General features: G+C 42.5%; 2 protein-coding genes across 2 annotated transcripts; both read right to left on the reverse strand.

The window, feature by feature from the left end:
* Positions 1 to 3,646: 3,646 nt before the first annotated feature.
* LOC132885260 (erythroid membrane-associated protein-like) lies at positions 3,647 to 6,355 on the reverse strand. The gene is made up of 2 exons (XM_060919729.1): positions 6,331 to 6,355; positions 3,647 to 4,191 (listed from the first exon to the last, which is right to left on the reverse strand). Exons 1-2 carry the CDS (start codon positions 6,353 to 6,355, stop codon positions 3,647 to 3,649), a joined length of 570 nt encoding a protein of 189 aa, XP_060775712.1.
* A 13,734-nt stretch (positions 6,356 to 20,089) lies between these two features.
* LOC132894109 (E3 ubiquitin-protein ligase TRIM21-like) lies at positions 20,090 to 56,105 on the reverse strand. The gene is made up of 8 exons (XM_060933458.1): positions 55,952 to 56,105; positions 55,198 to 55,287; positions 46,335 to 46,891; positions 46,078 to 46,173; positions 45,724 to 45,957; positions 45,465 to 45,627; positions 45,294 to 45,329; positions 20,090 to 20,811 (listed from the first exon to the last, which is right to left on the reverse strand). The coding sequence occupies exons 2-8, from the start codon at positions 55,262 to 55,264 to the stop codon at positions 20,264 to 20,266; spliced, it is 1,701 nt and encodes a 566-aa protein (XP_060789441.1). The 5' UTR covers positions 55,265 to 55,287; positions 55,952 to 56,105; the 3' UTR covers positions 20,090 to 20,263.
* Positions 56,106 to 63,778: the final 7,673 nt, after the last annotated feature.

Raw genomic sequence — 63,778 nt, forward strand, 5'->3', positions numbered from 1 at the left:
TATGTTCTGCTATCGCCGTCACCTGGGCACACAGAGATACAGAATTTATTTAGTGGCATGTCAGAAAATATTGTTATTCATTTAGGCCATGTCAGTAAACTGTGTTTAGTAGTAAGCAACTGGACTTCTGTTTGGAGCTTTAAAGTTGTTTCATTCATCCGAAAGGGTTCTTCAGTACTGGCTAGAAGTGAAGATACCATTCGGATGTGAAGTGAAGCATCTTCCAGACCCAAAATGAAGTCCAGTTGTTTACAACTATGCTCTTTTGAACACTTAGTGACATTAGCTGGTACTCCCCACTGAAGACCACCTGGCAGGGTATTAAAGCCAACTACATGAAGTATCCACTATCAAATTGGATGTTTTAAGAAATCCAGCATCAAAATATGATGGCTGTATTGGGTGTGAGGCAGCAATTCTAATTCTGTACACAACATAAATCTGTGGAATGCATTTAGTCTTACATTCAAAGCTTCTATATGAAATTCCAGAAAATGTAATTGGATGAACTTTACAGCAAACAGTCAAAAGAGAGCCACTGTGATTGGTCCTCTCGACAACAACGAACTACTTCCTTGTTCTAAACCATCACCCCTCACATTTCTGCAGATTTGTTAGTATATCTTTTCATGGAACAACATTAAAGAAATTTCACTTTGACACAATGAAAAGTAGTTACTGTACAGCTTATATAACCGTTTCAATATATTGTTCACTCAAAATAATTAAAAATACAGCCATTAATGTCTCATCCTCTGGCAAAATCCTATGTAAAATGCATGGTAGAAACGGCTGACTTTAGGTCTCTGGCTGTATGATTTTTGTGCTTCCTGCTTTTGTGATTGGCAAAGTTGGTGAACTTATTTGTTTTATAGGCACAGCCAACAAATGGACATGTTACAAGTTCACCACTCTTCAAATGTCTTCCGAGATGGCTAAAAAATGCACTTAAACTGCAGACATCTTTGAAAGCACAATGCTCACAACTGAAATTTGATGTGGTGTGAATTGTATGGGTTTTTTATGGTAGCGTGAAAGATGAGATTTTAGAGTACTTGATGAGCGGAAGGTGCACACACAGTCAGGATAGAGGCAAGGCCAATTCTTACCTTGATGACCCCCTCCGTGTCTCAGGTGATAATGTTTCAGCAGGGTCTGGACAGCCGGGTGGATGAATTTACACACTCTGCATTGCATCACGAAAAAACATGGGGAAACTAGTTAGTTTAATTAAGGCGGTTAAAACCCAACAATGAAGAATAAAAACAGATCTGACTATCAACAGAATCTGGAGCAAAACCATTCAAACAATTCAAATATAATACTTTTATAATTTACAGTACAGTTTTGGCGTTTTAAGTGTTTGGCAGTCGGAAAGCATTAGCAGGAAACACTGCCATCTTAAACATCACACATTGCACCTAGCCTCATTTCATGAATGTTAAAATAGCCTGCTTTTTGTTGATGAGGCTTATGTGAAGTAGGAAATGGATCGTAAGCTTGCTATACTTCTGTTATATTGGTATGGTGACCGAACCGAAATTGTTGTAATTATTATAATTAAAGTAACACTATTATTCTGCAAGCACACTCACTAAACTGCGAACCACGGGACGCACAAGCTTTCAATGGCACCACATTTGCCTAAAATGCCCAGACATTAAGGTCCTGACTAACGTCGGTGAAATAAACAAGTAGTCGGTCTCCATTGTGATAGAACAAACAAGCATTTATGTGCCACCTTTTCCTGCTCTAACAGTAGAACCTAGACATAATACGAGTCACGTTCGTTTATGCTTTTCTAATTTAGACTGAGGCCAACGTTAATCAAGCTAACGTCGAGGGAGGGAGGGAGACCTTCCACGCTAACAACAAGTGCAACCCACGTTTTCAATTAGCCACCTAGAGCCTTCAACAGACCCTTTTGCAGCAGGCAATATAACAGTTGTTTGAATCAACATGAATAAAGTGTAATTACAACTGAACATAGATGCCCTCCTACACATCAATAGTCAATATATCAATAAGCCTCATCAACAAAAAGTAGGCTTTTAACATTCATAAACTGAGGTAAAACTAGCCGGTCATTTCAAAACGGACTGTACAAGGATATAGGCTAGATAAGTTTTGTACTTCACATAAAACAGGTGCAATGTTGATTAGTTTATCGATTATTTTTATTACCTTCGTTCCTGATGATGACGCGAGGGATGAGCTTCTGAATTTGATCCACTTCCAAAAGCGTGCGTGGAGTTGTGTGTCTAGTGCCCCTCGAGCCGCTTCGGACGTTATCAGCCCCTGTGGCTCGGGGAAACCCTGTTGCGTGCCCCGTTTTTTCCAGACAAGTTGAGCTCACTTAGAAGTCTCCAGATGAATACATTCAGAACTTGATATGACAACTTCTTATTGCGAGTTAATAGTATTTTCTTGTCATCTTAGTTCTGTTTACTCATATCAACGTGTGGGCAGAAAAAAATGAAGTTCTATTTTTTACAGTGTAGGCTTTGACTTTGTTATAGGAGCTCAGCTTAGAGCTGCGTGTGTGACCCAGGAATGACCTGGCTGACGCGTTATTAGTATCATACACTTACGAAGTTCACAAAGGCTTCTTCTGTGCAAGATTTCGTGTTTATTATTTTCCATGTAAATACAACGCAGGCCATTTCAACCCGGCCGCTACAACCACAGACAGGAAACGGTCAAAGCCATTTGCCCTTCCAGGTCAACACCTGACAAACAACAGTAGTCCAACTACCTTTATACCTGCCTCCCACATAGTGACACCCAGTGTACAAATAACAGCATTACACCTTGGCAGTAGCAATTTGGCCGCTACAGCACCTTTAAAGCTGAAACTCTCCACTTCAATCACAACTTGATGGCTTCATTTCAAATCCATTGTGGTGGTGTACAGAGGAAAAATAAAATAAACAGTCACTCTCCAAATACTTATGGACCTGACTGGATATAAAAAAGTTTTAATTTAAATAAGTATTTAAATATGCATCAATCAAAAGCATGACATTATAAAAAGATCAAAATCCTGAATGAGGAGCCTGTCACCTTAAACAGACAGAACACAGTGACGCTCATGAGGAAAGAAGTGGCAATGACTCTGATAGAGGAATCAGGGAATCAGGTAAACTAGTCAGTGTAATCTCCTCAGGATGACTTTTCACTGCAGTCACAACACTGTCACGTGCAGCAACATGAAACGTCAGAGCCGGAACGTGTCACTGACCAATCAGGGAGCGCTTTGTTCTGAATAATGAAACTCCCTCTGCCATCCTACGTTGTACATATTTGTTTTAATTTAGGATTTTTAGCCCAAATGGACCATATCATTTCACCTTTGTACCAGCAGATGGCAGGATTTAGTGCAGATCGAAGATTCATTTATTCATTCATTTCTATTTTGAAGAACAGCATCATGAATATTTGATTTGTCATGAGACAGTTCCACAATCAAAATGTATAAAAACAGACTGTAGGATTAAAATTGTTTATGCCAAAAACAAAGCCCAGGTATTAAAAAAAAACTGTACAGCACTTTAAAGGGGAATATGCATTTCTAAAATTAACCAGAAAATATAAAATTTGTTTATTCTCACTATTTAATAGATGATTAAATTAATGAGGTGAAAATTCATTCAGTCTTTAATACAGGAGAGATGATCAGTGGGGCTGAATTTTTACGTTCATTTAAACAAGGACTGAAGAATGGATAGAGTTTCTCAGTGAAAGACTGACCAGTGAAAGAGTAGATATGAGATCTGGACTTCACATCATAAAAGGAGACCAGACCCTCCTCATAATCCACAAACACCCCCACCCTCTCCACCTTCTCTCTCAGTGTGAGGGGGACAGAGGGACCAGCACAAGCCTGATACTGATTCTCATTCCTCAGTACCACAGTCCACAATCCATTCTGAGGAGTCGCTGTAATCTTCCCCTTCCTGTTAATGTTCTCTCTCTCAACTCCTAAATCCCACTCAGTTTTCCCTCTGACCTGCACCTCATAATAAAATCTCCCTGAGGAGAAACTCTGCTTTCCCAGAACATTAACACACGGATCAAACCTCTGTGGTGTATCAGGGAGATTCTGTCGTTTGTCTCCAAGTGTCACTTGTTTTCCATCAGCAGACAGGATGAGATTGGGATGAGCTGTATCAGGATCCAGAGTCACATCCACTGAGAGAAACACACAGTGTGTGATATGAGTATGCAGGTAAAAAAGATTAAATCATCCTTCAGTGGATCAGATTCGTCACGATTTATAAGAGGATTTGTCGAAGATTAAATAATTAAACATTTTTAAATTATGCCTTGAAAAAAGGAAAAAAAAAAACTTGTACAGTTTATGGCCAGAGCTTTTCAAAGGTAAGAAATATTAAATGTTTTCTTTCTGAACCGTTTGTTATTTGTGTTTGTAATTTTTGTTTTTCAGGAAATTATAGGAGTCACAGAACATGAGGGAAACATTTGAGGAAAAACTTGATCCTGATGGACAAAATAAGTTCAGTGAGTGTCTCTAGTGATGATAAATGTCTGGTCGGTTTTAGCTTTTGAAAGAAAACGCGTCACTCTAAAGTCGATGATCGACACTGCGTTTTTCCAAAATTATTTTCTAACTGCAGGAGTATAAAACTCTTTGACTTCTTTATTTACCACAAGAACAACATTTACCTTTGAGAGGACAAGAGTTTTATTCTCATGCAGTGAAATAATCAAGTTAAATTCTGTCCAAACACACACTTTTCCTGAATGACTTAGAGTGAAATGGAAGATGATCAGCCTTTCTAAAGGAGAAAAGGGTTGAAGCACTTTAGTGCGGGGGACTTCCGGTTCGCGTTCGGCATGTGAGGCTGTGAGATCCTCAAGCTCAGTGGGCAACTTTACTTTGTGTTGATAAGCGTGCAAAATACATATTGACATTTGAATATAGTTTCTAAATGTTGTATGGCACTACTGAAGGAATTGAAGTATAGATAGAAGTCGCCTAAGGTTTTTTTTTTTTTTTTCCTCCTGCCTCGTCTAAAAATGGCTGCTTGGCCACCGAAGCCTGCTACTACTTGCAGAAGAGCTAATACCGAAGCTGATGCACAACAACTTTCCTCAGACTCCATTGAGAAAATTGACAGCGATCAAATCATTGAGCATGAAAATACACACAAACAACTGCCCTTCGTCAAGAAATATCCTCCATCCGCCAAGAGTTGCATACAACTGTTGGCTCATTGCAGTCTGCTAATGCACAGAATACCAAGCGCATTGGCGACCTTGAGCTGTCTGCCTCAGAGTGGAGCTCGACTGTCATGACCCTGGAAATTATGGTGAAAACGCTGCAGTCTGATGGAAAAATGTTTGGACGTGGAAGGCCGTAGCCATTGTCAGAACATTCGGTTGGTGGGAATAGAGGAAGGGAACAATCGGCGGCAATTTTGTGCGACTGCATTGAAGGAGATATTGGACCTGGAAGAAACTCCATGCCTGGACCGTTGCCATCGTTCACTAGCACCAAAACCTCAACAGGGGGAGAGGCCCAGGCCCTTCATAATCCGTGTACACCATGGAGACGTGAGGGACTGTGTCCTTTGCCTTTCCAGTCAGAAGAGACAGCTGTTTTACAAGAAGCGTGTGCACATCTTTCCGGATTTCACTCCAGAGGTAGCAAAGAAGCGAGCTGCTTTTGCAGAGGCAAGGAAGCGCCTTAGAAACATAAAGAATGTTAAGTTCAACCTTCGTTATTCAGCTACATTCCGGATCACATTCAAAGACAAGGAAAATTCCTTCACCGATCCTGAGCTAGCCGTCTCACATATTAAAAGGAATACTCCGGAGTGAAATGCTTTTTAGGTCTATTTTCGCATTATTGGGAGTGCATACGTTGAGTTGCTCCCACAATCACATCAATCGGTTGTGTTTTGAGAAAATTCGTTTTTTGTGATTTTAACCGGAAAGTGCTAACACGGCAGTGCCCAGGGCATGTCTTTTTGCCGATACAAAATGCTAGTTTTAAAACCATTGCAAAGCTCCAAAACAACATGACAGATCTGTGGAAGTGAGTAGAGGGTTCCTACAAACAAAACGAAGTGTCCCTGGCTCTGCAAGTGCACGGACAGTGTGTGTAGAAAGAGTAAATACAACGCCAGTGACCTTACCTGAAGTCGGTCTTCCTCAGACGCCTTATTTTATATGGGGCTACTCCTTTGCTGACATTTATTAATAAGATGCTACTGTTGGATAGCACACTATTTTTAGAGGGCTAATATTTGAGCCTATGTGTTTTTTAAAGCAGGTGTCCCACTAAAACTGTTTCATTTGATTTACCTGTGGCATACAGAATGGTTGGCATTGCTTGTTTCCTTATGATTCTGGCTGCCCACTGTGCTTTGGGTCAGTTTTGGTTATGTGAGAGACCCAAGTTAGAGATTTGGAAAATTTGGGGCGTGCTGCCCTTGGGTTTATGCACTTTGTTTGGGATGGGGTGGGGGTAAGTGTTGCTTGTGTAATGAGAGTCTTTTTTTCTATTTTGTCGATCACTTTTCTTTTCACTGTGCCCACTTGTGGTTCCACATTGTTTCATGCATATCATCTGCCAGAGTCACAAAATTAATCTGTCATGTCAGATTGTTATGTTTGTGTAATATTGTTTATATTGCTGAATATAGTTAATTCACATATGCCTTCTGGGGGGAGTGGCCAGTCTGTTAACTTTACCAATTGGAATGTGAAAGGGCTCAATCATACTATTAAATGCACCAAGGTCCTAGCTCATCTTACGCTTCTGAAAACTGATATAGCCTTCCTAACTGAGACTTATGCGCAGGTCAGACCATAATAGTCTAAGGAGAGGCTGGGTGGGACAGGTATACCACTCAACTTTTCAGAGCAGGGCCAGGGGGGCTGGAATTTTGATTAACAAATCAGTTTCATTTGTAGCATCTGAAACCATCTCGGACCCAAATGGACGCTTTATTGTCGTAGGTAAACTCTACAGTCGGCCTGTGATATTGGCCTGTGTGTACGCTCCAAATTGGAACGTTTCTAAGTTCATGTGCAGCTTCCTGTCAGGTATACCTTACTTAGATACTCATCAGCTTATTTTAGCTGGTGACTGTAATTGTGTAATTAACCCTGTATTAGATAGATCGTCAAGCCGCCCAATTAGTAACTCCAAAACAGCCGAATACATAGAGAATTTTTTACAATCGTGAGACGTCTGACCCATGGAGATTCCTTTATCCTACGAGGAGAGAATATTCTTTTTTTTTCACCTGTTCACCATACTTATTCATGCATAGATTATTTCTTTATGCACAAGTTCTTACTTCCACTGGTTAAAGAATGTGATTATAACCGTATTGTGATATCTGATCATGCCCCTGTAACACTCATTTTGATCTTCCCCAACTACAGACCTAGCAGATTCAGATGGAGACTCAACCCACTACTTTTGTCAGATGAATCATTTATTGCCTTTATTAATGTTTACATTCATTTCTAAAAATAAGTCTATGTAAACAAAGAGACTTCCCCTTCCTTGCTTTGGGAGGCCCTTAAAGTGCATATCACGGGTAAATTCAGGAGCAAGATCAATGTAATTCTATTTTATATTAAACTTTGGTCAAATATCTGTCAAATTTTGTGCAATTTTTTTTTACCTTGCGCAGTACCAGAAAAATTCAGTTGAAATCAAGCCATTTGAGGCGAATTGGTCCGCCTCTGAAAAAACTTGCCATTTGGATTTCCCGGCAAACACTGATTTTCGTGACGTCACGTGCGGGACGCCTCCCTCTGGATCCTACGTCAGTGCTGATTTGTTTATGAGAAAACGACCTGGTGGTTTTCTGCAAATTTCTTCAACGTTATCACGTAATTATTAAAATGGTTAACAGATGCAGAGCTGGAGTGGGTAATCGGGAGATTCGGGAGGATTCCCGATGGGCCGGCTCATGTCAATCTCAAATTTGGGCCGGTTGGATGGAAAAAATTATTTTGACACTTATCTAATCATCTTCTTGCCTTCATTCTCCATTCAGCTATGCATTCATTCTCCATTCATCTGACAGTGCAGCCCCTACAGCGCAGTAGATTAGATGGGTTCTACCAGCTGATGAATTCTCCCCTCCCAAATGTTTAAGTTGGTTGGGCCCACGAGTCGTCTTTTTTGGAGCGGTAAAATATAATATAGCAACAGAATAGCGCAAAGCGTCAGTCAGTGGTGATGGAGGGCAGGAAGAGGCCAGGTGGAGCCGAAAAGGCCAGGACAAAAAGAAGAAAGGCGTTGGAAGAAGATGCTGCCAAATGTGTGAAATTAACAGACCTGTTTTCCAGAGGACAGACCTCCGTTGCAACCGGTAAAGAGAGATATGGAAATAATTTTGTAGCCTACTGTCAGTGTAAGGCTATTGCGCAACGTTTGCAATGTCAATTTAGCATAGTTTATTTTGTAGAGCAGAATACACACCATTAATCACAAATATCCAGTTCCAAGCTGACAATAATAAACATAATTTAGAGGTATAATTTAGTGTGTACTTCACTTCACTGTGTTCACTGTGTGCATTTCACTAATTCACAATTGGAATAAATGCAGAGACCAAATTTCCCATTAAATAGCATCTCATTAATGGAATGTTTTTGTAGCGTCGGAGCAGCAAACCCCTTCTGACGTTACTGATGATCCCGAGGAGGCCATGACTACTGAAGGGACAGGTAGAGGATGGTCTAACAGTTATTTATTTAAACTAAGATAGTTATTTGTAATGTAAATTATAAGAGATATGATAAATATATATGTTAAATTGTTCAGACATTCAGAAAGATGTCAGCACGATAGCCTAATTTATTTTAACAAATGGAGACAAATAGCCTAAATCACTATCAATTTTACACAATCACAATATAGGCTAAATTGTGTGTGTGTGTGTGTGTGGGGGGGGGGGGGGGGGGCTTAAAGCATGTTACGTTATTCAGCAAAATAGGCTAACCCTTAATGAAGTGTTTTTGTAGCCTCAGAGCAGCAGATAAGTCTGTCTGATCCTGTTGGTGAACCGATTAGGCATGGAGAGGCCAGGATTACAGAGGCAACAGGTAGAGAGGATAAAAATCAACTAAAAAAAAACTATTTTATGTAAGAAAATGCACACAGAACAGATGTAATAGATAGATTCTAAATGATACCCAGATATTCAAAATAGGTAAACATTGTTTCATCAATAATTATCTCTGTCCATGATCAGTGTATATGCCCTATATGCTGTATAATACAGGTGAGTCAGATGCTGAGAGGGAAGAGTCCAGTGAGACAGCAGCAGTGCAGCAGGAGGTCCCACAGATTCAGGCAGCTGCTAGCGTAGATGAGGAGACTGATTTTGATTATTTTGCTCATCCTCAAAGACAGGATCTACAAATATTTTTCAGTTACCATCCACAGCAGCCCACAAAACTCCCCACAGTGGCTAAAGTGTTTTATAACAAGCAAGGCACCAACCGCAAATGGTTGATGTATAGTGAAAAAAACACAATCACTGTAATGTTCTGTCTGTTTGGCATTTGCACCCGCTGCAACTGATAATCCATTCATAAAGGGTGGTATGAAAGCATGGAAACACATTCATCAGCGCATTGGAGAGCATGAGAAAAGTAAGATCCACAGGGATAGTGCTGATGTTTACTTTCTGATGGCTAAAGGGGCAGATGTAAAAAGCCTTCTGGCAGACAAACAAATGTCTTTACATCATGAGCAGGTGAAAAAGAAGCATCAGGTAATGGAACGCATAGTAGATGTGGTTAAAGTCATAGGAAAATGTGGCCTCAGTTACAGAGGGAATAAAGCAGAGGGTGCTTTCAGATACTCTAGAACAGGGGTTCCCAAACTTTTCCATGCCAAGGCCTCCCAAACAGCATTAGCTTCTGGCTGGGGACCCCCTTTGCAAACCCACAGACAATGCTACAAAATATGTAAAGAAACAAACTTTTAGAATGTTTTCTCTTACTTTTATTCAATAGTCAATAATTGTTACATTTGTTTAGCATAAGAATATTATTAACTAACATGTTTTCAACACAAATATTTTCGCACTGAACAATAAACTGTATAAGCTCCTGTAGTACCTGATTCAACTCGTTATCCTTCCTTTTTGCGACCAGTGCCTCGCGATGGAGCATGCAGTGTGTGGCCACTACATGCAGGGCCTTCTGCTTAATGAGAGCGGTCACTCCACTGATCTTCCTGGTCATTGCCGCAGCTCCGTCCGAACCCCCCCACACACACAACGGGTCCAGTCCAATCCGTTAGACTCGATGTAATCATCTAAAACTTGAAAAATGTCTTTCCTGGTAGTTCTTCTTTCAAGTGCTTTACAAAATAGTATTTCCTCCACAAATCTTTCCTGTGAAATAAATCTGATGTACACAAGCAGTTGGGCCTCATTGGATAAATCTGTGCTCTCATCCAGCTGAAGTGCGAAGTATTCGCTGGCTCTCACCTGCTCCAACAGCTGAGCAGATACGTCTTGAGCCATGTCACCAATCTGTCGGCTCACGGTGTTATCAGAGAGTGGGACAGCATCGTTTTTTTTTTTTTGGCAGCATCCTCACCAAGCAATTCTCGGACAATGCCTTCGGTGGCTGGTAAAATCAAATCTTCTCCAATTGAGTGAGGTTTTTTAGCACGAGCAATGTGGTACGAGGCTAAAAATGATGCCTTCAGGGCCCGCTCGGGGACAGTAGCTTGCTGGGTGAATGCAGCAGATTGCCTGACCAAATGCTCTTCTTTGCGTCTGAAGAAATCTACTGTTTTTTCGGCATCTGTTGGATGTTTTTGTACCAAGTGACGCTGAAGTTTCGAAGGTTTTAAGCACTCATTTGACAGGGTCTCCAGACAGAGGACGCATTTCGGGCAATCATGGCCATTTTTCTGTAAGGCTGTATCCTTAATGTATCTGCCGCATATTTTCGGATTTTAGTTGGCCAGGACTTCTTAGTTTTTTTCGCAGCAGTGTCCTCCACAGCAGGGCTGTTGGTTTGTTCCTTCGGTCTCTTCTTCAAAAACCTGTCCATTTTGCGCTAGCAATACGCTAGCTTGAGGAGCAAAGCAGCTTGATAAATGGCGCAAACCGCAACATCACAGGCAATCAGAGAGATGAGCATGGCAAACAACGTTTCGATATGATGTATTATTATTAATAATTTTATAATAATGATTAAAAAACTAATTACAATCTCATCTCATCTCATTATCTCTAGCCGCTTTATCCTTCTACAGGGTCGCAGGCAAGCTGGAGCCTATCCCAGCTGACTACGGGCGAAAGGCGGGGTACACCCTGGACAAGTCGCCAGGTCATCACAGGGCTGACACATAGACACAGACAACCATTCACACTCACATTCACACCTACAGTCAATTTAGAGTCACCAGTTAACCTAACCTGCATGTCCTTGGACTGTGGGGGGAAACCGGAGCACCCGGAGGAAACCCACGCGGACACGGGGAGAACATGCAAACTCCACACAGAAAGGCCCTCGCCGGCCCCGGGGCTCGAACCCAGGACCTTCTTGCTGTGAGGCGACAGCGCTAACCACTACACCACCGTGCCGCCCACTAATTACAATATATTTAATAATTATTTTTTAAAAGTATATTTTTTTCGCAATTTTTTTGTCATCGTCCCTCCAACTTTCTGAGGCCCCCTGGCGGCCCCCACTTTGAAAACCACTGCTCTAGAAAACACTGCAGTAAATCATGGCAACTTTTTAGAGTTAATTCTTTTGAGCCAGTATTATATGTGCCTTCAGCAGCACATTAGCAGTTGTATTGAGCAAAGCAAGATACATCATGACAGTGGGGCTGGGGCAAAAGGTAGGGGTTCTCTTGTGACTCTTATATCGAAAGACATAGTCAACAAAGTTGTGGATGTTCTCAAAAAGTTGATAAAGAGCACGATTGCAGATGAGGTTAGAGAGGCAGGCATGTTTTTGGTTCAAATTGATACTACTCAAGATGTTTCTTCAACAGACCAGTGTGCTATCATCTTAAGATATGTTTCAGATGTCATTCATGAGAGGCTGGTTGCTGTGGAGAACTGTGAAAAGTCCACAGGAAAGTACTTCACAGAGGCATTGAAACAGACCTTAGATGAGCTCAGCATTGATACTGGCACGTGTGGGCAATTCCACTGATGCTGCTGCCAATATGCAGGGACAGTATCAGGGGTTCTCTGCATTTCTCTCTGAGCAGTCTCCTACACAGGTCCATGTCTGGTGTTATGGCCATATTTTAAATCTAGTCCTGGCAGATACAACAGGCAGTGTGGTTGAAAGTGCATCACTTTTTTCAATACTTAACGATGTGGCAGTGTTTCTGAGGGAGTCGTGGAAACACATGCAGAAGTGGGAGGAGATGAGTGATGACCTAAGACACAGAAAACTGTCTCCAATAGGGGCAACCAGGTGGTGGGCTAAGGATCAGGCCCTAACAAAAGTGTTTGGGTGCTTTGGTGATCCTTGGGATGCCCTCTATGTTGACCTCCTGTTGACCCTAGTCGCAATCGAAAGGGATGACACTATGAAGTCAGCGGTTAGGGCAAAAGTGAAGGGACACATGGAAACCCTTTTGAAATATGAGGTTATCCTCACTGCTCAGACTTTCCTCCGCATTTTCAAACACACCTCCCCTCTATCCAAGTATCTACAGATGCATGGGATGGATATTTTGTCAGCTCAGCATTTGGTTGAGGGGACAGAGGATAGCCTCAATAAATATGTCAGGGACTTTGAGGGAGTTAAAGGAGCAGCTGATGTGTTTGTGAGTTGGGCCAATGAGAAACTGGAGGAGGCAGACAGTGAGCTTGTTGTGGAGACTGCACTTCCACAAAAACGTGTTCGAAAAAGAAAAGAATGCCAGGAGAGCTCCTGGAAGATGATCCAGTAGCCTCACCTGATACTGCATTTGAGGTCAAGGTCCATAATGTAATTCTGGACACTGTTGTTGGCAGCATAGATGGGCGGTTTTCAGCCAATGCAAAGCTTGCCTCAGATTTTGCTTGCCTTGACCCTAAATATTTTCTGGACATAAAGGCAAATGGACTCCCCAATACAGCACTCCAAGAGAATAGCAATTGTCTATTGAGGTTTGATGACAGAGCAACTGTTAGTACATTGCATGGAGAGCTGTATAGCCAGGCATCCCAGTGGGAGAGATTGAAAAAGTCTCCTCTGGAGGATTACACTGTCAGGACAGAAAGAGAGGTGACACAGACAATTGAGGAGGATAGTGGGCGGTCATATGTGGAGCCAATGTTTGAACTTGAGAGTAGGACCTGCTCTTCTTGCAAAAACTGTGCCATCTGTGTTTATCTGATCCTCTCACAGTATAACCTCTTTACAGATGCTTACCATGTAATTGGGCTGGCATACAAGTTTCTGTTGACCCTTTCAAGCACTCAGGTTGCATGCGAGCGGAGCTTCTCTGCATTAAAATGTGTGAAAAATAGGCTACGAAGCTCACTGTCTCAGGAACTCTTGGAGGCCTTCACGGTAATATACATGTAACCAGCATTAATTAAACCCCAGGTTGTTTGTAGTTATTTATCTGTACATTACGTATTAATGTTCTAAGTGTTCTCTCAAATCTCAATTCATTAGTATTTTTCTATGAGAGGGGAGCAGTAAAAATATCTTCTCCTAAAAAAACAAACCTGTATAGAGATCTTGCAGTCACGTGACCGGAAAGTACACAACCGCCATCGTGTCGGTCAAAAACACCGCTGAATACTGCTGCACTCGTGTACAGAATGGATCAATTTCAACCGACAGACTACAGGGCTCATTTTTCTAATGAACAGATAACTAGATGTATGTCTAAAATAAACGATCTACAGAGTTGTGACCCTTATGGCTTTCCGGACGGAGTTTTCACGACCGGATTTTGAACTGCCAGCGGAATACCCAGACGTGTATGATTACCTCATCAACTTTCCCTCGCTGTTCAGTGGTGAAGCACTACGTGCTTATAAATCTCTGGACAGTTATCTTTACAGAAATTCAGGATTTGTCAGCGACTCAGATGTGGCATCTTGTAAACAAGAAAATGATCCTCACTGGATGGGTAAGTCACAAGTATTGAGTATAGCACTGACCAGCCGATTATAGAATAAGGTAATTCCAAATCGTCCGTCTTGTTTACATGGATCTGGCGTTGGAGAGGTAGAGGCTTGGCAGTGGAGATTTGAGTGGCTGTTTTCTGAGCTTAGTCAACAGGCCGGCTCTGCCTGTAGCCTCGCTTTTGCTTTGGCTCCCGGCGCTGCCTCCTTCGCTTTGCTTCCGATAACAATCCACGGAGACCCCGCTGGTCTCGCAATCTGGTCTCGTCCGGAATGTTTTTTTTTTCTCTCGTCCGGAATGTTGTGCATGCGATGGAAATCGCTACAAACTGTCATTTTCTGCTGGAAACCAATGTCCAGTAAGTCCATACGGTTGTAGTGGATATTGAAGTCCGGTACAGACGAACAACACGCAAAAATACACACAAAAAACATAAAAACCGTGCACAGGTAGGGAGAGCTTGTAGCCACAGCCGTTGTAGTAGAATTGTATATAGTAGGGTTTTCCAGAAGAAAAGGTAGAAGCAGAAGTAGAAGTAGAAGGCGGAATATGGCGTTTGACCGACACGATGGCGTCTGTCACAATCTGGATCGGCTGTGACGTCACATGCAAGATCTCTATATGTGTTACTGCCCCTTTAATTTAGGTGGCAGTTGTTAGGCGCTGTTTTCGGTGAGCGAAAAGCTGACAGGAGTGTGCATCTCACCTTAGCGCCGGTCTCTGCGAATCCCTCTCGACCGATGCCTGGTGTGTGTGTGGGAGTAGATGCTGGAAGAGAAGGGAATAAAGAGGAAAACTTGGAATTGAACTGATAAAAACTGGAAGTCAGGAAACTGCAAGAGAAGAGACAGAGATAGAAGAGACTATCGGCGTGCTGCAAGTTCGAGTAGGACGATGTGAATTGTAGTAAATGATTGATTTCCCAGCTGTTTTTTTTTCCATAGAGTCCTTCACTTGGGTCCTTGGTTCATCTCCATCTCCTTCCTGGTTGCTACTCCCCGGTCATCCACGCCTTCATCCACATCTTCAGCCCCCTGCAATACTTGCAGTTGGACGTTCATTGGTGAGGGCGGTAGGACTTGAGTGCACTCATTTTATTTATTTTTTCTATTCATTTGAACTTTTGGGACAATTTACTTTTTACTACCTGAGATCTCAGAGGGTTTTTTTTGTCATTTTTATTTTCATATTTTTTTGGTTCAAATCAAACAACAAAGGTACTTAAAACAACTGTATACCTTGAATCCAACTTTGAGTGATTATGTACTAGGTACTGTTGTTTTTTTTTTTCACAGTACTCACTTTAATTTACTCACCTTTTTTGCTGCGAAAGGTCTTTATTGCTTTCAATATAACTCCTTTAAAACTTCAGTCTGTTGTTCCGTGTGTCATTGGGGTAGATATTGCAGGTCTGATCCGATAATCGGTCAGGTGAGTCTCAGCGGTCTCCTCATCGGGTCTCGAATTAAAGTTAGCCCTAATTTTCTTGTTTGATATTACACTGCCTTAAAGTAACAGGTGCGAGTAGGGGTTACATACACAGAGAAGGAAATTCTCATGTCTATAGACAATGACACCGTTATTAATAAAGTTGCAGAAACCAGTGCACTGCTTAGGAGGCTTTTGATGCTGTAGGTAGCCTACTAAATATGCATGTAGTCAAGCTACTTACAGGGCTCTCAAGTCTCATGCATTGAGCGTGACAGTCACGCTTTTCGGTTTTTCGTCACGCACTCCCGCCACACATTGTATTTCTCACGCTGAAAAATTAATATATAAATTTCTCTGGCGCGCCGCTATTGCTATGGAAACGGCAGGAAACAAGTACGTCTCCCATGAGTCGAGCATGCCACTTACCAGCCAATCAAAAAAAGGAAAGGGGCGGGGCTACACAATAACCAATCAGAAGCACTATTGTATCTGAGTCGATAACGCAACAACCAATGAAAAAAGCATTGTTATCCCGGGAATTGTTCACGTGATTCTGCTACAACCATCTTCTGAAAGTTTTGTTCAGTGGGCAGCATGAGGATGAGCTCCGAGCAGCACAGAGACCAGAGGAAGGCATATCCTGTTTTAATGTTACAACAAATTCACAACTTGTTTGACACAAGAAATGACAACTTGCCTGCTGTGAGAGAATGTTGCCCAGATAATTCGCATGGACATGGTAAGGTTTTACAGGAGCTGAGCTGTATTGCACCTGTTTAAATGATCCCCTGGCGAGCAGCTCCACTTGTTCACAGGCAATAACAGACGCTGGTCAGTAATAACAGCAACACTAACGTGTGTTTAAGCAGCATGTGAATAGCAGTAAGAGTGAAGATTTTTTTTTTTTATTTGTCAGCAGTTATGAAAGACCCGTTTGTGAAAGATTAAGTTTTTATTGTTCATAATATATAGAAACTGCGTGACTCCAGGGGAAGATGTAGGGAAGAGGAAAGTCCAACTATTACAGATTACAGGACCCAACATCCTTTGATGTTGAGGAGTTTTGGGGAAGAATGTCCTCAAAAAAGAACAAAGTAAGAAATTTTTTGCACACATGACTTGCTCATTATTAAGATAAAAGGAAAACATTTAAGTAATCGAGGCCCTTGGTTCCTTTTTCAAAGATGACTGGCTTGAACCAATTTGGGAGGTTATCAAAGATAACCTTGGTTTTGGTGCTTCCTCATTCAAATGCTGATGCCGAGAGGGGATTTTCAGTGGTCAGTCTGAACAAAACCTCAACCCGAAACAGCTTGTCTCTGGACGGGACATTGGCCTCTATCATGATCCTGAAAATGGCTGGACTTGAGCCGAACTGTTTTAAGTGGGAGCCAACAACACAAATGATGAAGGACTCCAAAAAGGCAACAAACACTTAAAATAAACAACACCAGTCATAATCTCTCTCTCTCTGCTCTCTCACACACAAATACACTTATTCAATACACGGAAATTGAATAAAGACTTTGCATTTGGTTGAACTGTCAGTGCCGTGTGTTATCCTTTCTTCTGCAAGTCTGAGCAGTTATTAATAACAACAACACTAAAAATAATATTATTAATGAAAGACCCCCATTCCTGCGACCTGTCCAACCGCTCTTGCCTGCACTCTTGCCTGCATTCAAAAATTGAGAGCCCTGCACTTAAGAGTTTAGTGTAAATCTAAACAATAACAATAGAGCATTGGGAAGAAAAATGCAATTTTAATTTCAAATTATTTTAATTACAAATTATTGCTCCTGTACAAAGGTAAATATGTTTTCATCTTTATCACATTTTTAACCTTTAAAATATTTATCTGATTTGAATTAAACATATAATTTAAGTGAAGTGCTTTCTGTTAACTTACCAACGTATGCCTGAACTATAATCAATAAAAAGGCATTGTAAGAGCTAGCTGCTGTTTCATTTATTCAAAGTCCTCCTCCATGGAAAAAGTGGGCTGGGTTTGGGCATGAAACTCCCGGGCTGAAAAAGGGGCCAACTCCGGCCCTGCAGGGCAGTAATAGGGAGCTGTAGTGAGGAGGATCATGAGAGACACTTTAAGACTGACTTTTAGCTGGAGAGATCTACAGATGAAAAGAAGTCTGATGATGCAGTGGTGTAATGACGATCTGTACATTTTAATATGAGAGGAAACAGAAACCTCACTGTACCTGCATACTGCTGAATCCTCTTCAGTTCTGTGGAAAATAATTACAACAAAACATCACTTTCATTAGAGTTCAGATGGTTTTATTGCAGGATTTGATTCAAATAAAGTGAAAATTGATCAAATATTATAGACTTGTGCCAAGAAAACACATCATATAAAAGTTTCTCACCTGCTTCCTTTAACTTGTCATCGAGTGTTTTAGTGAGTTTCTCATTCAGAGTCTGCTGAAGCCGAGACAGAGCTGTCCTCACAGTGTCCCCACTCAGATCAGTGTTAATACTGATCTCAGTCCAGTTCTTGGTGTGTGGAGGGCTGCACATGGAGGAGTAAATCTACAGTAGAGCAGGAGAGGGGAGAAATCCCTCAGCATGGTGAGTGTTGTTCTGTGATGTTCTGCATTGCCAGTGAGCAGAGAGAGGAACACTGACCTGTAGGAGGTGGAGATGCTCCTCAGTGTGTGAGAGCTGCTCCAGCTCAGTGTCTCTCCTCTTTAGCACAGTGATTTCCTGCTCCAGCTCTTTAATGAGTCCTTCAGCCTGCCTCTCTGCTGCTTTCTGCTTCTCCTCCATCACCTCGAGCAGCTCAGCCTGACTTCTCTCAATGGAGCGAATCAGAGCAGTGAAGACTTCAACACTGTCTGCTTTCTCTTTCTCTGTGCTTCTCTAAAGGAGCAACACATTTTCACTTTCTTTACATCTCGCTGAATAATGGGGTGGCACGGTGGTGTAGTGGTTAGCGCTGTCGCCTCACAGCAAGAAGGTCCGGGTTCGAGCCCCGTGGCCGGTGAGGGCCTTTCTGTGGGGAGTTTGCATGTTCTCCCCGTGTCCGCGTGGGTTTCCTCCGGGTGCTCCGGTTTCCCCACAGTCCAAAGACATGCAGGTTAGGTTAACTGGTGACTCTAAATTGACCGTAGGTGTGAATGTGAGTGTGAATGGTTGTCTGTGTCTATGTGTCAACCCTGTGAGGACCTGGTGACTTGTCCAGGATGTACCCCGCCTTTCACCCATAGTCAAAACAAAAAAATTTTTTTTACAGTGTGAAAAAGATTTTGTCTGGATGGCAGCATATTGCTCTGAAACGTGTAAATATCATTCAGCATTAATGATGCCTTCCCAGATATACAAGCTACTCATGTCGTGTGCACTAATGACCCTCATACCATCACAGACGCTGGCTTTTGAACTGTGCACTGATAACAAGCCAGATGCTCCCTCTCCTCTTTAGCCTGGAGGACGTGGTGTCCATGATTTCTAAAAAGAATTTCTACTTTTGATTCATCAGACCTCAGGACAATTTTTCACTTCACCTCAGTCCATTGTAAAAGAGCTCAGGTCCAGAGAAGGTGGCGGTGTTTCTGGATATTGTTTATATCTGGTTTTAACTTGCATTTGTGGATACAGTAATTCCCTGTTTTCACAGACGATAGTTGTCTGAAGTGTTCCTGAGCCCATACAGTGATTTCCACCACAGACAGGTGTCTGCTTTTAATGCAGTGTCGCCTGAGGGCCTGAAGATCACAGGCATCCAATGTCAGTTTTCAGCCTTGTTTCTTGCGTACATAGATTTCTCCAGATTCTTTTCAAATCCATTGTGGTGGTGTACAGAGGAAAAATAGCAAAACATTGTCACTGTCCAAATACTTATGGACCTGACTGGAAGTTAAGTTTTCATTTAAATAAGTATTTAAATATGCATCAGTCAAAAACATGACCTAATAAAAAGATCAATATCCTGAATGAGCAGCCTGTCACCTTCTTAGACAAAACACAGTGACGCTCATGAGGAAAGAAGTGACAATGACTCTGATAGAGGAATCAGGGAATCAGGTAAACTAGTCAGTGTAATCTCCTCAGGATGACTTTTCACTGCAGTCACAACACTGTCACGTGCAGCAACATGAAACGTCAGAGCCGGAACGTGTCACTGACCAATCAGGTAGCGTTATGTCATGAATATTAATGAGAATCCCCTCTGCCATCCTACATTTAACATCTCATATTTGTTTTAATTTAATATTTTCAACCCAAATGAACCACATTATTTCACGTTTGTACCAGCAGATGGAAGGATTTAGTGCAGATTGAGGCTTCATTTCTATTTGGAAGAACAGAAAAACCCTGACGCTTTTATTTCGAAATAAAATACAAGTTTATGTTTGAGGTTTGAAGGAGAAACAGTTTTGTTTGGTTTTATTTACACAGACAGCAGCAGCTGAACTTCATCCATTTTACTGATCAGATTAAATTCTGCAGTAAAACTCAGTGTGAACTGTAAATAATCTTTATTAATATTTGATTTGTAATGACAAAGTTCCACAATCAAAATGTGTAACAACAGACAGTAGGAGTAAAATTATTTGTTTCTGCAAAAAAAACTAAGCCCAGGTATTAAAATAAACTGTACAGCATTTTAAAGGGGAATATGTATTTCTAAAATTAACCAGAAAAAGTAAAATATTTTTGTTTATTCTCACCATTTAATAGATGATTACATTTGTGAGTTGAAAATTCATTCAGTGTTTAATACAGGAGAGATGATCAGTGGGGCTGAATTTTTACCTCCATCATTTAAACAAGGATTGAAGTATGGATAGAGTTTCTCAGTGAAAGACTGACCAGTGAAAGAGTAGATATGAGATCTGGACTTCACATCATAAAAGGAGACCAGACCCTCCTCATAATCCACAAACACCCCCACCGTCTCCAGCTTCTCTCTCAGTGTGAGGCGGACAGAGGGACCAGCACAAGCCTTATACTGATTCTCATTCCTCAGTACCACAGTCCAGAATCCATTCTGAGGAGTCGCTGTAATCTCCCCCTTCCTGTTAATGTTCTCTCTCACAACTCCTAAATCCCACTTAGTTTTCCCTCTGACCTGCACCTCATAATAAAATCTCCCTGAGGAGAAACTCTGCTTTCCCAGAACAGCGGCACACGGATCAAACCTCTGTGGTGTATCAGGGAGATTCTGTCGTTTGTCTCCATGTGTCACTTGTTTTCCATCAGCAGACAGGATGAGATTGGGATAAGCTGTATCAGGATCCAGAGTCACATCCACTGAGAGAAACACACAGTGTGTGATATGAGTTTGCAGGTAAAAAAGATTAAATCATCATCCAGTAGTGAGGATCATTTGTAGCGTTTACATATCTTAACACGCATTTTAATAACAGGTAAACACCGGTTTCTGAGCAGAGAGAGGTTCCGTTTAGCCCCTTGATGGAAACTCCGTAGTGGCCACATGAGCTGTGGGAGTCACTTGCTGGTCGGACATTTTGAACTCCGACTCAACTTGTGGGACACCGTGGATGCGAGTTTCTTAAAATACTGCCACCGTTTACGTTTGGCTAAGCAGGTAAGTGTTGTTTTACTAGACTCGGGATTTTAACAGTGAAGCGCAGTTTACTGTTTCAAACGAAATATGGGTTCATTTTGTCCGACCACCAAAGCTAACATTGTTAGCGAGGCTACAGACGGCGCTCCAAGCTTAGTGACCCTCAAAAGAATTCTTGCACAAACACTCGGGTGGCCAGATTTCCCGAGTCTGAAACCGGGACACTTTTGCGCGCGACCATGCTCGTGCACGCGCACCTTTTTTTTTTTTTACGTAACCGTGACAGTCAGAGAGGTGCTCTTATCATTTTGTTGAAGCTCACATTTATCAACATCTCACATGAAATAAAACAAACAGGCATGTTGTTATCTAGTAGCATAGTGGTATACAGATCAGTTAAATTATGGTCAGACAGCAGATTTTGTAATGGCTGAGAATAGGCCAGGCTATGTCCATAGGCCAAATTTAAACTGATTTATTTCACCTGTTTGTGAGAACACCAAGAAGAATGCATATGCACATGTAGGCTATATCTCTAAAATTGTATGCACTATAGCATGAACTTAAAGTAGATATGTGACCTCAACATAGCCTCGGTCAGAATCACCCTTACTAACCATTCCCCACAACTGAATGAATAAAGCAAGAAGATGTGGACAAAAGTGAACACTTTAATGGAAGGTGCAACAAGCTGTTCAACACAGCAATAAACTGTCAGAATGGTTTGTTAAACAGAAACAAAAAAGAGACAAGTGATTTGAGAATATATACTACGGAAGCCGAGAGAGGCCCTTCATATAATCCTTTTTTTTTATTCACCTTGTTATCCAGAGATAATAACATAATTAATTCAGGATCTTGAGAAAACAACACAACTAATTCAAGATCTCGAGAAAACAAAACCGTTATTCCGAGATCTCGAGAAAACAAAATTATTTCATGATCTCGAGTAAACAGCTGAGAAATGGTCCATTCAGGTGCACCGAGAGACTTGTGATATGCTGACTTTGGGGCTATTTCTCATTCTGTATAGATGCAACTTTGGTCATTAGAATGTCTGGAATAATCGATCACCTAATAAGGCAATATTTTGATCAGGGGTTGACACAGGGAGAGATTGCATTAAGTCTTTTAATAAGGGATAATTTCAAAATTAGTCCGCGGCACCTCCGCAGAAGACTGGCCCGGCTTCGTCTCTACCGACGGAGATACAGTGATCCAGCTGAGGTCATGAAATAATTTTGTTTTCTCGAGATCTCGAAATAACGGTTTTGTTTTCTAGAGATCTCTAATTAGTTGTGTTGTTTTCTTGAGATCCTGAATTAATTATGTCGTTAGGTTGGGATAACAAGGTGAATAAAAAAAGATTATATGAAGGGCCTCTCGTGACTTCCGTAAATATACACTCAAACAAAACAGCAATAAAGGAGGAGAGGGGCGACAGCCCGAGGAAAGCCCCCACAGGAGCGCACAGCATTTGCAACATAGGCAACCCAACTCAGTACAAGAAGAAAACACTTACAGTGTGTGCAGTAGGCTTCGTGCGCATTGTTCTGCACCTCTCGGAGGAAGGGGTAGGTGCCCTGTAAATCTTTGGAAAAGGTACATTTTCTTTTCGGCATAATTGCTGCGGCATTACTGCTGCTAGCTGCTAGACAAAGAACATTCGCGCCAGTTAATGTTTATTTTATTGTTGCATGGCAACACGTTCTATTGTCTGGAATAATGTGGCTAAATAAACACCCATGCCACAGGGCCAGGGGGCAGTAACCAGGAAAGTTTGCGATTCCTGTCAATTCATCAAAATAGTAAATGCAGACATTTCTCCACTAATGATTCCCACGCTGCTCAGTCGCAAACGTCGCGAGTGGCGAAAACTGGGACATATCCGTGTCCCGGCAGATTTTTGTCGGGACTCGGGACACACAACCCCAAATCGGGATTGTCCCGGTAAAACCGGGACGTCTGGTCACCCTAACAAACACGACTTTATGCTAACTTAACTTAACTTAACACCACTGGTTCCAACTTATGTTGGAACCAGTGGTGTAGTCTACGTGATACGCAGGTATACGCTGTATGCCCACTGGAAAAGCTCAGCGATTTCCGTATACTCACTGAAGAGCTCAGTGATTTGCGTATGCGCATACGCCTACCGAAAAATATATTCGTTATTTGAACTGGCCAAACCAACGTCAACATTGTCAGATGAATGTTCCACAGTTCCATTCCTAGATGCCTGTGTCCACCAAACGCGCTTTAGCGCTACAAGCGCCTATTCAATTCAAATCCTATGGGCTTCATTTATTAGACGCTGACAGAGCCGACTCAGCACTCAAGGCATTGCGAGTTCATCCAAGAGCAGAGAATTGACCCTTCCGGGAGCTCCGCCCCCCATAGCAACTGTTGCTATGTCAGTCAAGCCGTCTGTAGACCCCTTCGCAGTAAACATCATTCATACGTAAGAGGAAATTGCGCGCGCAGCCTGGACCCAAAAAAGACTCAGCGACGGTAGAGATGAGAAGAAAGATTTGGAAGAAATGCCTAGTTGTTGTGTTGTCGGGTGTCAGAATCGTAGCAGTGATGGGGTTAAAATGTACAGAATTCCAGCAGGATCTCCCATTCCAAAAAAATCGCCGACGTCTATGACTACAAGCCATCAAACGTGTAGACTGGGATGAAAGCACCATCAAAAATGCGCGGGTTTGCAGCGCCCACTTCATCACAGGTAAGATCAGGCTATTTATTAAATCTTTCTTTTTTATTCTTTCTAGTCTTCGTTTATTGATGTAGCAAAATACTTTGGTAACGTTTGTCTGGTTAGCTGGGTCATAATTACACAATGTAATGAATATTGTTAGCATGTTAACTTAGCTTTGCATGCAGTTTTGTTTGTAGGAGAGCTCTCGCTTGACTCAAGCAGTCCAGATTTTGTGCCATCATTATTTGTGTATGCCGAAAATCACAATTTTAAAGCAAGGATGGAAAGGTAAAATTGTGTGCCCTCACTCTAAATGCCAACTTACGTTGACTGCTCTAACCTAGCTCCCGCCCCGTTCAGTTTCATTTCTGCTCTCTGCCTCTCGCTTTTTACGCAGCTCTGATTTCTCTTAGCTGCACTCTTTACACTTATCATTGTGGATATGTTGGATGATGTAGGCACAAAGTTTTTCGTGGGTGTACACTGAAGTCAATAAGGTACGAGTATATATCTGGCCATTGTATACCAGGGAACTTACTAACATCATCCGTCCACTCTTTGATTAAATGCGGATCCGGTAGGCGATGTCCACTTGTTAGAGTTAACTTATTTATGTAGCATTCTCGATCTTGTAATGACAATTGTTTTGCATAATCTGACAGCTCATAATGCCGGTCTATGGGCAGCGCCATTGTTTCTGAGTCCAGGCTGCGCGCGCATCCTAGCAACGGTCGGTTTGTTTACAAACATGCGAAGGGGTCTAGTTGCTAAGCAACAGTGCTTATTCAGTCATGACAGACCACGTGGCATTATCTAGCATTCAATCAAGCTTGCAAAATCATGAAACGAAAACAAACGACACTATTTCAGTGTTTTCAGAAATGTCCTCAGCCATCACTCTGCAGCACAACCAAGGAGGCAATGCAGACCTCGAATACCAGAATATAAAAACACCTGGAAAGTCCTGTAGACCTTTTTTGCAGGGCTTGTGGACTAACACACTGAAGGGCATTGCGTATTTGTTAATTAAATTAATTTTTTCTTCTTTGAAGCAAACATTTGTTTTAGCACATCTAGGATGTTTTCTTGTTCATTTAAGCTGATGTGCTGAATAGATAAGAAATAAGAAATGCATTTAATATGTTAAAAATATATTATTGTGTGATGTGTGTTTAATTTACATGTCAATATGTCAAATTTTCTTGATACATGAAAAATAAAAAAAACAATGATGGAAAAGCCCACTTATCTTAAGTTGAACGGTGAATCAAAATTTTCTAAATTTTGTACATTTAAACCACATTTGTTTTGCATACAGTAGATCTGTACACAAAACCAGTTTCAAGATGCATATTACTATGCATTAGGCAGTGATGGTGCTCATGAGGTGTTGCTTTCAGGTTATCGGACAGTTACAAGATGGATGAGTACAAGTATAACAGTATAGCCACAACACACACGTGTGTGTGTGTGTGTGTATATATATATATATATATATATATATATATATATATATATATATATATGTGTGTGTGAGTATACATTTTTTTTTCCCGGGGGGGGTGTTGCATGGCAAGCATTGAGTATACCCACTGCAAAAAAGTAGACTACACCACTGGTTGGAACGCACTGCGTGTGTTTATAATGTGTTGTAATTGAATTATGGTGTAGTTTTGTTTGAGGAGGAAATGATGCCGATGAGCACTGGGAGGAGGGGGAGGGGATGACCTGGTTCTGCAGTTAGCAGTAGCCGCGCAGTGAACACAAACGCGGGGCGATTTGTCAGTCAGAAATGTTACAATTCTGCAGATCCATGCCAGTGTATAGCGCCATGCGGGAAACTCGCTGATTAAAGTGAAGGGGCTTCGAAGTTGGTTAGACTTGGGCCCAGGAGAAGAGCACAGTCTTCCCAGTGCCTCCCGAATGGACGCTGCGGCAGGAATGTAAACGCTAGTGGTGGGCGGATCGATCTAAAGTATCAATCAAAAGCATCGATCTAAAGTATCAATCGTATCTCCATTAAAGCAACTCAGAATGGGATGTTTCCTTGTGCCAGCTGTTTACACTAAAGGGTCGATTCAACAAAGATCTTATTTAACCTTTTCATGTGTGAAATGTGAGGAAAAATAGTCCAAGTTTTAAGATTTTGTAGGATTTTCATTGTTCAAAATTGTGCTTAAATTGAAATCCATTTAAGTTACTCGGAACATTCTGTCTTATTTAAGTCATTTAACTGTCCATGCATGTGGGGGAAAATGTTTCATTCTCAGTTCATGCTGAACCATATCAGTTATAAAACATGAACATCTATATTTTCATACATTTACATGTATCTGCAATTGCTTCATTATTTTAGATTAAACTAATTTATTCTTTTGAAAACTGATTAAAATTATCAAGTTAAAATATTAAACATTTTCTTATACTAGCTTCACTGAGGTGTTAAGGTTCTTTTCCTTTTATTATAAAATTAATACTTTGGCTGCTGCTCAGATTAAGAAAGCAGTTTGAAGACGTCACTCTGGGCTGTGATCACCTAAGACTTTGGCTTTATTTTGTCAAATGTTTTTGAACCAAGTCTGACTATTTCCCGCTCTTTATTTCGCTCTTATTTTCAGACTTTGTTACTTTGGGTGGTTGTCTTCTCCAAAGAAGCCAGACGAATACAGCTTGCTGTAGCAGAATCTGTCAGTGAACTGATTGATGGACTGAAAGAGAGACTTGGACTTGAAGGTGATTTCTCACTCCAGTTTGAGGATCCAGATGTTGGCAATGCATTATGCAACTTGACAATGTCTGAATTACCAGCTGAGCGTGCAGTCCTGCATATTATGTGGGACTGTAATTCATCTCTACTTAACCAATCCAGTGACCATTCGATTGGTTCAGTCTCCGCTCTTCATCCAGCCAGTGTTCACTCTGAGCATTTCAGGTCTAGCTCAGACTCTATCCAGAGCAATTTAAGGCATGTTGCTGAGCGGCCCTCTCCGTTCCCGATCCCCAAGTTCTCATATGATGTTGAACTGAAATTGCGTAAGGGTAATGAGATGTATGAAAAGTCAAAGAAGGGCCTTGACGTGACAAGAGACATTAAAATGGACATTTTGGATAAAATTGCACAGGCAGTTTTTGAAATCAAAAGCTACCCTGACAAAGATGAACTTCAAATCAGTTGCCTCTTCCCTGGTTCTTAAGGAGCTAGGTAGCATCACAGGCTACGAAGGATGGAAAACAAGTATCCAGTACAAGCTTGGAAACTACAGGTCAAAGCTGCACCAGGCAGGCTGCAATGAGGTGGATGTGAACAGGAAAAGAAAAGGTGGAGATGAGGATGACCGCCTGTTCACCCTGAAAAAGCCCAAACATGGAGAGGTCAACCATGTTCCAGATTATCCACAACACCATGATGATTCTACTCTTGAAGAAGAGAGTTGCTCTGGTTGATGAAATGAAGAAGAAGAAGAAAAAGAACCTGACAATGATGTGGCACAAGATGGAGCTGACATTTTCCCTTAGGCGGAGAGAGGTAGTAGAGGGGCAGCCTATGGTATCCGAGGTCCAGGAGAGATGGCCTGCACTGTTTTCCTTTGAGGAGGCAAGATTGTGCTCATTTATGTCGTAACTTTATTATTCAAATGCTCAATCCAGTGTGTGTAATTGGGCAGGTCTAATTTTACCACATTGACTATAACTAATGAAATGTGCGATTTGTTATAAGCTATACTGGCAAGCTATACTATACCCCGCCCTACCGCTCCACTACAGGCCACTCCACACACTCCAACTCACTACACTATCAGCCCCACAATTCATAATAGAATTTGTCCTCCCAAGGAGTATGTCCCCTAATTCAACTTTTAAATTGGAAACAATTGATGTGTCATAGTCAGATTAATCGTTAGTCCTTAGGATTTGTCTTTACAGATGCCAGTGAAACTTAATGAAACTTTTTTGCCAAAACTAAATGATATACATTTTTATAGAGTAATTGTATTGTAGCTTCCTAGGAATTTTCTGTTAAGAAAAAAAAAACCCTAACAGAATCATGATTGTCCACTTATTTTATTTTATTGTTTGTGTTCATATATCTGAAGAATTTAATTGAATCACCAGCAAAGACCTCCTGGGGACTTTCACTACATCCCTTGACAAATATGTGCCTCGCCTGCTTAGACTGTACCGGGCTAGGGAAGGCAGACTTTGGTCAGAAGATGGAACACCTCCTTGATAACCTTGATGAACAGGTAAGTGATGTGCCTGAAGCTAAAAGCATTCAGAAGTTGAGGGAAAATAACCGGTCATGCTTTTCAACTGCCAAAGCTTGAGCACTTGCTGTGTTCAGTAGCCAAAGAAGACGTGACCACCCATGCCTCTTTCCTTTGTTGAAAATATGAAATATTTGCCCGGGATTATTAGGAAAGCATGAATATACTTTTTTCATTCCAGAGAAACAGAAAAGCTAAAAAATGCTTTGATGGAAATGCATCAGTAAAAATTGATGGTACCAGTCATTTGTTGGTAACTCGCCAGCGCCCCCTATAACGATCCCACAATTTCCTTGCGCGCTCCACCCGGATGTGACGTGAAGTGGAACTGCTTTAACTGTATCGAGAGCGCCTCGATTCGCTCTCTCATGTTCTGACTACTGGAGTGGTCGGACGGACTGTAGGCACGCTCGCCTACAGTGTTGAGACTAACCGCTATTGTCTGAGAACAGCCTGTTCAAATTAGTTTCGGCCGAACTTTTGAACGACCCGCTAAGTTTCAGCGATATAGTGGTTTCGATTCTAAACCTTTGCAAAGTTTAACTACAGTTAAGTAGTTTTCCACGCTAAGAGGCATTTGCGGACAGCTTCGCTCCTCTCAGCCTTTTTCTCGTCGACGCATCACCGGAGGTTTCTCCTGAAGCACCGTGGGCCAGCTAGGCCTTCATCTCCCTGCTTCGTTAGCCGCGGTTGGACGCAGCGCGCCGCTAACCTCCTCTCCTCGGACCGCGACCCTCAGCGCGGACATCGGAGAAAGAACTTCCATCGCATTGAGTAGGCACTTGGGCAAATTTTTAATTTGTAGCTTATTCAGATGGTTGTTAGGGTCATGTTTAAGCTTTGAGCTATTTAGCATACCCGCTCAGACACGGAAGGTGTTTGTTTGTTTGTTTGTTTTTATTGTTTGTTTTATTGTTTGTTTTGTTCTGTTTTTTTTCTTTGAACTTGTTAGACAGGGTATCTTGCATGATATCTTTCCTTAACTCCATTGCTAGCTTCCCTATCTGATTAGCAGCGCAGCGACAAGTTTGTTATTTTAAGCTCCGAGGCTAGACCGCTACAAGGCCTAGTTCTCTCCATCCAACACATATACACACTCTCTCACACTCTTTCTCTCTCTCTCTCTCTCGCGTTGAGTTCTTTGCCTAGATAGTCTGTTGGAAATTGTTGTTAAGTGCAGTGTTTGGATCCAGCTGTAGCATGGTCAGATTCTCCTTAGCAACTTATTGCTAGCTGGTAGGCTTGTGTTCTCGACTAGGCCTGCAGGCGCCATTTTTCCGACGCCATTTTGATACCTTCCTCATTGAGTTACCTGTGATACGACACCTAGGCACTGACCGCCATTTTGTTTAAGCATTGCCAGAGTGGCTAGCATTAGCATCTGCCCACAGATACACACACAAAGCACACATTAGCCACAGAGCTAATCCTTTGTTCTATTTAGCTAACATTCCTTTGTTTTAGCTAACATTCCTTTGTTTTAGCTAACGACAAGCTAGGTCACACACACACGCATCGGCTTGCCCTAGCCTCACACACACGCACACACAAGGGATTCTTTTCTTTTTTTTTTCCTTCTCTCTTTCTCTCTCTCTTTCCCTCAAATTTATAGTCCAGGTGTAATTGTTCCATTGTTTTGTCTTGTTATTACCTTTGCTGACATTGAATGTATTTTGAGTTTATTATTATTAGTGAGTAGTAGACAAATAAAAGCTAATAAAATTGAATTGCATTTTACTTGTTCCTGTTGTTTATTCACAAGGTCAACTATTTAGAACTCCTTTTTCCTTCAGAATTTAGCTTTTGTATACAACTGGGTTTCCCATCTAATACAGAGCTACCATTAATCTTGAGTGTAACCATTCACGGTGAGTATTAAGATTAATAATTTAAGATTTTATGAGACTGATCTTTATTTATAAATTGATTAATTTAATTATCAATTATCACATAATTTATAATTTAATTAATCCCAATTCAACCTACATTAAAGTGGTGCCCCGTGTGAGGATTAGTTTAATGACCTTGTGAATCTCTCAACAATAACTTGTAAACTGCTGTATACCCAAAATCAACTGCCAAGGTATAACACAGATGACTTTAATGGTGAATCATTAACAGTGTGTTAATCACAGAACTGAAATTCAGCTGCCAACCACAGTTAGCTGATAAACTGGTTTAATTGATTAGTACATTAGAGTAATATCTAATCCAAGTACTTAATTAATATTATTAATAATAATCATTATTGTTAACTAATTATTAATTGAGCTAATTAATACAAGTGAAACATTAGTGAAAACAAAGTAGCTAAGAAACCACATCAATTATTTAGCAACTTGGATTAAATTAAATTCTAACCTAATCAACCCCTAGTATTAATTTCCTTTAAGTTAATTAATACATTTCGAACAAAATGTCGCGTTCCCCATCAAGGGAGTCAGAAGGGCCCCTCCTCTCTCTCTTCGACGTTGTAGGCGATTTAGGCCAAGTCCCGGAGGATAGGAGAAATTACTTCTGTGATCTGGACCAAAAGGCTCGCTTTGATGAAATACACATAGCCGTTAGGGAACTTAAGGAGCGTACTATGACTCTTCCAGAAGGGCTACCCAAATTGTTCATGATCTACTATAAGGAAATGGAACATGTGTGTATGACCCTCGAACAAGAGAAAAGAACACTAAAACGACAACTGGCCGAAGCTCAAAGGAGAGCAGAAAGCGCGGAGAGTAGCCTCGTGGGCCTGAGAGCCACACAAGATGAACTAAAGCGCGAAATAGAATACCTCAGAGAAGAAGTGACGCAAGCACGTCGCTCAGATGAGGGATCGGCCAAACCCTCCCAAGAACAGAGTTCCGCTCTGGAGGAGGAAGAACCTGAGCTTAGAACGGTAGATCAGACACCGCACTCAAGCTCAACTCGCGTGAAAGTCGCGCGATCGCCACCTCGTGGCGCTGGGAGTTTTTACTTTACTCCCCACTACACCCCCTCGCGCTTCAATATCGCTGCAGCCTCTAGCCCGCAGAAAACGCCGCGCTACGTACCCTCAGACTCCTCTGACGGAGAGGCCGCCTACAAGCCGAAACGCAGACATAGGCGATATGAGAGCAGCTCAAATAGCGAAGACAGCGAGGACCCCTACGGGTCAAAATCAAAACGCCTCGTCGCAGAACGCAAAACTAGGATCCGCCAAATCGACGTCCTTGCGAAAGACATAGAGCGTTTTGAGCCGGAAAATCATAGACACCGAAGCGTTAATGATTATTTCCGGGAAATCGAGCGTAGCCTCCTGGACCTGCCAGAGGCTACGTCGCATGAAAAGGCCAGACTAGTCTGGAAAACTTTAGGTAGTGGCGTACGAGCATTCGTTGAGACCTTACCGCAGTCAGTCCTCGACAACTACAAGAAGATACGCAAGTACTTGAAAGAGGAATACTCGTTGTACGAGGACGAGACTGCTGCGACGATGGGTGCCATTCTGATCAGACAGAAACGAAGCGAACACCCTCGCGAGTACTACCGTCGGCTCCGTGCAGCGTACTTTCAGGGCAGAAGCGAGCCCGGGCTAGAGGAAGATCGCAACTTCAAGTCCCTCTTCCTCCATAACCTTCACCCGTGCATCCGTAACCAAGTAACACTCGCGTGTCGCCAGCGCCCCCATACTATGAGAGAAATGCGTCGCACCGCACAACTAACGTGGGAGACGTTCGTCCGACCCACGGACCGCCACGAGGACGATCCCAGAGTCCTCAGCCTATATGAGCAGGAAGATCAGTCCTTAGGCCTAGAAGGGGGTGAAGCCCCAAACCGCGGGCCCCCTTGGGCGAACCCAAACCCCGGCCACCAGACGTCGAGTCAACCCAAAGGTAACTGGAAAGTTCGACAAGCTGGAGCCAAGGGGGAACAGGGCTCCAACGCCCACGGGCAAGGTAACCGCAAACCTGGCAGTCACGGCCCTAAATCTCAGAATAGCGGACAGTCAAGGCCCCATCGCAACTCCTCTCGAAGGGAGCGGAGCCCTAAGCTAGCTACCGCTAAACAAGCCAACCAAGAGCCACTTGGGATGGCAGAACTGAGGGCTGAATTAGCACGGATTAAACAAGCCAACCAAGAGCCGCTTGGGATGGCAGAATTGAGGACCGAATTAGCACGGGTTCAACAACTGCTGAGCAATAAGAACAGGAAGGGTAAGCCGAGCAAGGACAGGGACGAACCGTCAGCATGACTAGGCCGGGACCCATCCCCACCACCACCGCGTGTCTACCTCGTGGGGTGGGGAAAGGACCCCTGCCCAATAGGCAGCGATGAGTTGAAACCACCCCCTCCGTTAGTGAAGCCTGACCCGCAGGATGCACCCCTGACGCAGTTTCTTGGAGATTTGGTTAGGAAAGGCAACGCCAAGCGTATCTATACCCCAGTGGTGGTAGAAGGCAACGTTTCCCTCCAAGCTCTCTTGGATACCGGGTCAGAAATCACCCTGATGTGTTCCAAAGTCTTCGCAGAGGTTTCTGATGTGCGGCGCGCGCAAGGTAGACCCATCAGAACCGAACGTTGTGACGTCAACTTGGTTAGCTTCACCCAGAATCAAGCCCCAGTAACAACCATTGCATGGTTAGAACTCACCTTCCAGGGCATGTCCATCACTCACCCCACTTACATCTGCTCTGTCGGTGTAGAACCGTTCCTCATTGGCCAAGACCTACTAGATAGGCTAGCGCCCCTCATTGACTGTCGTCGTGGGCAACTGTGGGCCCAGGTCGCGTCCCCACAGACCCCAGATCCTCGTCGTCACGATCGAGCCTGTTGCGATGAAGTTAGCGTGGAGGCTACTCCACCGATAGCTGAGTCAGGGCAGGTCCCCGAGAACCTCGAGACCACTCCGCTCCCCCCTGAGCCGAGTCAAGACGCACCAAACTCAACCGACACTCTTCTCAACCGCAACGCGCTTGATGGCCACCCGTCTTTCCTTTGCTTTCTTGGCGAATCTGCCCCAACCAGGTACTACCCCTGGATATCTGGCAACATTGCGGTCAACGGCGTCACGGCACCTGGCGTCAGGTTAGCGCTTTGGTCAGAGAAGTCAGCCATCAGCCAAACGTGGTTCGACATAGTGCGTCAGAGCACTCCTTCCCCTGTCTTTGTGCAGAAGAGCCACCGGCTACTGTCAGCCGAACAACCCCAGAGCCCCATCAAAGCCACGGGCGTCTGCGCCGTGTCGCTCGCCATCGGTCAGAGAGAATTCCTTCATTTCTTGAGTGTCGTCCCCGGACTTCCTGACCCACTGGTCATTGGGGCAGACATCTTGGTCAGACTGGGAGCCCAACTGGACCTAGTCAACCGGGTCATCTGGACCCAAGCCGACGCTGCTAAGCACCCGTTCCAAGCTGACCCGGAACAAATGCGGTCAGGACAAACGATTCCCCAAGCCTGCCATGTCACTAGCGAATTTGACATTGTCATTCCCGCTAGGACTGCTGGTTCCCCTCTTAAGCTGGTCATCATGAAAGACCAACAGTTTCGTAGCCCCCAGGCGCTCTTCCAGCCTCTCAGATTCTTCATGGAGCTCGATTTAGCCGTGTGTGGGACTCCGCTGCTTGAAGTGAGTCATCGTTCCGCTTACCTCCTGGTTCAAAACTCCACGCGGGACGCCATCACGATCCCCGCCCGTCGGCCTTTAGGCCTTCTGATAGACCAGGCATTCCATGACTTTGAACTCACCATTCCAGTCATTGGTGAGCTGCCAACGCCGGACACTCATTCCGATCCAGTGGAACCTCCCTGGATCACTCTTCCTTTCCACATGATCCGCATCGAACCTCACATCATGCTTTGCGACGAGCGCATAGTCATGACCAAAACTGACACCCCGAAACACATGCTGGTGTACGCTCTTGCCACGCAATCGAGCAACGACACCCCTGCAACTGAGGTCGTCGATTCAGCTCTAGGTGAACCGTACCCAGGCTTCGAACGAGAAGTTCAACAACAGCTGGTGAAAGCTGACAGCCTGACCACGGACGCCCAGAGACGACAGCTCCGTGAACTGTTCTACGACTTCAAGGCGATCTGGGCGCGAGATTCCAATGACTGCGGAGTCACGGACATCCACACCGTCCGAATCCCAACAGATCCGAACGCTCCACCGACGTTCGTGCGGCAATACAAAATCCCGTTAGCCGCATACGACTCAATACAAGAAACACTGGACACTCTGCTGGAAAAGCAGATCATTCGTGAGTGTAACTCGACTTACAACTCCCCCTTATGGCCAGTGCTGAAACCGAACGGCAAGTGGCGTCTCACCATTGACTATAGGCAGCTGAACAAGCAAGTGCCCTTGTCAAGATGGCCCATGATCCATCTGGATCAAGAACTTGCCAAGGTGAAGGGTGCAAAGTTCTTCTCCACCGCCGACGTGGCGAGTGGATTCTGGACCATGCGCGTGGATCCAGCTGACCAGCACAAGCTGGCCTTTTCCTTTGGGAACCGCCAGCTAACTTTCAACCGATGTCCGTTCGGCTACGCGAACTCCCCCGCTGAATTCAACATCTTCTTGCATAAGGCAATGAGCGATGCCGCAGCTCGTGGCAACTTGATCTATGTCGATGACATCCTCATTAGGTCACAGACTTTTGATGCACACCTCGAAGAGATACGCCATGTTCTGTCCCAGCTGTCCAGAGCAGGAGCGAAGCTCTCTGTCACCAAAGGGCAGTGGTGTCGCACCAAAGTTGAATACGTTGGACTGTGCGTCGGGCCAGATGGCATTGAACCCCAGTCAGGGAGGGTGCGGGCTATCCAAGATATCAAAGCCCCATCCAACGTACCCGAACTCAGGAGCTTCTTAGGGGTCTGCAACTACTCCCGACAGTTCATTGAGGACTACGCGGACATAGCACGACCGCTCACCGAGCTCCTCCGGAAGGATAAACCCTTCCAGTGGAGTGACCCTCAAGAACTCGCGTTCAAGAGCATGAAGCAGAAGCTCTGCTCCGCTCCCTGCCTCGCGTATCCCGACAAAGACAAACCGTTCTTCTTGGAGGCTAGTTTCTCCACCCACTGCCTGAGCGCTGCACTGTCACAGCAGCATGACAAAGATCGCCGTGTCGTAGCATACGCCAGTCGGCCCCTCAGTGCTGTGGAGTTTAAATTTTCAGACTGCGAAAAAGCCCTGCTGGCCACGGTCTGGGCCGTTGAACACTTTCGCAGTTACATTGGTGGCCAGAAGGTGGTGATAGAGACCAATCATCAACCGGTCTCGTTCTTGAACAGCCAGAGGCTGAGAGAGGGAAGAGTTTCGAACAGTCGCATCGCAGCTTGGATGATGGCACTACAGGGCTACGACGTCGAGGTGAAGTACGCCCAGAACCACAAGATGGTGCTTGGCCGAGGGCTGGCGGAATGCCAGCATTGCGACTGCGAGAATAGTCCAGATCAAACCGAACTAACAACCGTACCTGCTCTCCCCTCCGACCACCACTACTATGACGAGAACGTCTGCAAAGACCTCCCCACCGCTTACATAGATGGATGCTCATTCCATCATGAATGCAAAGTGCAAGCCGGTGTCGGTATCGTATGGGCGAACGGCCCTATACAAGGGAAATACCAACACCGACTCGGGGCTAAGACTAGCCAATATGCGGAGGTAGCAGCCGTGCTCATCGTCCTGCAACAAGCTGCCCGTGAGAACATCAAGCGGTTAGTCCTCTGCTCTGATTCAAATTATGCCAGGCATAGCTTCGTCTCACGCTTTCCCTCGTGGAAGGTGCAGGACATGAAAAATGCAAGGGGCAAGGAAGTGAAACACTCCGAACTCTTCCTAGCATGCGATCGACTCGTAACCGAACAGGGAATGTGCGTCTATTGGAAGAAGGTGAAGGGACATTCTCAAGTCCCAGGACCTGACAAAGTCGGTAACGATGAGGCAGATGGCCTCGCCAAAGCGGGAGCCGTAGACGGCCCCCTTTGGGAATTCCAGCCGCCATGGCTTCCCGAGACGCCACGCCATGACGTAACCGCGATTACTCGCCGACAGGCTAGAGCAGGTCAAACTGACGCAGTACCCCAAGCAGGAACAGTGCAACTCGGCCGACTGCCCCAGGATGCCGACCTGGTGTCTATGCAGGAAAGGGACCCCGTGATCCACCAAATCCGTAAGTTCCTTGCGGACCCCGTGGCGTCCCCAATTTCCCCACAAGAGTTGCAACAGTCCCGAGACTTAAATCACCTTCACAATCTCAAAAACGGCTTAAAACTCGAGAAAGGACTCCTGGTGTACACACCACGCAACCAGGGACCTCCCCGGTGGGTCGTGCCCACAGATCATAGGGGGGTCATGTTGCAGTACGCTCACGACAGCCCGTGCGGGGGCCATAGGAACGCTCAGGCGACCTACCAGACACTCCAACAGATTGTCTATTGGCCCTTCATGATTCAGGACGTTACCGAGTATGTTAAAGGGTGCTTGATTTGCTGCCAATTCCGACCAGCCCAACCGTTGAACCGCGCCCCACTGCAAAGCAAAGGCATCTCATTCCCCTGGTCTAATCTCCAGATAGACAGGGTCGGACCGGTGCCGAAATCAGCTCGAGGTAATAAGTACCTCCTGACCGTCACTTGCGCGTTCACGAAGTGGGTGGAATGCTTGCCCGCCCCAAACGAAACCGCAGAGACCACCGCTCTCCTTCTTATGAACCATGTGTTCAGCCGTTGGGGCTTGCCCCTATCCATTGATTCCGACCGAGGTACTCATTTCACCGCAGAGGTCATGAGAGTGTTGTGGGAGATGCTCGGAGTCGAGGCAAAATTCCACATCGCGTATCATCCTCAGTCTTCCGGTCAGGTCGAACGCGCCAACCAAACCATCGTGAGCATGCTTCGCAAGTATGTGAGTCACCATGGCAAAGATTGGGACATCAAACTCCCTCTGGTGCTGATGGCCATTCGGTCCACTCCTCACCGCACCACCGGAGTCACCCCGTTCGAAATGATGACTGGCCGTGAAATGGTTCTTCCCTTACACCTCCTCTACCGACCAGAGGACCTAAGCGTTGCCACTGCGTACACCGCACACCAGTACGTCACCGACTTGCAACGCCACTTGCAGGCCACGTTTGCGTGGGCCCAGGAACACCTCGAAAAGAGTGCGAAAGGACAGAAAGCTTACTACGACAGAAAGGCGACACACCGTGAGTACGAAGTAGGCGACAGAGTCCTATACTTCAATTTCACCAAACCGGTAGGAGTAGCCAGAAAATTCTTACCCCGTTGGTCCGGCCCTTTCGAAATCGTCGGTAAACTGTCCCCCGTCGCCTACCGCATCAAAACTTCGAAGCCCAGCCAGGCGCCTTCGTATAGATGGGTCCATAGCAACCAAATAAAGCTTTTTGAGCAGTCCACACTCCATAGGGGGGTGGACAAACAATAAGTTATAGCCTGCCCAACTTAGTTGCATGCCTCTCAATCCATAAGCGTGCATCTATAAGTAACCACCCTCGTTATCACTCAAATCGGAATAACAAACTCCTGTATGTTGCAGAATGGCCCCTCTCTGGATCCTCGGTATCTTCCTAGTCCTGCAGACCACATTGGCCGGTAACATAGTGGAACCAGGTCCGCCGAGTGGCATTGTTCTCCAAGATGCCCCAGGACTGCTCCTCACCAATTGCCGCGTCCATACCCAGCGCGTGTACACCCGCCTCGATCCTTGGGACGTGTACCGTAAGCATTTTAGATCGCCCACACAAACAAACCTCGAAACCGGGCCTGACTCCGAGATTGGGTCCAACATCGAACACGCCAAGCGTACCACAGTTCACATGCTCGAACAGTTACAGAAGTTCATAGTCACTGAGGAGGAACTCAGCGGCAAAACACGCCCTAAACGGTTCCTCGGAGGACTACTTACTGCTGCATCCGCCATTGGCTCTCTGTTCTCAATGGGCCTCTCTGCCGTTAACACCGTTAGCCTAACCGCGGTCAAACGAGAAATGAACATTCTTAAGGAAGAAATGCCAGAAATCCAGGGTAGGCTACTAACTCAACAGGAGGAGCTGCAGGGCCTGGGCAAAACCCTGCAGGGAACCATACTAACCGTTAACATGCATTCTACATTAATCAAGAACACAGTACATGCCGTAGACAGGCTAGCGACAGTCATGAGAAGCGAAGTCAAGTACGTCCGAGTAATCCGAGACCTAATGCAGGACCTGATGAGAGAAGTAAGTAGCTCTCTCAGCACCCTGAGTGGAGGTAAAATCCCACCATATTTGATACCCCTCAGCATGGTTGACAGCATACTCCGATCTACTACCACGACTAACGTTTACTCATCACAGATTCATCTGGCTTATAGTCTTGGCAGTGCTATCCCCATTTTTGTGAACCCTCAAAATCTAGAAATAGGCTTCATCCTCAATCTCCCCGTTATTGAACGGCAAAACATATACAGAATCAAATCTGTCCTTAATGTAGGTTTCTGGAACAACGACGTACACGTACGTTTGCAGACACCTTCCACCATAGCCTATCACGATGACAACCCCTCTATCTACCTCGTCCCTAACTTAGACATGTGCATCTCTACCAAAGATATCCACTGGGTCTGCCCCAGCAATCCCTTTATCCGAGACACCACAGACCGTCTCTGTGGATTGACAAAAGTCCCCGAGCAGAAGTGTGCAGGCAAATTGTCTATTAAAGATGAAGGAATAGGAACTAGAGTAGAAAGAGCTGGTAATCGGTGGCTAATCAACACTCCCCAAACTGAGATTCTGGTATCATATGATCAACATAACACTGCCACTAGAATGAAGATCCCTAACGAAACCTCTCTCCTAAGTGTCCCACTAGGAGCCACTGTTCACGTGGGTGACATCACCCTCCATCACCTTAGCGCTGACCAGTATGAGACCGAGATAGAAATGCCCGATGCCTTCCCAGGTCACGAACTTGAGATAAACTCCACCCTCCAAGCACAACTACTGCTGGAAGGGACCAAAACCGTGCAATTCGATCTTAAGCCCACTGGCATCGCTACCACTTTCTTGAATAACCGCGCAAACCCTTCGTCCGATCAAGGATCTTTAATAAGCCGAATTGCGCTGGGATTTCTAGCTAGCGGTTGGGTTATCACAGTCTTCATAGCCATCACTCTACACAGGTACATACTGACACTACACCGCAAACTGGACAAAACGATCTACGCACCTGAGAAATTAGATCGTGGCATTGTCCGATTCTCCATCAGGCCTAAGGCCTCCACTAACTTTCTTGAAGAGTAGGCTTGCTAACACGCTAACTAACCCCTCTTTTCCATTTTCCTTTATGGAGTTTTGGTTATTTTTGTTTGCTGTGTGAAATATTGTATGTAGAAGGTAGTTAAGTAGCCATAGTGTAATTGTTTTCATGTCCAAGTGCCTATGCTTTCACGCCCAAGTGCCTATGCATCTTATGGACTGTATGAAATGAATTGAACTGTTGAACTGTGTCTGAAAGACTTTTCACAGAAAGGACCCTTGGAACTACCTCATTGTGGAACTACCTCATTGTGGAACTACCTCATTGTGGATTACTAGGGACCGTGGGTCGCAGACTAAACACCATGTGCCCATAGGGTATCACTCCTTTCAGCGCCTATGGCCAAGGGGGGAATGTTGGTAACTCGCCAGCGCCCCCTATAACGATCCCACAATTTCCTTGCGCGCTCCACCCGGATGTGACGTGAAGTGGAACTGCTTTAACTGTATCGAGAGCGCCTCGATTCGCTCTCTCATGTTCTGACTACTGGAGTGGTCGGACGGACTGTAGGCACGCTCGCCTACAGTGTTGAGACTAACCGCTATTGTCTGAGAACAGCCTGTTCAAATTAGTTTCGGCCGAACTTTTGAACGACCCGCTAAGTTTCAGCGATATAGTGGTTTCGATTCTAAACCTTTGCAAAGTTTAACTACAGTTAAGTAGTTTTCCACGCTAAGAGGCATTTGCGGACAGCTTCGCTCCTCTCAGCCTTTTTCTCGTCGACGCATCACCGGAGGTTTCTCCTGAAGCACCGTGGGCCAGCTAGGCCTTCATCTCCCTGCTTCGTTAGCCGCGGTTGGACGCAGCGCGCCGCTAACCTCCTCTCCTCGGACCGCGACCCTCAGCGCGGACATCGGAGAAAGAACTTCCATCGCATTGAGTAGGCACTTGGGCAAATTTTTAATTTGTAGCTTATTCAGATGGTTGTTAGGGTCATGTTTAAGCTTTGAGCTATTTAGCATACCCGCTCAGACACGGAAGGTGTTTGTTTGTTTGTTTGTTTTTATTGTTTGTTTTATTGTTTGTTTTGTTCTGTTTTTTTTCTTTGAACTTGTTAGACAGGGTATCTTGCATGATATCTTTCCTTAACTCCATTGCTAGCTTCCCTATCTGATTAGCAGCGCAGCGACAAGTTTGTTATTTTAAGCTCCGAGGCTAGACCGCTACAAGGCCTAGTTCTCTCCATCCAACACATATACACACTCTCTCACACTCTTTCTCTCTCTCTCTCTCTCGCGTTGAGTTCTTTGCCTAGATAGTCTGTTGGAAATTGTTGTTAAGTGCAGTGTTTGGATCCAGCTGTAGCGTGGTCAGATTCTCCTTAGCAACTTATTGCTAGCTGGTAGGCTTGTGTTCTCGACTAGGCCTGCAGGCGCCATTTTTCCGACGCCATTTTGATACCTTCCTCATTGAGTTACCTGTGATACGACACCTAGGCACTGACCGCCATTTTGTTTAAGCATTGCCAGAGTGGCTAGCATTAGCATCTGCCCACAGATACACACACAAAGCACACATTAGCCACAGAGCTAATCCTTTGTTCTATTTAGCTAACATTCCTTTGTTTTAGCTAACATTCCTTTGTTTTAGCTAACGACAAGCTAGGTCACACACACACGCATCGGCTTGCCCTAGCCTCACACACACGCACACACAAGGGATTCTTTTCTTTTTTTTTTCCTTCTCTCTTTCTCTCTCTCTTTCCCTCAAATTTATAGTCCAGGTGTAATTGTTCCATTGTTTTGTCTTGTTATTACCTTTGCTGACATTGAATGTATTTTGAGTTTATTATTATTAGTGAGTAGTAGACAAATAAAAGCTAATAAAATTGAATTGCATTTTACTTGTTCCTGTTGTTTATTCACAAGGTCAACTATTTAGAACTCCTTTTTCCTTCAGAATTTAGCTTTTGTATACAACTGGGTTTCCCATCTAATACAGAGCTACCATTAATCTTGAGTGTAACCATTCACGGTGAGTATTAAGATTAATAATTTAAGATTTTATGAGACTGATCTTTATTTATAAATTGATTAATTTAATTATCAATTATCACATAATTTATAATTTAATTAATCCCAATTCAACCTACACATTGCTTTGGTGTTCTGAATTGAAACAGAAAATGTTCACAGTATTTCTGATTTGTAAAAGTACAAATTAATGCAGGATTGCAGTGGAATTTCTTTCCCTCTTTCCTTTTGCATTTTGTATAAATTCACTTTGGCACTGTATTAATTGATATGCTTGTGTGTTTTCCACTCGGTACTGTTAGACATCGGACATTGTGTCTCACCGAAAGACAGCAGCACTGAGGGGCCTGCCTATTTTTGTTCGGGACGACATCGCTAAATTCTTCTTGAAGTGTTTGGTGAGTAATAGCAAGTTTATTTCTATAGCACATTTCCTACACAGGTAATTCAATGTGCTTTTTTTAAACTTCCATAAGCTGAATGGCAAGGGTCAGTAGCATGTTACTGAAATTTAGGTTGGAATAAGAAGAAATGCATTTTGTCTTTCAGTTTTCTTTAACACTCGATCATGTTTGTTCCTTCTCTTCAGGACACTGACCCTGAAGAACGAGTGCTCAGAGGTGTGTCTGTTGCCATCCTCACTGTCCTCGAAGACAATGATGCTGCCATTTCACCAAATGTGCGAGACATGGCTATTGTGTTGGAAGGGGCCATTGTGCTCCATGACCTACCAGACCTCAGTACTGCCTTTGCATCCCTCTTTGGCCTTCTGTAACATTGATTATCCAAAGGAGATGAGGTATACCTTTGAAGCACTTCAGACTATCTTTTTCTGAGCTTGGCTCTCGATGCTCACAGCGCATAAGGGGTCTCAAAACAAAGCTATTGCTGTGAGCTAGTCATTTTAAGCATGCAGATCTCTGCCTCTGAAACAAAGATTCATGAAACTTTTGGAGATGTCATCTGCCAGTTCACAAGAGGTGCATATACCGTGTTTCCACTGTTCATGTTTGTTGCTGGTGCTCAAGTAAAACTTGGGTGTATGCACTATCTTGCGTGTCCAGTCATTTTAAACATGCAACTCCAGTTTGCCTGTGAAATATAAATTTTGGTATTGTTGGATGTCAGTTAACAAGAGGCAGTGGCGGTTTATAATTTTTTATTCTTGAAATATTCTAAAAATGCACGTGTTGTGTGACACAATCCAAATTCAAGACGTTTTTGTATGCGTTTGTCTCAATCATTTTACATTTGTAAGAGGCACATAACCAGTGTTTTGCCTGTTCAAGTTTGCTACTAAAATATAGATGAAAGTCTTCTGGATTTACCCGGAAATCCGGATATTTGACAAAACTCTTGAAAATCTCCGGTTTCCCGAATGGAGAAACTTATTTTTTGGATTTTTCACGTTCCTAGACGCAGCGTAATACTTCACATCGTCCTTGCATGGGCACAGTCCTTAAATAGCCCAAACACAGTTCATTGATTAAAGACAGATGTTCTTTGATAACAGCGTGTGTGCCGGAGCTCGTTAGCACGCCTTCAGGTGCACATGCTAAGGCGCGCGTAGGACTGACACCGTTCTGCCCAACACAATCGCACTCGAAAGCATGTTCACACTGCCAGTGTAGCTGCAGTCTTTTTAGTTGCGAATTACAAGTATTTCCTCTTGTGTGAATAATTCGCCATGTCAAAACAAGCAAAACTTTCCTCCTTCTTTTGACATGAAGAGAGGTCAGCAATTTATTGTATTTTTTTTTTTTCCCATCAAAGTTGCATTTTGTGGCTTCGAAGCTAAGTTGTAGTGCCATTTCTAGAACACATCATCAAGAAAACGTGGAAGAAACAGCAATAATGGAAGAGCCGGTTTCTAAGCTGCCTAAAACTAGCAATGGTAATTTATTTTTTGTGACATAATGTACTGTCTGTGATGACCTGGCGACTTGTCCAGGGTGTACCCCGCCTTTCGCCCATAGTCAGCTGGGATAGGCTCCAGCTTGCCTGCGACCCATTAGAAGGATAAAGCGGCTAGAGATAATGAGATGAGATAATGTACTGTTTTGGGATTTTGCTGACTTTACTTTCAACTGTCTGATATTTTTCAAAGTAATGAACTGTGTAGCAGGAAAATCACTGCGTTTTCTAAATGCACTCCTGAAAATTACTCATTAACTCGGGGAATTAAATTTGATATTTTTGACATGTTAATCATTAATGTACATGAAAGAAAAAGGCTTAAAAGTTATCACTTGTTTTCGTGAAAATAAGTACTAAAATGCACTAGAATGCAGGGTTTTGTGTGTTATGTTATTAAAATTTTTTCGGGGGACGTTGCCCCCCCAATCTTAGTTTGACTTTCAAAAGTTCAGGATTTTTTTCTTTGCTCCACTTTCATCTCTACTAAAATTTCAATGTATGTGCAATTTTAAACTTGTCTAGTTCATTGTGATTAGTGCTCATTTACAACTTCAAGATACACTTGGACAGGCAATTATTTTATGTATGCATGTCCTGTTCACCACGATGTTTACCAAGAGGAATAAACATGGTGTCGGCTAACTTGATGCTTTGTGCTCTTCATTTTATTTCAATATTAATTTATTTATTACAGCAACATGCATTTTTATCGATTTATAAGGAATATTTCTATCTCACTGAATCAAGAATTGTGTGTTTATTCAGCAGGAATTTCTGTATGAAGATAGAAATCCATGTTATTGAAGCAAGAATTTCATGGTTAGCCTCTCAAGATTATCAAAATTATGTGAACAAGAAAATCCAAGTCTGCAGAACTCGTCTAAACTTGAAAACTAATAAAAGTCAACGACAGTAGTCAAAAGTTGAGACAATTCAAAAATCTATTGCATCATGTTGCCTTGATAATTTGAGTTTTCTCAACATTTTTGTTTTTACAGTGTAGTGAGGAGGATAATTAGCCTAGTAAACTAGACCCACCCGCCTAGCGGCCAAAAATATTTTTTGCCTGCAAGTGGGTCTAGCCTCGCACCATATCAACAAAAACACCTCGGGCATCAAATCGTGCCCGCCAATCACAACGCAAGGTTTTTGTTTGGATTCTTTGGGCGGGCTTTTGCAGGAGTGACGACAAAGCTGCACGACGCTGGAGAAAGCACAACAGGAAAGATGGATACGGCTAATGAACAGCGCGCGTTTGACTCCGCTTTGGAATCAGTTTTAGAAGAATTAGACTTGGAGTTTTCGTTAAAACATGAGCAGGAAGAGGCTCTCCGCTCATTCCTTTTCAAGAAGGACGTTTTCGCTGTTTTGACGACCGGCTATGGCAAAAGTCTGATCTACAGCTGGCTCCGCTCGTAGCCAAAAGGATGGGGCTAGTTTGTGCAGTACGAAGAATTAATAAACAGCTTTGAAACATTACTTTTTGATTGTTTCTTATTTTCCCGTTATTTTAAATTTAAGGGAAATTATTTCACCAAACACCACTAAATAAAAATAAAAACTCTCAAAAACAGTTTAAGCAAACCCTTGAAAAACACTTGAAAAAAATAAGAGTGTATTTTAAGTATGTGGTACAGACTCCAAACTTTTGATCATTATCTCCAAACTTCTTAATATCTAGAACCTGTTTATTAATTAATACGCGTTTTGAAAAATTATTTATTTCAAGGTCTCCCCCACTGCTTTCTGTCGCTCTGACTACGTCATAGTCACTGTTGCGCTGATTGGTCAGAGCGTTGGCCTATACGCACAGAGACAGTTTGAAAGACAGCGGGTTGTTCCACCCCCACCCTTTGGAAATGTCTACGAGCGAGGCCGGACTAAATATTCACATTTAGTCTGGCTTGCCAGGCTAGAGGATAATGAGAGACACTATAAGACTTCCTTTTAGCTGGAGAGATCTACAGATGAAAATAAGTCTGATGATGCAGTGGTGTAATGACGATCTGTACATTTTAATATGAGAGGAAACAGAAACCTCACTGTACCTGCATACTGCTGAATCCTCTTCAGTTCTGTGGGAACTAATTACAACAAAACATCACTTTCATTAGAGTTCAGATGGTTTTATTGCAGGATTTGAATCAAATAAAGCTAAAAATGAACAAATATTATTATAGACTTGTGCCAAGAAAACACATCAAATAAAAGTTTCTCACCTGCTTCCTTTAACTTGTCATCGAGTGTTTTAGTGAGTTTCTCATTCAGAGTCTGCTGAAGCTGAGACAGAGCTGTCCTCACAGTGTCCCCACTCAGATCAGTGTTAATACTGATCTCAGTCCAGTTCTTGGTGTGTGGAGGGCTGCACATGGAGGAGTAAATCTACAGTAGAGCAGGAGAGAGGAGAAATCCCTCAGCATGGTGAGTGTTGTTCTGTGATGTTCTGCATTGCCAGTGAGCAGAGAGAGGAACACTGACCTGTAGGAGGTGGAGATGCTCCTCAGTGTGTGAGAGCTGCTCCAGCTCAGTGTCTCTCCTCTTTAGCACAGTGATTTCCTGCTCCAGCTCTTTAATGAGTCCTTCAGCCTGCCTCTCTGCTGCTTTCTGCTTCTCCTCCATCACCTCGAGCAGCTCAGCCTGACTTCTCTCAATGGAGCGAATCAGAGCAGTGAAGACTTCAACACTGTCTGCTTTCTCTTTCTCTGTGCTTCTCTAAAGGAGCAACACATTTTCACTTTCTTTACGTCACACTGAATAATGAACTAATATTTACTGCAGATTGTTAATTTCTACAGATTCAAGCAAACAATACACAAACTATTTTCCACACACTTTGCTGAGCTCGACTGAGTGTTTGATCTCTTGGATCTTCTTCAGTCGGCCCTGAATCATCTGCTGCACATCTGTCTGTGTTTTCCCCAGCTGAGTCTGATGACAGAGAGAAGATAAATAATTGATATTTTTAATACTTTTGTACCTTTTTTGTCCTGGAATTTGATCTCAGAAATTTCCAATCTGATCTACCACTGGATAAATTAATGTGTATTTTCTATAATAATGTCTAAAGTTTGTTAATCAGTGTTTCTCACCTTCCTCTCTCCGCTCTCCTCCTCTATAGGAACAGTGTTGTGATTCTTGTGGTCTGTCTCAGTGCAGAACTGACACACACACGTCTGATCATCTCTACAGAACAGCTCCAGCGGTCTCTCATGTTTCTGGCATATGTAGTCCTCCAGGTTCTCCACAGGGTTTATTAATTTGTGTTTCTTAAAGCTTGAAACAAGATTATGAGGCTCTAAATGAGTTTTACAGAAAGTTGCACGACAATCCAGACAGGATTTCAGAGCATTCAGCTTCTCTCCAGTGCAGGCATCACAAAGAACCTCAGGTTTGTCAGGACCACGTTTCTTCTTGAAGTGATCTGCAACCTCTCTCAGTGTTGTATTAATCTTCAGTTCAGGTTTCTTGGTGAATTTCTCTTTACATAATGGACAGTGACAGTGTTGACTCTTCTCCCAGCACTGTGTAAGGCAGCTCTTACAGAAGTTGTGTCCACATGGAGTGGTGAGTGGATCAGTGAACACATCCAGACAGATCGAACACAGCAACTGCTCTTCAGACAGGTGACTGCTGGAGTCACCAGAAACTAGGGTTGATAGAAAATAACGTTACACATTGTTTATAAATAGTGTAGAAATACTGGAATTTGTTCCAACCTTGTCTCTACATGGTACACTGCGTCTGTAGTGTAGGTGTGAAAATCAAACACCAGAATTTCTCCATAATTTTTCTGGACTGATCCCAAAACGTCCCGGGTTTCAGTAATTACCTGAGCTGAGCAGTAACGGCGGAGTACTCCATATGGACAAACCAGAGAATGAGTGTAGCAGCTGTCTGATTTCTAAACTGGATATCGCTGCCATCTCGCCCTTACATGGAAGAAGTGAATGAACGGAGAACTGAACAAACAACTGAAAGTCAGATTGTTTTGAAACAATCGGCCACAAGACCAGCCTTCAAGAAGCGAGAACACAGATGGGTAAGCTGCGACTCTCATTTGGATATAAAAACACATTGTTTACCTGCATTTTAGATTAATACATGTAACTTTTATTGTGTGTTTAAGTTACCAGTATAAGATTATTTAATTTGCTTCAGAATGTGATTGTCTCAGTTCATCTGATTATTTAATTAGCCTTTTACATTTTATCAGTGAAAATGCATGCATGTACACGTACTGTATGTTGCATAAGTTATAACACCTGTTTTAACGAGAGTCAACCCACAATCAGTGAAGTCAAATCAGTCTTTGAGCAAGTCGGAAACGGTATTTCTTACTTTCACCATAAATTTTTATTTATATGACTTTGGTCTATAGCTGTTAGAGTTGGGTGATAAATCGATTTTTATTGATTAATTCGAATTTACAATTAAGGATGATGTATTTTTTATGAAAAACGGTTTTCTCTCAGTTTTAACTTCGGCCACCGATGCTCCCCTCTGCGCATGTGCAGAATGGATCGGGCACTGACACTATAGAGGATGTGCAGTCACGTGACCTGCACGTGTGTACTCCGCCCACTCCGCCACATTGGATGGCATCAGGATAGTTTACCTTGCGCGAGCGTAATGGATCCAGGCAGTAATCCCCAAGAAAATTCAGAAAATACCCCATCTACATCGCACGATTACTTGTCTAAGTTTGTTCAGCATCTTGAAGGTGATGTGAAGCAGCGTTACGTGGAAAAGTGTTCCAGGTTGGGGATTGCAGATCCGTACAACTTGCCGCAATCCTTGTTCAGGGAAATTCGGAGCTGCGGTGCTGGCGATTTGCCCGATCTGGCCTACCACGACATTTACAATTTTCTTGTTAATCGTGAATCGTGTTACACTGGCAAAGCCCTCAAAGCTTACAAGAGCCTGGAAGCTTATAAATATTTTGTTGCGGGATGGGTATCTCAACTACACCTCTGGAAGGTACCGAAGAAGAATGTCTACTTGATAACCTCATGGGTAAGTGGCATTAAGACGTTTATCATAAAGAGACTATGCAGGATGTTTTATCTTAAGAATGTTCGAAATTTAAACTCAGTTCCAGATAATGACAGGGTTGTAAATATGTATGTTTTTGTCTGAAAAACAGTAAATCAAAAAGCTGCGCACATTTGCGCAGTTTCCGTGAAAACGTGGGCAGCTTTCTGATTTACTGTTTTCTTCTCATACTTCCTATTTTTCATGGACTGTAATGACATTTGCTCATTTAGTAATTTTAATACAGAATTTACTCTGATGAAATTATTCAGACACTCCAACGCCCCCCCTAAAAAAAAAATTCGGGTCTGCGCGGTGAAAAAGGCGCATCCGCCATTTGCATCCCTGTTTAAACTCCTAGGTTAACTGACTTTAACCGGCTAATGAGGCTCAGTGGTCGGTCAAGATTTTTTTTAGTTTTCGCCATCCCTACTATGGATTGGCCTTTCAAAGGCATCTCATCTCATCTCATTATCTCTAGCCGCTTTATCCTGTTCTACAGGGTCGCAGGCAAGCTGGAGCCTATCCCAGCTGACTACGGGCGAAAGGCGGGGTACACCCTGGACAAGTCGCCAGGTCATCACAGGGCTGACACATAGACACAGACAACCATTCACACTCACATTCACACCTACGGTCAATTTAGAGTCACCAGTTAACCTAACCTGCATGTCTTTGGACTGTGGGGGAAACCGGAGCACCCGGAGGAAACCCACGCGGACACGGGGAGAACATGCAAACTCCACACAGAAAGGCCCTCGCCGGCCCCGGGGCTCGAACCCAGGACCTTCTTGCTGTGAGGCGACAGCGCTAACCACTACACCACCGTGCCGCCCCTTTCAAAGGCATATATGAGCCAAAAAGATAAAACATTGTCATAGACTAGGCCAGGGTAGTAGGGCTAGGCATAGCCATTTTAAACGTTAGAGACTGTCTAGTTTCTAAGTATGCAGTTATCATTCAATCCGAAAATCAACTTAACAGATGTACTAGGAGTATTGAATTAGAAGATTACACCTACCTGATATGAAGTATTCACTACAAATTCGGCTGGTAGAACTGGGGTTCCAGTTTTCTCTTCGCACAGCGGACACCCATTTTGCGCGTCTCTCCGCATCTGCGGGGACTCTATAAAATAACAGGCCCTCCTTTTGGCCCTGCCTATTGGTACAACCAAATGCTGAACAAGATATAACCATTCTCGAAAGATCTACTCCCACACACTTGATAATTAGAACAGGTTCGTCTAAGGTCTATGCGCGACCTTGCCATCCAAAATGACGGATAACGAATATCACGTGACCTCGTGATGTCACGTGCACGCTCTCTATAGACCTCCTCCCACGTGCTTGCCATAGACACACACAAACAACATGGCAGCGATTGGGGGAAAGCCGCAACTTGTGCCCAAGAAAGGAGTAACTTCCTCCGTGATCTGGAAATGGTTCGGTTTTGCGGCGTCGGACGCAGACCAAACAAGTCCTCGTTGTAAGGTGTGTTTGAAAACAGTTGCTTCCAAAGGAAGCAGCACGACGAATTTATTCCAACCCCTTAAACAGAAGCCTGCAGCGGAGCGGGAGAGTGCTGCTCCCAGCGGAATGAACACAGCCGCAGCACGAGCGCACCATCCACAGCAAAGCAAGCAGCCGTCCCGGACACATTTTCCAACTGTGTGCGTTATGATAAGAATGGGGCGCGGTGGAAGCAATCACAGATGTTATCGCGATGTTTATTGCAAAAGACATGGTGCCCATACATACAGTGGAAAAGCCGGGATTTTTTTCCCCTATTTTGTCAGTTTTACCGAAAAGGACACAATTTTATTTATTTATTTACATATTTTTTGAGGGGACATTTATTTATTTATTTATTTTAAGTTTGAGGGTGCATTGTATCAGTGCCAGTTTGAAACTAAGCTATGTTGGAGAAAGCTTTCTAAAAGTTACTGTATGTTCTCACTGTTTACAATGGCATGGTCTGCCATCTCATCTATACAAGCTTGTTTTTGGCTTCGTTTTGGTTTCTGGTTGCACTTTAACCCCAAAGGGGAAATTTAAGTGAAAACAAAATAAAGATAAAACTTGTTTTGAACCATTTCTTTGTCATCTGTAGTTTGATTTTTAGTAGGGGGGGAAAAATCGAATAAATCGGATTTTTTTGTGAAAAAAATCAGTGGTTTTTTTTTTTTTTTTAGGCCATATCACCCAGCTCTAATAGCTGTCAAAGGCCTCGGCCTTAAAACTGGTTCCTGCTGTGACGTCACGCACTCAGGGCTGGCTGGCTCAGCGGGGCAGCTCGAATACCAACTTTGCAGTTGATTTTAACTCTCAAAAATATATATATATTTTTTTTATTCCCATTTATGAAACATACAAAAGTCAAGGATGGAGATACTATCCACTCAGAAATTTATTTAAAAATAAAGGATCTGCGTATCTGCTTTAAAAAGGTTAATTCTACCTTTTAAAGGTGGAGTATGAGATTTTTTTCAGGAGTATTTTTTACCATATTGCTTGAAAAGCTCCTCACACCCATGTTGCAAGCAGTACAATAGAAGGTTTGACCCAAAACCGAAATATTTTAATCCAGTCTACAGTGTAAAATAAAGGAAAAACGCCATCCAATCCTATCGAGGTACCACCTCAAAATGATTGGATACTGACACGTCAATCAGACTGAAGCCTGAGCAGCCCGGCCCTTCTGTGTGTGAGTGTGTGTGTGTGAGAGAGCGAGCAGAGTGTCAGACAGAGCGCAGGATTTTCTCAGTGCGCTGACTCCAAATAACGGGGATTTACACGAAAACGGAAGGAGATATTCACAAAATTCTTTCACAGTGAGTGCCACAAGGATCTCCTGAACACACTGATCTAATTCTTTTGTCTGTAGTGTAAAAAATGAGGTCACTAGAGCGAGTTAAAAACGAGTGACTTTTCTGCCAAGTTTTATAATGGGAGTCTATGGGGCTGCGCGCCTGCCCTCTCCTCACTTTCAGGCTTCTCATTCAAAAACTGCAAGTCCTATCGTGTAGATAGACACATTGTGTGAATCAGGACAAGTGTGGCTACTACTTTTGAGAAAATTGTGTGTGGAGTGAAAATTGGGGCTGAAAACACAGTTTAAATGAGAAAGTTTGAGCTATTTTTCCAAGCTCTCTACACTCTGCTCCACTGGTGTGTAACGCAATAGACACCCATTATAAAGGCTGATTTTCTCAAGGCCAATTTATGCTAACAACCCAGTCCTCGCAGATAGCGTCGCAGACAGTGTCTGCGTAGCCCCCCCACCTTCGCAGACGCTCTGCGCGCACCTCCCAAAAATTGTGACCACCGCAGAAGCCTCACAGACAGCGTCGCAGACAAGAGGGCTCCGATTGGTCCACTCTACATCCGCTGTACACGCACTTCCGCTTCCCTGCTTTCCCGGTTTGTTTTGTTTTCACGACCGTCATTTTTAAAAACACGAGCAAAGATGGAGCAGCACGAAGAGCGGTTGATCGAGGAAGTGAGGAAGTACGTACATCTATACGACGCCAGTTCTAGTCATTATAAGTAACTGGAGGATAAACACTCCACTAACCACACCCACCAACTACTCCTAGTGACTTCGCGACTTCACGCCCCCTTGCGTTGTGGCGGTGAATAACATCGCGCACGCCTGTTACTCCCTGCTCAACGATAAATTACAACTATCTGCGAAAGCCTTGTCGCAAGAGCATGCAGAGGCCTTCAGGCTTTTTAAGGGGGGGGAGGGGTGGAGACGCGGGGGGTGGGAGCATGGCGAGGGCGGGCGTGTTTCTTTTTAAAATATGGCTTGCAGGAACCGTTATTCCAAAATCTCATACCCCACCTTTAAATGAATCTTCTTGCTTAAGATCTTTAATTAATGGGAGAAAATTGTCTTTTTACAGCTGTGACTTATCTCCACTGATACAGCAACTGAGGTGTTTAATATTCCTTGTCTGGAATTTAAATTGTTTTCCAAATTAATTCTGGATATAACCTCATTCATTTTATAACCTGATAAATTAAACTTCTGTCATTTCAATTACAAATGGACTAGATCTCATTTCATTATCTCTAGCCGCTTTATCCTGTTCTACAGGGTTGCAGGCAAGCTGGAGCCAATTCCAGCTGACTACGGGTTAGGTTAACTGGTGACTCTAAATCAGGGATGTCCAAACTGATCCATAAAGGGCCGTGTGGCTGCAGGTTTTCATTCCAGCCATGCAGCAGCACACCTGATTTGGCTTATTCAATCAACTGACACACCCACCCTTTAATCAAGGGTGGGTGTGGCTGCAAGTATTTGACTGTGTGAAGACAGTTCAGTTGATTGAATGAGCCAAGTCAGGTGTGCTGCTGCATGGCTGGAATGAAAACCTGCAGCCACACGGCCCTTTATGGATCAGTTTGGACACCCCTGCTCTAAATTGACCATAGGTGTGAATGGTTGTCTGTGTCAGCCCTGTGATGACCTGGACTAGACGTATTTACATTATTTATAAAGTAATAAATCATCAGCAAATAAACTGTTTGTATTACTTCTTACTAATTGTAATGCTACTTATTTGTTCTGTCTAATTTTTTCGGCTGAAGGTTAAACTGCTAATGTAGATATGGAGGGTGATTGAGGGTATCCTTGACCTGTGCCTCTACTCAAGGGAAAGGCTTCAGAAAGAATTCCAGTTGTATACTTGTGCCTTTGGAGATTTGGAGATTATCATATTAATAATTTTCACCGAGTCGTCATAAACCTAGAGCACTTTTTAAACAGATAAAACTGTTCAAGTCTATCAAAAGCTTTTTCTGCATCAACCACCATTCGTCTTCAATCCTTCTTATACTTCTTTGCATCCTTTATTCAAGATAAACATGTTTTTTGTATCAGTTTTTAAATCTCTATTTTGTATAAATTCAGTTTGATTGTGATGGATAATATTTGGTAAAACCTGTGTGAGTCTGTTATAACTTTAGTCAATTATTTATTTTATTTTTTTTTAAATCACAGTTGATTAAAAGTTCTGAAGTCAGAAGGGCTATCACTGTCTCTGCCTGGCTTTGGTGTTACAGAAATAGTTCATAGGTACATTGTTTGTGGAAGCATATGATTTTGTTTTTCACAGAATTTGCAACTTCTATCAACAAAGGGGTAGTGTTTGACCAAAAAGCTGAATAAAATTATATTGTTAGACCATCCAGTCCTTGAGCTTTCTTTCAAGGAAATTTTTTAATATCAGATTTAATTGCTGTCCAGATAATGTCTTTGAGTTTTTCTTTTTGCTCTGATGATAAGCATTTCAAATTCAGTGATTTTAGAAAGAGGAGAGGGTCATATTCTTTTATTTCTGATGTAAAAAAAGTTTCTCATAATATTATTTAAATGCTTTTGTTAATGATCTGATTATTTCTGTACACTAAATCTAATGTTTTATGTTTCAGAGATACGGATTGTCTCTAGCACCTTCTTAACGATTGAGGTTAAATATTTCATTCAAAACCATTCACACTCGCATTCACACCTACGGTCAATTTTAGAGTCACCAGTTAGCCTAACCTGCATGTCTTTGGACTGTGGGGGAAACCAGAGCACCCGGAGGAAACCCACACGGACACGGGGAGAACATGCAAACTCCACACAGAAAGGCCCTCGCCGGCCACGGGGCTCGAACCCGGACCTTCTTGCTGTGAGGCGACAGCGCTAACCACTACACCACCGTGCCGTCTTCTTAACAATTGAGGTTAAATATTTAAATGAGTTATTGCAAAAAATGTAATGAAGTTACAGTTAGTTATGAAGTTAGACTTGGGTCGCAGGTCATTTGCTTTCTTAAGTAAGACATTTTCCAGTTAAGTTGTCCAGAATACCAATGTTTTTACGACTGATCTTGTGGGTCCCCCATTTACACTGGTCTGGATAAATAAATCAATGACTTTTAATATGCTTCGAAAATTCAGTATCCATAAAATAAATGTATTTATTTTCAGACTTTATTAATTGTGAATGAAAGTGTCAGATTTTGGGGAGTATTTCATGATGCTCATTTTCATGGTTTATTTCATGTCAGTTTTTTATGGCTTTCATACCACCATTTAGATAAACAGATAGGTGGCAAGCAACATATTTAGAGTCACATTTAATTATTTATGATCATTTAATTATTTATAATCTTTCAAAAATACATTTATTTATTCCCGATTCTAGTTCAGTATAATTTATTTTGTCACTTTTAACTGCAGATCTAATTACTGAAGCAATTCATTATCTCATCTCATTATCTCTAGCCGCTTTATCCTGTTCTACAGGGTTGCAGGCAAGCTGGAGCCTATCCCAGCTGACTACGGGCGAAAGGCGGGGTACACCCTGGACAAGTCGCCAGGTCATCACAGGGCTGACACATAGACAGAGACAACCATTCACACTCACATTCACACCTACGCTCAATTTAGAGTCACCAGTTAACCTAACCTGCATGTCTTTGGACTGTGGGGGAAACCGGAGCACCCGGAGGAAACCCACACGGACATGGGGAGAACATGCAAACTCCACACAGAAAGGCCCTCGCCGGCCACGGGGCTCGACCCCGGACCTTCTTGCTGTGAGGCGACAGCGCTAACCACTACACCACCGTGCAACCCACAATTCATTATATCGTTGAATATTTGAATAAAGTCAGAAAATTTCTCCATAATGGCACATTCAGTGTCAATAAATGGCTTATGTTTGTGGTTTATTACACACAGCTTATTTTTATATGAAAAGAGTGGCATAAAGTTAACAAAAGATAATTAAACATTAATTGTGATCATTTACTTTCACTATTCATTTCATTTAGTGACAGTCCTTCATTAAATGATGTACTGCATGGTGTATGCGCTACAAGTCCATAACCACAAAATATCATCTATGAGCTGTATAACTTACATGATGAATCTGGTCCATCCATGCTTCTCCTTCTTCTGTCTTTTGCTGGTGATGAAGATTCAGCCATTTTCTTCCTCCTGTGTTTTGAACCTTTTCAGTCAGAAATCACATCATTCAGTTCACACATGTAACAGTATGAGGTGTTACTGATTAGTCTGTTTGACTCCACAGGCCTGTCTGCAGTGTTAAACCTCAGCAATGACACTGGAAGCATTTAGACTGTGATATAAACACACGTAAACATTCTCATCTTCATTAGATTGTAATAAACACAGGATTTCACTGATCATTCTCACAGCTCTCAGCTCAGGAACTGGATCATTCACAGTTTCTCACTCACTGATATGTTTCTATAAGTGTTTATGTTTCACCCAGTGATCACCTCTGGACTTCCAACACACACACACACACACACACACACACACACACACGCAGTATAAAGTATAATTGTATTTTAACTTGTATTTCAGTGTTCATGCTGGAATCAGTTTAGTTTTGAGCAGTTAATAAAACACAGCAACCTTTAAACCTGTTTTTCAGCTTTGTTGTCTCGGTTGATCACTGATCATTAAAGACAGTTTTTAAACTAAACTCAGTAAAAACACTTATAGTCAGCTTGTATTTCAGTGTCAGTGTTTCAGCAGTGTGTTAGAGACTCTGTCTCTGTCTGACATTGTTAACATGTACAGTTTATCCTGATAAATCACACACTGACAAAACCTCTGAACTATAAAACATTCACTGAAGAACATACCTTTATTTTACTCGCCTCTTTTCAGGGAGTGAGAATTGTCTGTGCTTATATTTCAGAGTCGGTGAAAATCCTGCAGTTAATTTCAGAAATTAATGTGAAAATAAGGGTTTCTTCTCGATGTGAGCTGTAACTGCTTTCACTTTGACTTTAATCCCTTCCTTGTTCCCTTTGTAGGGGTTGATAAAGGGGCGGTTCCTCAAATGATCACAGTGCAGTTTGTCTCCACCTCCCTGACTTCACCTCTGCTCATGTGGATTTATACAGTCATTCAAACTGCACATGAAATAACAATAATGTGGTTTATTTCTCCTGCAGATTATCGTGATTATCGGAGAAGATCGTGGGCCACGTCATTTCATCTTTGTCCCAGCAGATGGCAGCATTTGGCACAAATAGAGACTTCATTCATTCATGATCACATGCTGCAATTATTTTATTCCTGATTAACACTTATTTTGGTCATGCTGTATTTTTAAGGAACATTTTTAGTTCTAAATAAAACAAGAATAATGTTTGTATTTTTGTTGAAAGGAGAAACTCATGTTTGTTCAGTTTTATCCACACAGACATCAGCAGCTGCTTTTAACAAATTTTATTGATCATTTTAATATCAGTGTGAACTGTAAATGATCTTTATTAATATTTGAATTGTAATGAAGTTCCACAATCATACAATTAAATGAAATGTGTGATTGTCAGTTATGTATCTGTTTTTTTAAAAGCTTATTTTATATCTGTACTTGAAAAAAAAAACCCAAAGAGACTCTTCACTTTGAAGTTTCAGTACAGATGGATTATGATCCATCCATCCATTATCTGTAACCGCTTATTCTGTCCTACAGGGTCGCGGGCAAGCTGGAGCCTATCCCAGCTGACTATGGGTGAGAGTCGGGGTACACCCTGGGCAAGTCGCCAGGCCATCACAGGGCTGATACATAGAGACACACAACCATTCACACTCACGGTCAATTTAGAGCCACCAGTTAGCCTAACCTGCATGTCTTTGGACTGTGGGGGAAACCGGAGCACCCGGAGGAAACCTACACAGACACAGGGAGAACATGCAAACTCTGCACAGAACCCCCCCCCAGCAGCCACTGGGCTCGAACCCAGGACCTTCTTGCTGTGAGGTGACAGTGCTAACCACTACACCACTGTCACCCCTGGATAATGATCCAAGTATTAAAACTAATCCTTTCATTTATAAGCATTTCAGTCTGTCCAATTACTTTTGAGCCTGTTCAAATGGAGCAAATGTGTAAAAATGTCTTTAATTCCTAAATGTTTGTGATGTTTTTGTTAAAATCCTTGAATTAAAGGTGATATGTGGAAGAATTTTCTGCTTCATTTTTATTTCACTGAGATTTCTGAAACATTACAGAGAAATAAACATTGTACTGTCGTATAACCCTGTGACTTTAAACAAATAAATGTATTTGATCTGATTTGTGAGGATTCTGTTAAGGCTGATTTTCATTTCTGGATCAAATCCACACCGGAAGTTCGACCTCGACGCTTCCGCAGTGTGAAGCTTTTATACTTCATGTAAGTTGTGTGTCTCCTCTAGGGGGCGCTGTCACATGAAATACACCACTATTTACTGATTTTTTTTTTTTTTTTATTGAGGCAGGAAATGTACAATAATATATGGCAAGCGCAAAAAGAGCACACAATGTTAACTGAACAAAAATAAAAAAACACAACTAAGGGGTCATTTCTAACAAGTTTAAGACATTAATAATATTCAGTAATTTCTGCTCTGTTTTATTTTTCATAAATTTTAATGATTTGTAATATGATAGTTCTCTCAAAGAAAATCAAGATTTGTTTTTTAATATATTTACATTTATGAATATAACATTTGTCCAGAATAACTAAAATATTTAAGAGAAATTCAGTCTCTTGATCCTCCATTATTATTCCAAATGTAACCTCATTTCTGATAAATTGTGTAAGAAAAGAGATTTTTGCTTCGAACCAATCATACGTCACACCAAAAAGGTATCGTTATACAGACAGAAGAAAAAATCGTGATCCATGCTTTCTATTTCATTGTCACAGAATGTGCAATTATTTTGATCAAAGTTGAATCTTTGTCTTAGGAGTTCACCTGAGGGATATATATTATGAACAAACTTAAAATGAAGCTCTTTAGTTTTTGAAGGTAAAGTCAAGTCAAGTTTATTTGTATAGCGCTTTTAACAATAAACGTTGTTGCAAAGCATCTTTACAGAATTTGAATGACTTTAAACATGAGCTAATTTTATCCCTAATCCATCCCCAATGAGCAAGCCTGTGGCGACGGTGGCAAGGGAAAACTCCCTCAGACGGTATGAGGAAGAAACCTCGAGAAGAACCAGACTCAAAAGAGAACCCATCCTCATTTGGGCAACAACAGACAACATGACTAGAACATTAACAGTTTTTACATGAAGTCAGTTTCGTTGATGTTATAAATCTTCATTGATGGAAACTTGAGTGCAAAACTGTTCATGACAACTGCAGTCCTAAAGTTAGCAAATCAACTGTAGTCCTCAGCCATAAAAGCATTACTGTAAGTGTCCAGAGCGTCTTCCAAGTGTGACTTTCAACTGTCCATATGGGGCTGTCCTCTGCAGGAGTGATGTGATGAGACTCCAACCAGACGTAGGGCATCAGGATGGATCAGACAGGTCTGAGGAGCAAAAGAGGTCAGCATCTTGATCTCAGGATTGACATGTAACTCAGAGGGACAGATGGGGGGGTAGAGAAAACACAGGTTGTTGGGTATGCCCAATGTCACCTGAATAAGTAGGAACAGTATACATTTTGTGCTGAGTACAAGCAGGGACTCCGACAAAACTATCTATGACAGCATAACTAAAAGGGGAGAGCCAGAAGGTAACACAGACATGAGGGAGCCCCGGGACATAAAGCAGCCAGCCACTACACCATCAACAAACTCGAGTGAGCAAGCCAGTGGGGGACTGACAGCATCCATACATCCCAGTTTAGCAAAACTCTCCATGTCTGAGGACCCTCCAGATCTACACCTTTACCTCATAAACACCATTAACAAAAGGCTTGACTAAACAGATATGTTTTCAGTCTAGACTTAAATGTTGAGACTGTGTCTGATTCCAGAACACTACTTGGAAGGCTGTTCCATAACTGTGGGGCTTTGTAAGAAAATGTTCTGCCCCCTGATGTAGCCTTCACTATACGAGGTACCAGCAGATAGCCTGCACCTTTTGATCTAAGTAGATGCGGCGGGTCATAGAGGAGCAGAAGTTCAGTCAGGTACTGTGGCACGAGACCATTCAGTGCTTTAAAGGTCAATAAGACGGGGTGATGTGGTCATATGGTTAAGACGGGGTGATGTGGTCATATTTTCTAGTTCTAGTAAGGACTCTTGCTGCTTGGAGCTCTTGGAGCTTGTTTATGCACTTATTAGAACATCCAGACAGTAAGCCATTACAGTAATCCAACCTGGAGGGAACAAAAGCATGAACTAGTTTTTCTGCTTCGTGAAGTGGCATTAAATTTTTTATCTTAGCAATATTTCTGAGATGAAAGAAAGCTATCTGGGTAATGTTATCGATGTGTTCTCAGTGTGTAAAACCTACTTCTAGCTTCATGTGGTCCTACACTGTAAAAAATTTAACTTGCAAAATTGTTGAGTGAAAAAAGGATTCTAAGTTGAATGAACAAATTTCCCTTCTAATTGTTCAAGTAACTAAAAAAAAATTGTTGAGACGCCTTTCCTTCGCCACAAGTTCATAGGAATTGGAAAATTAAGTTAAGTGAACTTATATATTCAAGTGCTGATTGACGCCCCTTAACCAATGCCACTGCGCATGCGCACTTCACAAGTTCGAAAGTTTCAATGGTCAGGTGGAGTGAGAAGTCCGTGGAAACTGACACGAGACATTGTATAGGAGTATAGACTAAGCTTTCCTCAACAGAGGCCAGGGAATTCCCTCCTTGTATGTCGGTATTTGTTTCTGTTTGTGTAATAATAGGCAAAGTGAAGTAGAACTTAAGTGTTGAGAGGTTTGTGTTAACTAAAAAATGTAATTCACACTAAATCATTGTAAAAAAAAATAGTCAAGCCAACTTAAAAATGTAACGCAACCTGCTGCCAAAGGATTTTGAGTAAACTCAACTTAGAACCATGATGTGCCAGCTTGCTCTTCTAAGTTAATTGGCATTATTATTTCAATTTATTTCAACGAAACAATTTGTTGGACTGAACTTCTAAAGGCAAGTCAAGTCAACTCAACATAAAATACTCTTCTATGTGAACTTGAAAGAACATTTTGGGGTGTCGTGGCTCAGGTGCCATATATCATAAATCCGGGGACCTGGGTTTGATTCTGACCCGAGGTCATTTCCCGATCCCTCCCCGTCTTTCTCCCACTCATTTCCTGTCTCTACACTGTCCTATCCAATAAAGGTGGAAAAAGCCCCCAAAAAATAATAATTTAGGATAACTTAATGTTTTTTGTGCCAACTTGCTTTTCCAAGTTAATTGGAATGATTATTTCAATTTATTTCAACATCACAATTTGAATGCACTGAACTTGCTAAATAAAGTAAGGTCAACATAAAATACTCATCTGTGTCGACTTGAAAGAGCAAGTCAGCACAACTATTTGGCCCGGAGTTGAGTTTACTCAAAATCCTTTGGCAGCAGGTTGCGTTACATTTTTAAGTCGGCTTGACTAATTTTTTGTTACAGTGTAATACAAGTAATTCAGTCTTGTCCGAGTTAAGCAGAAGGAAGTTAATAAGCATCCAGTGTCTAATGTCCTTTACACATTCCTCAAGTTTATAAAGCTGGTGTCTCTCATTTGGTTTTGCAGAAACATACAACTGTGTGTCATCAGCATAACAGTGGAAACTAATGTAATGTTTACGAATAATATCACCCAAAGGTAAGATATATAAAGAAAAAAAATCAGTGGACTCAAGACAGAACCTTGCGGAACACCAAACTTTACCTCAGTATGTCTAGAAAAATCACCATTTACATCAACAAGTTAAAGTTAAAGTTAACTTTATTATCCCACAAGGGGAAATTCAAGTGGTCAGTGCATACACAGAGGTAGACAAGATTTAAAACATAAAAACATAAAACAAATAATAAATACCCCACCCCACCCCATACATCAGCAATCCAGTTGATACAGTACATGCTGGTCTTTCACATCCCCCCCCCCCAACACACACACGCACACACAGTACTGTCAAGTTCTTTGCCCTTCATTTAAAATCCTGATTGCAGTGGGGACAAATGACTTACTGAACCTGGTAGTTCTTATTTTCCTTTGCAGCAATCTCCCCTTGCCACGTTGGCTTAGCTGGAATCTATTGTATAGGGGATGGGTTCGATCCCTGAGAATACTCTCAGCTTTATGTAGTATAATATCTTTGTATAGCTGGACAGCTGATACTTGATTACACCCAATTATCCCACTGGCATTCTTAATAATGCATTGTAATTTATCCTAATCATGTTTACGCATATTGCCAAAGACACAGATCAGTCCAAAGGACAAGACACTCTGAAGCACAGACCTATAAAACAACTGTAAAATACATCTATCAACATTAAAACTTTTTAACTTCCTTAAGAATGTTCCTCTCAGGTAACATTCACCCCAATCCAGGCCCACAGCGGATTGAATTCACGAACCCCGACGAACTAAAAAACAGTAGTGGCTTGCGGTTTTTTCATGTTAATGTACGTAGCCTGGTGAATAAAACTGATGAAATTCGCCTGTGGGCGAAGTTGACAGAAAGTGACATAATTGTTCTCTCTGAGACATGGCTTAAACCTTCAACTACTGACAGTATGCTCCATATCGATGGATATAATCTCTTTCAGGTGGATCGTACACATAAAGGAGGAGGAGTAGCTATTTATGCCAAAGCATCATTGGACTGTTGTTGCGTTGAAACAATATCCAAACCAAAATGTTTTGAATTGTGTGCCATCAAACTGAACCTTTCCAACAACGCAAATCTGACAGTGGTGGGTTGTTACTGCCCACCTTCGGCTGTGGTTGGAGCGACTGCTCTACTGACAGACTTTCTACAGAAACTTCCAAACGAGTACGTTGTTCTAGGAGACCTAAATTGGGACTGGCTATCGACCTCTACGTTAAGGGATTTATGCGACACACTACACCTAACACAGCTGGTACAGTCACCAACACGCCTTAACTCGAAGAGAATGGACAAATCTACATTAATTGACGTTATTCTTACCAATGCACCATATAAGTACCCTGCTGTGGGCATTTTCTCCAACGATGTTAGTGATCACTGTGCAGTTGTCTGTGTAAGAAACTGTAAATCAATTAAAGTGAAGCCATGGTTTATTTTTAAAAGGAATTATAAATGTTTTAATGAGCAGGCTTTTTTGCATGACATCCATCTAAGTGACTTAAATAGAGTGTGTTATATGGATGATGTAGAACTGGCATGGGATTATTTCAAAAACACGTTTTTATCTATAATAGACAAACATGCGCCTCTTCGAAAATATAGAGTGAAGGGTAGGGATAACCCTTGGTTTAACGACACTCTTGCAGTAGCCATTAGAGAAAGAAATGAAGCTTGGGCTAAAGCTAAATGGTTTAATGACAAGAAACACTGGTTATCTTATAGAGTTTTAAGAAATAAATGTACTAGATTAATAAAAAATACAAAAAGTGAGCACTAACTAAATTTAATACAGGAAAATCTAAATGACCCCAAAACATTCTGGAAACTAGTTAAATCTACCTCGGGGGATGTGTCACTCCCCACCATTCCTGAAGCTATTATAACAGAACAAGGAGAAGTGAAGGGTAAACTAAATTTAGCAGAGGTTTTTAATAAATATTTTATCAATGCAGGAATGGTGACACAGTCGGTCCTCCCAACCTCCAATGCCATCAGTGAACCCCCTTCAGTCTCTTCTAGTTTTTTTGAATGTGTTTAACTTTTCTTATATATCTGCATATGATGTACAAAAGGCACTTATAAATTTGAATTGTAAAAAGTCTGCTGGTTCAGATCAGATTGAACCATACTTTCTTAAGCTGGCTGCAAGATTGATAGCAGATCCAGTTTCTGCTATTTTTAATCTAAGTTTAAACAGCGGCGCTATTCCAAATTCTTGGAAATCTGCACTTGTCCTCCCACTGTTAAAGGGTGGTGACCCTACTAATTTGGACAATTATCATCCTATTTCCAGACTATCCGTCATGGCTAAACTATTTGAATCACTTATAAATGAACAAATAAAACATTTCTTAGCTGATCACAGTGTTTTAAGCCCCATGCAGTCTGGTTTTAGACAAGGGCACAGTACTATTACTGCCGTAACGTCAGTCACGAATGATATTATTACTGCTTTAGACAACAAAAAATCACGTGCTGCTTTATTCATCGATTTGTCTAAAGCATTTGATACGGTTTGTCATGATCTTCTTTTGAACAGATTGAAAAGTATAGGTTTCAGCCCTTCTGTTATTAAGTGGTTCTCTAACTATTTGAGTGGTAGAACTCAGTGTGTAACTGTTGATAACTGCACCTCATCCTCTCTAGAGGTAAACATGGGTGTGCCCCAAGGATCAATTCTAGGCCCCATTTTGTTTTCTATCTATATAAATAACATGGGTGCGGGACTAAGTCCCACAAAAGTACATCTTTATGCAGACGACACAATATTATACACTTTTGCTTCATCAGTGCAGGAGGCTGTGAACTACTTACAGTCTGCTTTTAACAAGGTACAGAATTCCCTTGTAGGACTTAAGTTGGTGCTAAATGCTAAAAAAACTAAATTCATGGTCT

The sequence above is a fragment of the Neoarius graeffei genome, chromosome 1 (assembly GCF_027579695.1).
Source record: "Neoarius graeffei isolate fNeoGra1 chromosome 1, fNeoGra1.pri, whole genome shotgun sequence".
Taxonomy (NCBI): Eukaryota; Metazoa; Chordata; class Actinopteri; order Siluriformes; family Ariidae; genus Neoarius; species Neoarius graeffei.

Coding starts and splice junctions, on each gene's coding strand:
- LOC132885260 (XM_060919729.1), bottom strand. CDS start 6,355: ATGCCAACCATTCTGTATGCCACAG. Junction 4,192..6,330: donor AACCATTCTGTATGCCACAG/GTAAATCAAATG, acceptor TGTTTCTCTCAG/TGGATGTGACTCTGGATCCT.
- LOC132894109 (XM_060933458.1), bottom strand. CDS start 55,264: ATGGCTGAATCTTCATCACCAGCAAAAGACAGAAGAAGGAGAAGCATG. Junction 45,958..46,077: donor ACTCAGTCGAGCTCAGCAAA/GTGTGTGGAAAA, acceptor TTGCTCCTTTAG/AGAAGCACAGAGAAAGAGAA. Junction 45,330..45,464: donor TGACAAGTTAAAGGAAGCAG/GTGAGAAACTTT, acceptor TGTTGTAATTAG/TTCCCACAGAACTGAAGAGG.